Source organism: Pinus tabuliformis, chromosome 2_1 (genome assembly GCF_031772625.1).
Source record: "Pinus tabuliformis cultivar Carrire ecotype Pingquan chromosome 2_1, CPIR1, whole genome shotgun sequence".
NCBI classification, from domain to species: Eukaryota; Viridiplantae; Streptophyta; class Pinopsida; order Pinales; family Pinaceae; genus Pinus; species Pinus tabuliformis.
The window spans coordinates 355,491,913-355,564,001 of record NC_142299.1 but is presented as its reverse complement, the minus strand read 5'-3'; the positions used below and the strand labels follow the sequence as shown (position 1 = coordinate 355,564,001).

The window sequence follows — 72,089 nt, the reverse complement described above, 5'->3', positions numbered from 1 at the left end:
GAAGCGTTGGGTAAGGGGACCATCAAAGTTTAGGATGACACTCAACCAGATATACAAGAAAAAGGCTCTCATGAAGGCTTATTGATTCTTGTTCATCTTTGCATGTTTCTTGTATGGCCAAGGGAGTACGTAGACCTTCCCATAGAGTTGGGTTGTTATGTTGGATCAGCTAGAAAGTGAAGGAAAACCTTTCAACTAGTCTGACATGTTGGCTCTCCAGCTGAAAGTGCATGTGTCCAATGCCCAAAGCTATAGCAAGAAAGATTCTTCATGTCTGCCTACCTACTCAATGCAATATGTTCCCATTAATAGTTAGCATGGGTTGGGCATGAACACCTTCAGAGAATGTTGTGAAGGTATATTGCAAGTTTCTCTCAGAATGAAGCTACTGAGGAGTCATGGCTAGACTATTTGACCATTTCATTTACCATCTATACACGATGATCTTTGAACAAGATTTTCCTTGCATGTCTCAGGAAACAATGGAGGCATTGCTAAACTTTACATATTGGTACGCCTCTCCCGATGGCACCTTCATCAAGATGTACAATGCGGAAAAATCTCTACTTATGTTGTCGAGGTTTTCCATAGACAAGATGGTCATGCAGAAGGTTGCATACCACATATCGACATGGTTATTAGTTGGATTGCATAGGAAGAAGAAGGCACCATGGCCTATGCTTCCTTTGTGAATTGGCTTGTACGCGATCCGAAGTTTGAAAGAAGTGGATGCCAAGGTCGAGGACTTCAAGAATTTTAATTTTGACACCAAGAGTTTCAATCCATATGATCCATATGGCTTACGTAGGGACCACTGTGCGAGAGTGTACTATTCTTGGATCCACGGAGTGTGTCATTGGCCAAAGGAAGACCCATGGAGATATTTTTATAATGCCTCTAGGATCAATGAACCAGTCAAATTGGCATTAGAGTGGTTAGTAACAGTCAAGGCAGCAACACCACGGGGAGCATCAACAATAGTAACAGAAAGCAAAAAACCTTTGCAAGACAAAGGAAAGAGGAAGATTATCGAAAGCATAGAGACGGAACAAACTTACAATTTTAAGGAAGACCCACTTGTGGAAAGAGTAGATTTGGAGATAGATGCAAAGAGGCGACATCGCAACAAGATAATAGCACAAAGAAATAGGGAGAAGCAAAGACTGCAAGAAGCAGAGAGGAAGTTTCAGGAAGTAGAGAAGAAGTTGAAACAAGAATAAGATTTGTGTAGAAGAGAGAAGGAAGCGCAACATGAATAGGAATAGGAAGAAGCACAAAGTGCACAAAAAGAGTAAGCCGCACCAATATAAGTTGAAGACTCTGAGCCAGTAGAAGATGAGGAATAGGGTGAGCAGCCGCAGGAGCAGGAACTTGCTCTACAGGATGAATCGATAGTAGAACAAATGGACATGGAGATGGAGCAATCGAAATAGGATCAAGACACCGACATCATGCCAAAAGCAACTGAGGTCACCCCACATGCTTCACCATCTCCAGTAGCAGAGCAAGTCTCAAGTGAACAAGGGGATACCATTCTCCTTGAGGATAAACAGGGAATAGAGGTGTGCAACATAGCCTTTGATGAGTCACAACATAGAGATGTACAAGCATGTAGATCACAACCCTCGATGAGCATGCATTGTTGGAAATAATATTGAGAGGGGGGTGAATCAGTATTATCAGATCTCTGATTTTATTTCCCAAACATATTTATATACGCTACTTCAACTAAGTGAACTAGCGGGTACACACGACTATACTTAAAGCAACCAGCGTATATGTAGGGAACTTTTTATTTAGACAATTTATCATGTATTAAGCTTTAACCAGTATATCAGATATTTATTAGACAATGTAGTAAAAGCAGAATAAAGGATCACACATAAGCAACACACATGAACACCGAGATATAAGGTGGAAACCCAATGTGGGTAAAAACCACCTGTTGTTGTCGTCTTTGTCTTCTTTTAATAATAAGAAAATCTGTTTACAAACTTGTACTAGTGCGGACTCATACCAGTATGCAGGCACACACCTGCGGAAGGCTACAACCTTCTCTCATTCTCCAGCTACTACTAGAAGGGAGCTACAACCCCCTAGCTCTTGTACTAGCCAATATGTTTACTAGTATGTAGGTGTCGGCCTACAAAAAACTCCACTCTTCCACCAGGGACCACGTTTCTTGAATTTTCAGACTGGATACTCCTGGAACACAACACCACAATCTGAAGGCCATGTTTCATCCAATTTTCATACTAGACCCATCAACAACATTGAAACTTAGAAAATCATAACTACAATACAACCATCAAATACATCTGCATCAACCAATCACAGAAACTCAATCATCACTTTTTGAATCAACCACTACCGAATCAATCAATCACTGACAACCCATCATCACTGAAGCAAATCATAATCAATCAATCTGATCATTCAGAACACTGTTACCAGAATACAATCATTAGTGCAGAACCTAGAACTTTGCAACAACAAACATAGACTACTGAAACTTTAAACATCATGCTTCATAACATATACACTACTTCCATATGTCGAACCAACATGTATACGCTCTTTTACCAAAGGGAACCAACGTACAGATCTAAAAATTCCAATTTATGATTATACACTACTTTGATATGCTGAACCAATGTGCATATGCTCTTTTACTAAAGTGAACCTGCGTACAAATCTGTAAATGCTAACTTAAAACATCACAACTATTCCAGACTTTAGTCATACCCAGATCATCACATTTACATAATCAAAACACACGTCAGTATTTAGATCTAGACTGTTCAAGATCAAACCACGTAATGAAAATACTTTTAAGCCTTTATGATCCCGGTCCATCAACCTTCATCAGCCATATAGGTGCCTCCTTAGATCAGATCAAGAAAACCATCAGAAGCTCATTAACCTGTGTTATGCTCTTAACTTGCAAGACAATAACAGAATATCAAATATGCGAAGAAATATACCCAGAACATAGAACAATGAGAAATAACAACAAGTATTTTATTATTCAAAAAGCAATGTTCACTTGCCTCTTCGAGGGGGCAACCTCCAATAGAGCTGAGCTCAATTACAAAATAAGATACGATGCTCCTCGAGGGGAGTCTCTATCCTTTATATAGGATTCATACATGCAATACCATGGGGCAATACCATGGTTCTTATTAATACCATCTATCTAATACCATGGCCCATTTGCCACTAACTGTGGTCCCTTCATTATATGTGGGTTAACCACTTACAATTATTAATATGGGCTTTATTGACTCTATAACTATGACTCGATCCTATTACATAAATAAGGGCGTTAGGGTTGGACCCTAACATGCACTCCCCCATATGAATAGCCTTTTCCTCAAGGCTGAAGCTACGGAAATTTCTGAACGATAGTAGTTGGTTCCCAGGCTGCATCTTCCGGAGAGGTGTCTTTCCACTTGACGAGGACTTCATTGATCGTTTGGCCACACAAGTGTCATTCTCGTGTGTCAAGAACCTGTTTAGGTTGGAGCCAGATTGATCCTTCTTCATCCACTTCAGGTAGATTGGTTTGAATTCTGCAATGGTTCCCAATCACTTTATTGAGGCATGAGACATGGAAGACTGGATGGATTTTTGCAGTGGGTGGCAAAGCTAGCTTGTAGGTGACTTCTCCAATGCGCTGAAGTACCTGATACAGTACGTAGAATTTTGGAGATAATTTCTAACAACCCTTGTCTTTGAGTGATGTTTGCTTATATGGTTGCAGCCTCAAAAATACATGATCCCCTTCTTGAAATTGCTGAGCGATGTTGATTTGTCGTTACTTCATGCGGTTCTAGGCTTGATGAAGATTCTCTCTAAGATGTGCCAGCATGGTTGTGCAATTTTGTAGGAGTTGATCCACTTCTTGTACCTTCGAGCATCCCTTGATATAAGAAGTAGGGGAAGGAGGGAGTTGACCACAAACTGCTTCATATGGAGTCATTTTGGTGGTGGCATGATAGTTGGTGTTATACCACCATTCGGCTAGAGGTAACCACTATACCCAAACATGTTGCTCTTCTAAAGTGAAACACCTAAGGTAGGTCTCCAGACATTTGTTGACTGCTTCAGTTTGACCATCAATTTGTGGATGATAGGAAGTACTGAGTTGTAGTTGGGTACCTTGTAGCCGGAAGAGTTCCTTCCAAAAGTTACTAGTGAAGATCGGGTCATGATCAAACATAATGGAAGTGGGCATGCCATGCAATTTGAAAATCTAATCCATGAAAGATTTGGCGACCAAAGTCAATGTAAAAGGGTGGGGTAGGGTGAAAAAATGAGCATACTTAGAAAGTCTGTCCACAGCCACCATGATGACTGACTTGTTTCCTGAATTTTGAAGACCCGTAATGAAATCCATAGAAACCTCCGTCCAGATTGAGGCCGGGATGGGCAATGGCTGTAATGTGCCTGGAGATTTGACTGTTTCTCCTTTGTGGCACTGACAGATGTCACATTCAGCTACAAAAGTAAGAATGCACTTTTTCATACCTGTCCAAAAAAATGATCTTCGAGTGTGAGCATATGTCTTCTGAAAGCCTGAATGTCCTGCAATGGGAGATGAGTGCAACTCTGCCAAAATGAAAATTTTGAGGGTGGATGTTGGTGATATTACGACTTTGTCCTTGTAGCGAAGAATCTCATCTTGCCACGAGTAGCCCGTTGTGGAATTTGGATCCGCTTGCAATTGATTAGTGATTCGGGAGAGCCAGGGATGTGAAAACCACTCCTTGCTAGCCTCTTCAATCCAGTCTGGAATGGGAATGGAAATTGTGAGCAGGGTAATTTCCTCCTCAAATTGGTGAGACAACGCATCTACTACAATATTTTCACACCCTTTCTTGTAAATTATCTCATAAACATATCCCAGCATTTTGGAAAGCCATTTATTTTGTTGTGGTGAGGATAGGCGTTGCTCCAAAAAATATTTAAGCCTTTGATGGTCTGTGTGGAAGTCACCACAATAAGTATGGTCACCAGGTATCTACTGCATGTAAGATGGCCATCATCTCCTTCTCATAGGTAGATTGTCCCAGATTCTTCCCACTTAGTTGTTGGCTCGTGAAGGCCAAGGGTCGTCCTTCCTGGATTAAGACCGCCCCAATACCCATACCAGAAGCATCACATTCAATCACAAAATATTTGGTGAAGTCGGGTAGTGCTAAGACTGGAGTAGAACACATGGCATGTTTGAGAGCTGTAAAGGCCTTTTGTGCTTCCTCATTCAAGAGAAATGAATTTTTCTTGAGGCGTTGAGTGAGGGGCCTACCAATGCGACCATAATTGTGGACAAATTTGTGATAGTAGCCCATGAGACCCAAAAATCCTCTCAGGCTCTTCAAGGTCTTTGGTTGAGGCCAATCCTGCATTGCCTGGATCTTTTTGGGGTCTACCCTGTCACCTTCACGCCCCACAATGTGGCCCAAATACTCAACTTCTTCCATGCCAAAAGAGCACTTGGATATCTTGACAAATAATTTATGCTTGTGGATTAGTTGCAAGAGCAGATCTACATGCTGAAGATGTGTGGCCCAAGTGCGATTGTAGATGAGGATGTCATCAAAGAAAACAAGGACAAATTTTCTGAGATATGGTTTAAGCAAGTGGTTCATAAGGCTCTAAAAATTGAATGGGGCATTAAAAGGACCGAATGGCATGACCAGGAACTCATAATTGCCTTCATGAGTTCGGAAAGCAGTCTTTGGAATGTCTACTTCTTTCATGCAAATTTGGTGGTAGCCCGATCGAAGGTCGAGCTTAGTAAAGAATTGAGCCCCATGTAGTTCATCCAACGAATCATTGACAACCGGGATGGGAAATTTATCTTTGACTGTAAACTTATTAAGGTCCCTTAAGTCTGGACACATACGCCATTCCACATCTTTCTTGAGCACCATGACCACCAGCAATGAATAAGGACTAATGTTGGGACGAATGACGCCTCCTTCCAAGAGTTCCTTGATTATTTTTTTCAATTTCATTCTTTTGGGAGAACGGATATCTATATGGGCACACATTTGGTGGTTGGGCCCTTGGGACCAAAGTAATGTTATGATCATGTTCGCCTCTCAAGGGTGGAAGCTCATGAGGCTTGTCAAAGACTGGCAGATTGTTGTTTAAGATCTGTTGCATCTCACGATGAATATGAAGAGAATTGGGTTTGAAGGCCTGGATGGCATTAAATTGGGCTATAACTCCACGGTGGCCCTATTTTAACAATTTTTCCATCCGATGTGAGTTGATGATAGAGGAAGCTCCCCCCCTGGAGTCCACAGAGGGTATGTGTGTGGTTGTCCTGCTTAAAGCTCATATATAGAAATCCATAGTGATTGGGCCAAGTGTGCGAAGCCATTCAACACCTTGGACAATGTCGCACCCTCCCATGTGTATGGCAAACATGTGGGCCTTTAACTGATAATCCCCCATTTGAAGTTTGACATTTTCACAAATGATAACAATAAATAATATCATGGCAACATCACTATATAATTTTAAAAATCAACATTAATTTCTAATATTTCTTTACTTTTAATCAAAATATCAAATTTGGTAGACTGAATATAACATAAATTATTTTTGTAATTCATTATTGCATGTAATTGCATTGTGGATATTCTAAAGATATGAATTCTTCATAATTAAAACATATAATCCAACATTGCTATCATGCAACCCTCCTTAACATCCTGCACAGAACCCCAGTAAAGGTCTTCCATGGCTTCACATTGTGCATGTGATCTTCTAATTTCTCTTTCCTCTACCTGTGGAGAATTAATAATACCATGGGATTGTTGTTGTTCAACAATGTGTCTTTCATCATGTTCATTTGGCATATTTTGTGGTCAAATAAATGGAGTCTTCAAAATTGTATCTTCATTTCTTGATCTTGAAATGATATCACTTTGATTATTGAAAAAAGACTCCCACCAAACCGAATCAACAACATCAAAGTATTCATATTTATCTCTAATAAATGTTTTAATTTCTTCCATCCTTTCAGAATCATTTATATCTCTCTTATGCCTTCGTGCATTATGGATTTTAACAACTGATTGTAATAATAATATCGTTGATGCAAATATTGGATGATCTAGAATGAACTTCAAAAATGCTAAACTTGATGATGGCTCAAATTCTGCAATAGTTGAATACTTCTTGCCCCATATAAGTGTTTTCCCATCAATTTTTTAATACGAAATTGATGCTGGAGGCTAATTTCATTTAGTTTTTCAATGCATTTCTCCTCACCATGTGATCCTGGAATAAACCTTTGCATGTCAATAGTTTCTTCGAACACATGAAAAACAAGTTCTAGAATGTATGATTTCTTAATACATTCAATTAATGATGGAAGGCTCCCAACATCCTTCCTCCTCAATGTTACTGAAAAACGACTAAAAATATGATCAATATGGTCATGAATATGCCCAACAAGAAGGAAATCAACCTTTACCTTTTTAAAAATTCCCAATTCAACTAGCATGTTTAGATATCCAAAAAGACTTTATTTTTTTTCCACGGCTTGTGTTGTCTAATTGCAGATACAAAATTCCAGGAAGAATACCAGATCAATGAGAAACCACATCATGGATTACAATTATGGTAAGATTTGCATCGTTATGAATATTTGGAGTTATGAAGTAAACCCTTGGCAGTATTTTCCCATAATACCATACAACCAACCAAGTGAAACTGAATAAAAATTTCCTCCTATAAATTTTTTGATGTGTAGAAAAAATGTAGCAGAAGTGTTTTCTTTTGGTCCATACCATCAATTATTAAACCCAAACATTTATTTGGATTATCATAACACTTCTTTCAATGCTTATAATTTGTTTTCCTTTCACTTGTTTGTTGATTGCAATGTTGTTGAAGTGCTTTGACGATGGAATATGCACATAAACTAAAATAAAATAAACGAAACCTATTAATACCTCTTTCTGCCCCTTGACATTTATCCCTTTTTTATTTAAAAGAAGCGCTTGTACTGCAAACCCCCATCCTTATCTGCTTAGGAATATGAAAATTGTTGAATTTGTTCTTCCATATCCTTGTCAAATATGAATATGTAATAAAATTTCTATCTCCTTCAACACCTTCTAAGTTGTATATTTCTCGTCTTGAGAAATTATTTGGAATATATATTGTGTTTTTATTTGGCATACACTCTCCGTGCTTTGAAAAGAAGTCTTGCATCCATGATATTGCAGTATTTGTTGATGGCCCGACCTCTCGTCTATAGTGTACTTCTGAATAAAATGAAGGATATTTTTCAAGTCTTTCTTGGATTCTTGACAAACGAAAATTACCAATTCAATGCAACATTTTGAAAGCCTTTCTACAGAGCTATACATTCCCAATATGAATATCATAACATGCTAGTGTAGATTGCATGCAACCCATTAAATATGAATTTTTCATGCTTTTATTCATTAACACATATCTCTTCCTTTTCTCCATAGCAAACTTGAAATATGTATGTTTCAAGCAATCCTTTCGAAAAAGTTCACTTGAAATCATATCACCGATAGAACTTCTACTTGTGAGATATTTTGTCTTGAGCCTTGTATAACTGGAATATTTTGGATTAATATGAAAAGGTCTACTTCTACTCCTAGGTACAATATTTGCTTACAACATCTCCATCATTTCATTATCCTCTGTAGAAGCATTTTCATCATCATTAGGACAAATATTAGCCTCACTATGATCATTTTGAACATAATTAGGAAATTCATCACCATCATTGCTTGGAAAAATATCATTACCATCCTCAGTTGAAGGAAATTCTTCACTACCAACATCTACGCATTTGAAATCCTGACTCATACAAAATTATTCACCATCTTCATCCGTGCTTTTGAAATCCTCCCTTGGAGGATTCAATTCGTCATCACCATGAATGCTTTTTAAACCTCACTTAAAGAAAATGCATTATTAACATTTGTGCCTCTAAAATTGTCATTTGCAAGAAACTCCTCATCCTCCCCTTCATAACTAGTGCTCTCATAATCCTTAAGATTAGAACTAAGTGGAAAATATGATTCTCTATTCATAGTCAAATTATCATTTGCAAGAAATTCCTCATCCTCCCCTTCATCAGTGGTGGTCTCACAATCCTTAGGATTAGCACTAAGTGGAAACATTGAATTTCTGTTTAATGGAAATCCTTCATCCTCCCCTTTGTGAGTGGTTCTCTCATAATCTTTAGGATTAGGACTAAATGAAAATTTTGAATCTCTATTTATTGGAAATTATTTATCCTCCCCCTCCCCTTCCTTAGTGGTGCTCTCATAATCTCATAATCCTTAGGATTAAGACTATGTCAAAAATTTGACTCTAGAAATTCTTCACCAGTGGTGCTCTCATAATCCTTAGGATTAGGACTAAGTGGAAAATTTGACTCTGGAAATTCTTCATCCCCCTCTTCATTAGTGGTGTTATCATTATCCTTAGGATTAGGACTAAGTGAAAAATTTGACTCTCTATTTACTGGAAATTCTTCATCCTTCCCTTCGTAAGTGGTGCTCTGGAAAAATTGACTCTCTATTCACAGCAAAAAAGATTGTTTCCCTTCGTCAATGTTGCTCTCATCATCCTTAGGATTAAGACCAAACGGAAAATTTGACTCTCTACTCAGATTGAAAGAATTCATGTTATATTCATCAATATGAATAGAGTTGTTGCATGACAAAGATGTTGTAGAAAGAAAAAGTTCACTATCAGAAAAATCTATGGCTTGCAACCAGAAGAGATTGAATGATACAAATGCATTATTTTTCATTGACAATTTATAGCTTAGAGATTGAAATTTTCCCACTAAAGTTTCCCCCCAAAATTTTTCGCCAAAAACATTCCCTCCAAACTTTCCCCCAAAAAATTTTGCTGAAAATTTTCCCTCCAAAATTTATGTCTAAAATTTAATTGAAAACATATTACTAAACTTTTGGTCTTGAAACTTTTTACAATACTTTCTATTCAAAATATCTACAAAAAAAATATGTTTAATGCATTTCTTCAAAATTAAAATCATTTTTTTATTTAAATTATTTAACATTGATTACATAACTAAATTAATTTTTATAATTAATATTTTGTTTTTCATCCCACAATGAATACAAGTTAATCTAAACCTATGATACTAACTATATATTAATTTTTACATTTAATTTTAATCCCACATTCTAGAAACGCTAGAGCAATTCCACAATCTTTGTTATATAATAACTTTCATTATTTATATTTCTCACATCAAGTCTTTTGGGTTTTGTGAAAAAATTTGAAGCATTTTGCGAAGGAGTTGCATTGTCATTGATAACACATTCAGTGGGAGTTTTTGGATTAAATTTATTTTTTTAATTGTTTAACTAATATATATATATATATATATATATATATATATATATATTAGGAAGATTGCATCAAAGAAGGTCTCTATGAATGTTTCTAGAACAATGACAACAATTACATCATTTAAAGTTGCAGTTGGACGCTCTATGAATACTGTTGAAAATAACTGAACTAATAAACATCGTAAAAATCAAGCAACTGGCCCGTCAAATACATTCAATATTATTTATGAATGGAAGAATTCACGAGAAATCAATAAAGCAAATTTTACATGGCATGTTAAAGATATTGAAAGCGATGATAGTACACATATCTATCTATATTGTGGTATGATTAACTTTGGTGAACCATATGAGGTAATGGGCGAAGTATGAGACATATGTTTGGTTTTGAATGCAGACATTGTTTATGTTTTGCAAAATTGTACAAGACACGTAAAAATGTTAAATATCGTCTCTCAATGGTCAAATATAACACATATGAAGACCCTACACATTTGTGTGAAGAAATCGCAGCCAACATTTCAAATAACATTGTAAATATGCCTATTTATATTTATGTGTTATGCATTATTGTAAGGATCATTAAATTTTTTATAAATTATTGATCATTGAAATATTGTATTTTGTTTGATAAGATTTTGCTGAGAGTCTTCAACCATGTTGGAGGATATTTATTATCTAGAGCCAAATGTTATGAAGGTGATCAATAGTTTCTATACAGAAACAAAAGAAGAAAGGATAATGAAGCAAAGAGCAATAACTCATGGCACTTCAATAGTACATTCAAGGGATCACCATAGAATCCCTAAGGTAAGTCAATCTAGTAAACCTAAATATGTTTCTTTTGAAGATGTGGAAACTGAAGCTAAAACTTAAAAATATGTTACCATTAGTGAGGAGGAGATTAAAACTGTTGTTCAAAACGAAAAATAAATAAAACACCAAAAAAAATGGCAATGAATGTCTTTCTTTCAGTTGATGATGAGGAGATTGCTTATCTAGAAGAAGATATGCCAACTGGTAAGAAGAAGAAATCAAAATTCGGTCAATTTGTAAAAATCATGGGCAACAGTGAAGATCAAAGTGAAATATCTAAAGGCAGCAGAGAAATCATAACACCAAGTGCTGATTTAGAGGATGGAATTATTAAAACAAAACAACATTTCATTCGAGATCACTTGATGAAGAATAAATTAATTAATGGTGGTAAAACATTTCAGTGTAATTTCATCCAATTCTGTAGGTCAAATGAAGGACAATCTCAATATCAAATTAGAAATGCACATTACCTTCCATAATTTGAAAACATTGTTTAGGTACAATCCATATGCACATGTGGTGGATTATGTGGTTTTTGTTGATCCAAATCAAGTTCCCAACAAAGAGGAATTTTATAGGACACGGTGTTTCGAATAAAAATATTATGTAATTGGGGGGAACCATTCCGCAGAGGCCAAAAGAAAATTAATCGAGGAATATCCCAATAACTCTTTTTGAAATAATGAAATGCATCATTTATGTTGATTTAACATAAACATAAGCAAAGTTATTGGCAGGGGATCGTAATGCAGATAATGAGTATAGAATGTCTATGACTTTCATCCAAAGAGTCAGATTTATTCATAATGAATTTGTAGAAAATTGTGGTGGGGATAAGACAAAAGTCAGTATAAGCTTTCCGAATGAATGTTGTATGGAAATAGGTTATTAAATTGAAAATAAAATCAATTCAAAAGGTGTAAAAAAAAATCAAATGTATTCAGAGGCATGGATAACATTTTCCAATTGACATTTAGAACTATGGAGATATGGGAATTGATTGATGAGATTTTCGACATGTAGCAGAATATTGCCATAAAAAAATCATAAGGTTAAAAATTTTAAACCCATAATATGTACCAATAGTAAGACAAGTCTTCAAATGAAGCAAATTCCAAATTAGTATGACTATCACACCTTAAAGAACATTGCGAGTGAAGGATGAAAAACTAGTCAAATCAATACTATGTCATGTGAAGTTAGGGGAATTGGCATTGCACAAAATGTGCTCAGAATTTCAAAAGTAAGTTTGTTGAATTATTTTTACATTTTCTTGGATTATAATTTTTTTTAAATATAACATATTCTTCTTGTTATTATTTTTTATACACATCATTATATTAACATTTTTTACTTTATTTATTCAGTCATAAGATTTATATGAAAATATAAGAACATATGGTTAAAATGTTGAATGAAGAGAGTTGAGATGATGTTGTACGCAACTACCGAGAATCAAGTTCTATAACAACACTTAAATATTTTTATCTAACATTCAAAAAAGTATATTGATTTTTACATTCATTATATATATATATATATATATATATTTTATTAGATGTCGAAGAAGGATGCAAATGGAGTACCAAATACTTTCAAAAACTTTATTAAAAAAATTAAACTCGGAAGGTTGAGAAAGCAACGTCCTACGAATGTTGAACTTGATCCTACTCTTACTCATTTCATTTGGAATGGTCTCGACACTATCCAATATCAAATAATACAAGGTGATTGTGAAGACATTGTAAAACTCATACCTAAAAGGGATTATGCCCTAGTTATTGCAGACATTCCTCATGGTTTCAGTTTCCCAAATATTGGATATGATAGTGAGTCTTATAGTTATCAAGCTTTTAATAAAATGGTTATGAACTTTCAAGAAGTCGCAACATCACCACTTTGGAGATTTGTGATATTTCATTTAGATACACTTTATTAACAAGCTTCAAGGGAAAAGAAAACTCAAGGATGCAGCATACATGGTAAGACATTGAAATTATATGTTTGATTAATGTTTTAAAAAATATTTATGTACAAGATAATTGAAATTTACTATGTTATGTTACAGGCAAAAGTCAAATTTATTTCTTCCGGAGATCAGCGAATTATAAATGATTGTGAGTTCATCCATGTTCAATGTTGGGCAATAGATGATATCTATAAACTTGTTCTTTTGAATCGAGTAGATGGGAAGATTCATAACCAAGTACTGGTTTATGATGTTGTCGTAAGAAAGCTAACATGTGAGCATAAAGAAGCAAAAGGGGAGATAATTAACATTTATCAAAAACCCAAGTATTGATTAACTATCTTATAGATTTATGTTCAAATGAAGGAGATTGGGTTTTGGATTATTTTCATATTCAGGTAAGTTTTTATGTGTTTATACTAATTTACTTATTTCTTTTGTGCTTAATTATTAGGTACAACACAACATGTTGCCTACAAAAAGGAAGAAATTGCATTGACATTGAAAAGACCCACTACAATGCAATTTTATTCAACAAAGAGTTAATGCTCTTCAATTTTTCCAAGATGCAATGCAAGAAGTTGATTTGAGTAAAGGAGATTTTAATGAATCATGTGTGGCAAAAAAGGAAAAAGAACTTCAACCACGGTTATATGGAATGATTGGAAAATGACACTTTGGGAAATACGCAAACATGAAAGATCCATTAGAAGAGGAAAATGATGAAATTGAAGCAAAAAATATTGTGGAAGAAGAAAATAATGAAGCTCTAAAAGATGGTGAACATGGATTATATGATATTGTTGACGAACTTTAAGTCATGCTTGCAAATCAAGCTCAATTTTGAGAATTATTCATTAGTTTTACTTGTAATGTTTTGACTTTGAGATTTTATGAGAAGAATGAGTATTTGATTATTGTTGTCATATGTTTAATATTTATATTACCTAATTTTCACTTTGATTTTTATATTAATTTTTAACATAAAATCCATAAATAAATTTAAAAAAAATGGATATATTTTTAAGTTTTTTTTTAGAATTTTCCCATAAAAATCATTTATTTGACATGTCATTTTTAACAAAAAGTCTCAAAATGTGTATTTTTTCATTATATTTATATTGAAAATGTGTATTTTTTTGTCAAATGTTTAAAATTATTGTTATTTTAGTGACAATTATTTGATGTGCATTGAAATATTAATTAACATTACATAAACATACAGAAAATACTAACTTTAAAATATTGACCCTTTTTTTAACTATATGAAAAAATGAGGATTTCATTACAAAAAAATTGAAAAGAAAAATAAAAAAACATGAATACATAAATACACTTAAAAACAAATATCTTAGGGAAGAAGAAGACGTTAGAAAATTTGAAGCTTCAAAAATAAACCATTTAAAAAAAAAGTGTTGATGTTGCATCAACACTTTTTAAAATCAACATGAAAATCACTCATATTTAAAAAAATTGTTCATACTTGATACATAAGCAGACCCAAACCATTTATTTGGGATTTCTACAAGAGAGGAAGCTTGAAATATAGAAGCCAACCTATCGGATGCACAGTTATTCATTCTTACAATGGTTAAAGGCTATTTTGTTGATATTGCTCAATTCCTTAGTTCTAGAGTTGCTCCAACGAAGTATAGTGTCACGGAGAAGCAGATGGTTGTCAAGTATGTGGATTATCAATTGGTTGTGGGTTACCTCTACAAGTTAGGGGTTGACAGAATCTTATGAAAGTGTGTCTTACAACATGAGTGTACTATGATCTAGACATACGCGCATGAGGGTGTTGTCGGAGGGCACTATGTGGGTCGGGCTATTGCACAAAATATTTTGCGAGCTAACTTATCGTGGCCAACGTTGCAGGTTGATACTAAGGAATTTTGCAGGAGTTGTGATGTTTGCTAGAGAGTCGGGAAGCCTTCAAGAAGAGATGGGATTCCTTTGGCCCCACATATTACACTCCAACCTTTCCATAAGTGGGCAGTGTATTTCGTGGGTCCTCTTAACCCACCAGCTAAGAAGTCTAGTATGCCTTACATCATTACTGCTACAAACTATTTGACTAAGCAGTAGAGTGAAATATTGTTGTATAGTTTATGTTTGAGCATGTTGTCACTCGATTTGGTTGTCCTAAATTTTGATGGGTAACCAAGGAATGCATTTTCTCAACATGGCTATTTAAACCTTAACACAAGAATTTGAAATTTATCACCAGAAGAGTATGCACTCTCACCCTGAGGCCAATGGTACAATGGAAGTCTTCAATAAAATTTTGGAAAATGCACTTACCAAAGTATGCAATGCAAACAAAGATGATTGGGATCGTCGGATTCCAATGGTACTTTGGGCATATCAAACAACTTGCAAGCACTTAACAGAACATACACCTCTTAGGTTGGTATATGGACAAGAAGCGGTGATGTCAATGGAGTTTCTAGTACCTAGTTTTCACACAATTTCCTTTACACAAATCACAGAATTAGGTGATTCGGAATGCAAGCTTGAAGAGTTGATGCAATTGGAAGAGGTTCGATTGCTCGTCAAATTTCATCAAAATGTGGAGAAGGCCTAGGACAAAGCTTGGTATGATCGATGCATTAAGAAGAAAACATTCCAACTAGGGGACCTAGTGTTGATGCATGATAGTAAGTTCCTGAAGCACCCTAGAAACCTTCAGATGCATTGGTTAGGCCCCTATAAAAAAAAGAACTTTGACCAATGTAGGTGTAGTGCAGCTTAAGGCGTTGAATGGTGAATCGTGGGAAGGCTATGAAAATAAGAGTCACTAAAACTATATAGGGACACTCAACCTTTCACACGTCAATAAATGGAATTATTTTCAATAGTCCACTTGTACATAAATTGGAAATAGCGGTGTTAATTTTTTGTTGTGTTGCACAATAGGTCACTTTGCTTATTGTTGTTGAATTTTGTTGTAGAATGTATACATATTGAGCAAGGACTTTTTGTTACACAAGATGGATAGGTATGGTGTAGAAATATCACAACAAGAAGCGGTGTATAGTCTTAAAGGCATGCGCCATGCGAGATGCCACATGTTGAAACTCAAAACACTTAGGTATGTGATAGTAAAGTGCAATGATTGGGCTTGGTGACAGTTCCATTATGGTCGTTGACAATGTACAACGAGTGATCTTGAACATTGTATCACTAGGATGGCCATGTACGTGTGCCCGTAGAAAACACATCAGCATTTCCGCCCTTTGAATAGTGAAGTGACAGTTTGCACCCACTGCATCCTCCCCTGGTGCCATAATGTTTTGCGATAAATCGATTTTGAGATCTAACAATTTGCATCATGTTTTTGTGAGGTGAATTATCTATAACCATGTTATCGCAGCATGTTGCATCAATGTGAAATGTTTATATAAGGTGAAGGAATGGAGTTATTCATTCATTATGATAATGAGGATGAAGCAGAGTGTTAGTAAGAGGAGAGACAAAGTTGTGGGGCGATGTAATGTTAAGCATCGCTAGCATTTTAGGTAGAGTAAAGCTAAGTTATTGTATAAGGAGGTATGTAGAGCTAGGTTAAGTCAAACAAGTTATCACGACGTTGCCTATGGTGTAATCTGCAAAAAGAAAATGAATGGTAGTGTCAGAGTGGTCGCTTGAGAAGGGACCACTACATCCAAAAGGAATCGGCTTTGCATGCGTTGTGGGGTGGCATGCATAGTTTTGCATAGAAAGAGGGGCCTTAGTCCCAGTATATATTCCTACCATTGACAGTAGCAACAATAGTCAACAACCGGAGATGCAACGAGGAAGAGATCAATTCACTGAGGAAAGGGGCTCCACAAAACAATGGAAATAATAGAAAGGATGAGTGGCTCAAGACGACCCACGAGTGTGTGTTGAGGGTCTATTGGAGGAAAGTTTTGGAACAATTTTGGTTGTGTGTGCAAGCAGAGGAGGTAAAAAGAACGTACACATCCTGTTGATGTAGCAGAGTGCGTAATGACCAGTATGTAGTAAACTACACAGTCGGCAATGGCATGGAAGCCAAGGAACAACTAGGCAAGTTGTCTAATTTGAAGTTTAATTGCACTCATTTTGGGCTAGTTCAGTTTTAGTAAACAATAGTTTAATTACCCACATATATTATTTTTACCAAAGTATAAGCCATGGTAATTTTTCGCATGTAATTTTGTACAAGCCAACAAAGCTGACAGGATTGGGGGGTTTCGTTCCACTCTATCTGGTTATGTTTCTATTCTATTATTTTGTCTCCAAGTTGGTCAATTAGTTAGCTAATAAGCAACTTGATTGGTTGGTGACTGGTATTGGTCGAAATTTGTAGCAATTAGGCTAATGAATTGAGAGGAACCCTATAGCAAGAACGGATGTAATATATTTGGCTAGTTTTGTATGTTTGTGTTCTACGGTTGCACGCTGATTTCTTTTGTGTTGTGCTTATTTGTGGTAATATGGTTTGAATGAATAAGATATTTTGCTCAGGGTGATTGGTGAACCTATTTTATTTTTAATTTTTGTTGTTGATAATGGCTCATATATGCTACTAGTAATTGTGAATGGTGTTTATATGTAAACTTGGGTTGAACTTTGTAGGAGGATGGCCATAATAGATTCCCATTCCCCTTCAAGCTGCAAAACCCTAGTTCTCGCAACCCCCCTTAGGTGCCTCAAGTGAGATCTCCCTTCTTCCACAAGCATTATCGCAAGGGCCAATACCTAGCAAGGATATTGTTTGTCGTGATGCATGCAACCTGAATCCAAAATGAAATAATGCCATCAAATGTGATAGGTTTTCCCACTATATATATATATATATATATAGGTTTATTTTGGAATTGTATATTTAAAATTACTTTAATTATCAATTTATTAGGTGGATGATAGGAATTTAATCTCCATGATATATTTTAAAATATTTTTATTAATAATCACAAAGCTGGTTCATATTTATTTTTAAAAAATATGTTCTTTTTACACTTTAAACTATGAGTATAGAGGTAAGATGGCTTCTCCACTGCATATAGCTAGTACATCTCTTTGGAAGAGCAAGCAGATGTGGCTGTAACGTTCCACTGTTGGGACTAGCAGGTTTACATGGATGTATTGTATGATAGTGACATACACTTATTTATATAATAAGAGCCAACACATTTTTATGCATATGTTATTGTAGTTGGACTGCTCCAGTTGCTTTAATGATATATGCTGCTTAAATTATGTACTTGTGTATGAACTGATTCATATGCAATTATATGAATCTTGTTGTTAATGTGTTGCATATGTTGTTAATGTTGTCACCATCCGTTTCGATTGCTCTGTCGGACATCAAACAGATCTTTCACTTGAACCTTGCCATAACAACTGTCACACTCATCTCGAACAGATCCCCAGGTGCACTGCTGCCCAATGGACCAGTCTATTGGCACTCCATTATGGAGAACGACGAAATCCAGAGGAAAATTTAGGAGTTGCTGCAGAAAGGTCACATCCGACTGAGTTCATCGCCCTATGGGAACCTGATCATGTTGGTACAGAAGAAGAATGGGACTTGGAGACTCTGTATTGACTATCGGGCACTCAACAAGATCACTGTCTGAAATAGGTACCTGATCCCATGGATTGATGACCTTAAGGACCAAATGAAGGGGGGAAAATATTTCAGCAAGATCGAATTGAAGTCAGGATATTACCAGGTACCAATCGAACCCTCCGATGTGTGGAAGAATGCCTTCAAAGCCAAGGATGGCCTTTTCAAATGGTTGGTTATGCCTTTCGGGTTGACGAATGTTCTTGTAACTTTCATGAGGCTGATGGATGACATCTTGCGGCCATTCACCAACTCATTTGTAGTAGTATACTTGGATGAAAACTTGATCTTCAGCTAGGGTTGGGAAGAGCACCTCCACCACATCCGACAGGTTCCCCAAACGCTATGGCAACACAAGCTATGTGCTAATTTGGAGAAATGCACTTTTGGCATGACCCAAGTTCAGTATCTAGGATACATTATTGATGAAACAGGGGTGCATGTGGATCCAGCTAAGATCCAAGTCATTTGGGATTGACTAGTTCCAACCACTCTGACAAAGCTCCGCAGCTTTCTGGGTCTTGCCAATTTTTACCGCAGGTTCATGTTGGGATTATCTCATATCACTTGGCCCTTGAGTCAAGTCACCAAGAGAGGAGTGAAAGCAAAATTCTTTTGGTCTGAATCTCAACAAAAGGCATTCACAGAGTTGAAACATCGCCTCTTCTTTGTACTAGTGCTCACATTACCAGACTTGCAACAACCATTTGAGATCGAGGCATATGCCTCTAAGTATGCTATTAGGCCAGTCCTTACTCAACATGGGCATCCAGTGGCATATCGTAGTGAGAAATTTTCAGACACAGTTTGAAAGTATCCCACTTATGATAAAGGGATGTATTCCATTTTGCAGGCCTACCGACAATGGAAGCATTACATTTTGGGGAAGGAAACGGTCATGCACACAGACCACTGGACCCTGGAGTTCATGCAGATGCAAGAGAAGTTGCAAAATGATCACCATTAGAAGTGGTCCACATACCTGCAATAGTTCCATTTGAATATCAAGTATAAGAAGGGAAACACCAATAATGTTGTAGATTGCCTCATTCGACTACCGATCATGGCATTAACCACCGCGCTCAACTCTTGTGGGCATGAGACTTCTGATTGGCCACTTCTCTACAAAAGCGACCCGGAATTTGGCCACACATACCAGACGCTCTTGGAGGGTTAACATGTTCTAGATTTTCACCTCCAGGATGCCTTGTTATGCCACCTGGGTCACCTTTGTGTTCCGTCAAGCGAGCGTGCCAAGATGATTTGAGAAGATCACTACAGTCAGACTGCTATGCATTTCGGGGTTGAGAAAACAGTGGGAGTACTGCAGAAGTATTTCTATTGGCCGAATCTTTCATAGGATGTCGAGAAGTACATCAGATCCTGCACTGCCTGCGCCATTGCCAAACCGACCATCAAGAAGCAAGGCCTCTATATTCCGCTTCCTACCCCTAGTCGACCTTGGGAATCCATCTCCATGGATTACATGTCGGGCCTTCCCTCTACTAAGCATGGAAACGACTGCGTTTTTGTGGTTGTCGATAGAAAAGATGAAAAATAATAACTATAAAGGGAAGGGAAAAAAATATTTAAACTAACACAACACGAGTTAAAGAGAGAAAACAAACGTTAATAATTATTTAGAAGAATAATTATTGTTAATAATTATTTAGAAGAATAATTATTATAAACGGAAGAGAGAAAAAATAATGATCAAACCAATAGTTAAAAGAGAAAGAAACACATTAATAATTATTTAGAATTGTAAATGGAAAAAGGAAAAATAATATTTACACTAATATAACACAAGTTAAAGATAAAAAAATACAATATAAAATTTATATCACGGTGAGGTTAACATAAAATTGAGAACTAAGGTTTAATATGACACTAGAGGCTAAATAAATAGATAAAGGAACATAAATACACAAAGTTAGAAAAAAAAAAGAAAAAGGGAAAAAGAACATAAATACTCAAAATTAAAAATGTGTGATTATTGATCGAACCAACTATAGCCCATGGACTAGTTTATTTGATCGAACCAGCTAAGCTAGTGGATCCAGTCGACCGTGTTAGGAATAGCATAACCCCATTTTTCGCCTTAATTGGTCAAGAACCACTAGCGCAGGCAGAAGAAGAGAATAAAAAGATAAAGACAAATTTTAATGGATAAAACCATCACAATGTACGCTATCATTCCATTTTGTGCTATCAAAGTAAGTTTATACATGTATTTACTATTAAAGTAAAATGTTTTTAAATTTTTTAAACACCAATTGAATTATGAAACATTGACGCTATATCTTTTATTGTGAATAAAACAAATGAGATGTTCAATATTTATGACAAAAAAATTCGGTAAAATCACATGGGAGAAAATCATTACGCAATTTGAACCAACTAGTGTGGTTCATCTTCAATATTATTAAGATACTTTGCAATCATAAAGTTTCTAAAACAATTGTCGAAAGCATAATCGTTTGCCTAAAACAACTAAAATTTGCCACAAAAACTCTAAATGTGAAAACACACCTTAAGAAACACTTTTTAGCAAGTTTGGATAGAGCAACCAATTTGACCAAATCTAAAATTGCCCCAAAAAAACTAAAAGATTTAAAAAACACCTACACAATGGAACGGCTAAGCACATTTGGCTAACACAGCGAGTTTGACCCATATAAAATTTGTAAGAAGAATGGAAAATTTAATCAAGAACTTGATAATAACTGAATTTGATGAACACGTTAACAATGTAACATATTGAATGTGATCAAACACATTAACAATGTGACAAATTGAATTTGATAAATCCATTTGACAATGGAACAAGTTCATCTTACCTTTAACGCCTTTAAATAGTCCTAAAAAGCATAAAAGCACAACATCCACTTTCAATATAATTGGACCAAGGAAAGTCTCTTTATTTAGTAATCTTTTGTTAAGAAAGGGTAAACATGAAAGTGAAACACCATATTGCAACTCTTGTATATCATCTTGGTAATTGGCACATGTCTGTCGAAAGCTTTCTTAAAGATCAGAAAAGACATAATAAAAAATGAATGTCCATCAGTTCATAAAAAGGAATTGATTTTGAGTTTGATGGAAATGTTTCATGTCCGCATGAAAATTAACCAAAAATTGCTCAGAACTAACTAGACACCAGGATCCTCAAATGATCAATATCTCTTGGGCCAATCACCTATCATTATACTCACCAAATCTGTGTTCCTAACCCGAGTGTCGGCATTCAACAGTTAGCACAAAGATTATGTTATAGATAACACAAAGAATGTGTACACATCTCTCTCAGTTCCACCAGTTTTTGACATTTGAGCATAATCAAAACATAGAACTTGCTGAATTACCGCATATCCAACCATATGAATTGAAGAAAAATAACTTGGGAATTGTCGACACTGCATCCTTCACTGTTTCAACAAAGGGGAAACAGGTGCAGGTGGAAGTGGCAGTCAATACAGAACTTCACAGCGAAGATGATCAATTTAATCTATTAGAAAAAGAATCAGATATTTTAATGACTAAAATTCAGTTATGACATTTGAGCATAATCAAAACATAGAACTTGCTGAATTATCCAACCATATGAATTGGAGAAAAACAACTTGGGAATTGTCGACACTGCATCCTTCACTGTTTCAACAAAGGGGAAACAGGTGCAAGTTCCACCTGCACCACATGCCTGTTTACCAAGCATCCAAATAAATTAAAAAACAAAAAGCTCAGTGACCATATCAGGAAACGAAAGTTTCATAATATCCTTCTGTGGAAACCCTCATGGCGGCCAAACCCATTTCTGAGGATTTCTACAACCTTCAACTTTGAGTAAGCAGTGATGCTTTGTAATAAGCTCTTCGCCAACATTGGAAGCACTAAATAATATAAATACAAGCACCTAGGAGCAAGTCAATATATGAATTGCTGCAAGAAGCAAGCTTTAAAAAGCTTGTACAAACATCGCACCAGTAGTTCAAGCCAAATATCTGAACATATTAGGATTATCTTTGTCCCTCTCCAAGTATTCCCTTGTAATTAGATCTTCAATTCCCTTCTTGATTGCCTTGAAATCAGGCTGATCAACACAAGTTTGTTTCAATTAGTCAATCAGTAGGAAAATTTATTTTGGAAATAGAGTTATTCATTTAACTCACTTGATGCTATGCTAACTAAACGTATCATCCTATGCAGGACGTACCTTGAACATCCGTTCCAGTTGCTCAACGCACTCCGTCACTAACTGCTGGTGAGATAAAACTTTTCGGCTCTTCATGATTCTTACAATTGATGCATCAATAGCATAACGCCGAGCTTTATCTACATCCTCAATAACTTTTTTCTTCTCATCCACTGGTGGAAAAGGAATCTGCAAGCAAATAGAAAAGGAAAACAAATGTGTGAACCTTGATCAGAATCATTTGTTTTTATTTTTAAATCAGAAAACTGATGCCAATATTTTTATTGCAGTAGAACTCAAACCTTTATTCTCCTCATTTTGTCGGTGAATTTTGCGTTGAATTCAAAATAATCTGTTTGCGCCACAGTTTTTGTGTTTGGTTTTTTATTGAGGATTTTGTATTTTGCGCATGCAAGGGAGTGCAGCAATCTGACAATATCTTCATCGGTTAAATTCAACTGAGACTTGATTTCAGAGTAACTTAGCCTCTCTGACGCATTGAACAGCAAAAGTGCAGATGCCTGAAGGATCATTGCGATGCAGTAAGTTTCAATAGTATCATAACAAAAGGTTGGTGCATTCATAGATGACAAAGTGAAAAGCAACAACAAAATAAAACATTTGAGCTATCAAGTATTATATCTGATCATTCTATAAACCACTTATTTTTATTGCACATTTATCACTAATAAAGCATAAAATCCAAAAGTCAGTACAACCAACAAAGCAAAATTACAAGACCTGGTCAGTTGTCACAATAAGTTCCATTGGCTTAGGATCAAACTTCCCAATAATATTACAGGTTCCCAAAGAATATATCCATGTAAGCTTCCGATGTTTAGTTTTTGTTTGATAAAACTCTTTGAACACCTCAACACATTTAACCTGCATTGCAGTGGTAAAATTCAATAAAAAAATAAAAGCCATTTTACCTACTAAAATACTCTTGTGGCTGCTCAGTAAGTTGCAATAATATGCAGTATATGAAAAACTACATACCATCTCAGCAGGTAGATTAAGATCAAATGACTTGTAACTTGGCCAAAATCCAGTTGTCAAAACTGTCACAGTCAAATCTATTCCGGGATGCGCAAGTGGGTTCTCATTAAGATATTCCTCAAAATTATTTTGATTCTCCCTTCCTAAAGTTAAATCAGTAACCTGAACAGACCGATACAGAATAGACATGAAAACATAAAAATAAAAGCTCCAACTTTTATATGCACAGAACTTAGAAAATGGGAACAGATGAAAATGGGAAGTTTGACTTGGAAAACTAAAATAAAGTAGAAGAGTACAATGAAAGAAACTACAAGTTTATAATATTTCTGAGATAGACTACAGTAAAATAAGCTTGCCTAATACCAGTTACAATTACAATTTTTTTCAAATGGAAGTGAACTACTAGCATACCATTCTCTCCATTTTAGAAGTAAACTGGTATCCACACTGTCGCTTCAATTTTGTCAATATGTTTGTTTCATCATCATTTGCACTTTTAGCAAATAGAAGTCTCTGTGCAAGCTTTTTCCTGCAATATTGAACACGGCCAAGGTGAGTAGCCCAACATATAACAAAGCTCAAAGCTCAAACGTCTTTCAAAATATTATCACATCTATACTTTAAAAAACAATCTACAACATGGAACATGAAATAATTGACAAGATGCTTCCTATTATCACTAAATGGAAATGATGCACTTCTCCGGCCTGGAAATATTACAATGCACTGTAGCCAGCTTACAATACTAAGGAAGATCCCTGTAATTAATTTTTAATTAAAAAATAATATTTTTAAGATTTCAATAATTATTTTTTAATTAAAAAATAATATCTTTAAGATTTCAAACCATTAGAGACAAAATACGCAAAGCTTGCTCATATATACCATGTAAGAGTGAGTATATCAAAATGGCACCAAGTGCAGTAAATATCATCAACAAGATACATAATCAATGTAGTTTAAATGGCCTCTAGAGTTCAAAAGCAATGTTACAACTAAAGCTATTGGACAACTGGCCTACTACAAATCATTGATCAACATGATCATTCATCAAACTTATCACCACTACTACACATGGGATGGTCACCAAGAGCTACATAAACATATCTGGCTCAGAACAGAGTTGCGGGGGAGCGCTCCCCACCCCCCACTCCCGCTCCCAATCCTCTCTCCGGGCAAGAGCGGCTCGAGAGCGAGTCAGGAGCACGCACCCGACAAAAAAAATTCCGCTCCCTGCCAAAATCGGGAGCGTCACTCCCGGAGCAAAAATTACAGCTCGGGAGCGATCGGGAGCATCGCTTTAGGAGCGAAAATTACAGCTTGGGAGCGATCAGGGAGCAATCGCTCCCGAGCTTTAAATTTTCGTTCCCGGAGCACACAATGGGGCAAAAAAAAATTCATTATCACTTGAAAGAGAGCAAGAGCAAAGGAGCGAGGAGAAGAGAGGAGCAAGCGCCAAGGAGCAAGCCTGCAAAGAGGTAAGTAACTTAGTAATTTATTTAGTTTAATTTAGTTAGGTAGTAATTTAGTTAATTTAATTTAGTTTATTAACTATATTTAGTGAAAAATCATAAATATAAATTAAATTAATTTGTAGATTCAAAAGCCTACAAATATCAAACATCATGGACCTGTCTATATTTCTTGGCATTTTCCTCTTCTTGGTCCCTTTTATGGTTATTATGGTGCTTTAGAGTAGGAAACAGAGGGGCCAAAATGAAGAGGAGGATGAAGAAGCTGGAGAAAGTGGATTTGATGAAAACCCCGGTGAGGAGGAGCTAGAGGAGGGTGAACATGACTCAAAAAACTAAACAAGACCAAACCCCATTATGGAAATATGTTAACAGGCCTAAAGCAAGGAGAGGGGGTGGAACCACTAAATTTCATTGCCCCCATTGCAACAATGATTACACAGGTTCATACACCCGTGCCAAAAAACACCTCTGCGGGAAAAGGCCATGGGATGAAGACAAACAAATAGGAATCAAAACTTGTCCACTGGTGTTAGCAGCGGATAAAGCCAAATACATAAGGGAAGAGGAGGAAGGCCAATACAAATCAAAAAAATCAAGGGGTTTCTTTGAACCAAGCTCACAATCACAAGCACAAAGAACTCCTTCAGCATCCTCCCTAGGCAATGGATATGGAGGCACAGGGTCATCAGCTTTAAGGCATAGAACCATATCAGATTTCCTTGATGAGGGGTGTAGGAATGATGTGGATTCAAATGTTTACAGGTTTCTCTATGCATGTGGGATACCATTCAATGTTCTTCGCTCACCTTATTGGCACGAAATGGTTTCTGCCATAAATGAGGCCCCTAAAGGATACAAGAGCCCTGGGTATGACAAGGCAAGAACCATTGGACTTGATCATGAAAAAGCAAAAATATCACATTCTTTGAATAGAATGACAAGTTCTTGGACTAACCATGGGGTGTCCATTGTATCTGATGGATGGACAAATGTAAAAGGCAAGCCATTGATAAGTGTTCTTGCTGTGTCTGTTAGTGGTGCCATCTTTCTAACCGCACATGATTACTCAGACAAGTTCAAGACCGCTATCAACGTTGCAGAAGCATTACTTGAAACAATTGACCGTATTGGGCCATACAATGTCATCCAAGTCATCACTGATAATGCTCCTAATTGTAAGGCAGCGGGAGAAATTATTGAGGATAAATACCCCAACATATTTTGGTCTGGATGTTTGGTTCACACTTTGAACCTTCTGATGCATGATGTTGTCAAGAACAAAAATGCACAATACAAATGGATTGGTGATTTGTACAAGAAAGGCAAACAAATGATAAAATTTATTACAAATCATAGCAATACCCATGGCCTTTTCCGCAATCACTCGAGATTGGAGTTGTTGAAGATTTCGAAGACTAGATTTGGTAGTTATTACCTCACTTCAAGCACCTTTTGAAGGTAAGAGAGTCATTGGCTAGCATGGTATCAAGTCCACATACAGCTACATACATACATAATGTGAAAAGAAACAGACTCAATGAAAACCGAGCAGAAAGCTTGGTTTATGTGCACTACAACTTGAGGTTGTTGAGTCATTACTGTGATCGAGCTTATGAGGATCCCACATATAAAATTTGGGACAATCACCCAAAGGATGACAATTTGGAGGATGGCATTGTACATCTTGAAGAACTGGAAGAGGAACTTATAAGGGATGAAGATGAAGCAGCTGCAGCAACCATGCCACCTCCACCTCCACCATCCAGTAGCAGTGCTCGAGTTCCGAGTCTTGTTCCTTTGCTATCGCCACCTCCATCTACACCCTCACGTGGAGGGCATGCCTTCTAGTTCTGGTCATCGGTTTGTGGGGGAGACTCCTAGAAGACCACCACGACCTGCTTATACTCCTGGAGACTCTCGTGGCAAGGGCCACATGTAGATTTACAGTTTACACGTCTTTTCTAGTTTCTATTAGTTTTCATAACTGTTGAGTTTTGAGTCCTTGACTCTTGACTCTTGACTCTTTCATATCATAATGATATTTTTTGTAAACAATATATGATTGTGAGTCTGTGACAATGAAAATTTGAAGTTTGAAGTTGTTTCATTTCATTTCATTATTCATGTTTCATTTTATAGCATTTCATTTCATGTTAACAGTTAGAAGTTACGAGTTAGAAATATCTAAGATATTACTTCTTGTAATGGTTAAACTTAGCTTACAAGTACAACTTTGGTGATCTATGATGATAAATGTTATATATTGAATTTTCAATTTTGAAAGCTTGAAGTTGAAACTTTAAGATTGAATTTGATGAATCATGATTCACGAGACTCAATATGTTGCAGTTGTAACATGTATTTTACTAACTTGTGGACATGGTTGATGAAGATTATAGCTTCTAGATGACTGATGTGATATGGTTCAATGATCAATCTATGTTTTTTATATCTAATTCACCATTCTACATGTTTTTGTTGACATATATGTATCAAAAAATAAAAAATATAAAAAATATATATATTTTTAAAAAAATCGCTCCGGGATTCGCTCCCAAACCGGGAGCTTCTGAAAATGTCGCTCCCGCTCCCGTTTTCGCTCCCGCTCCCTGCTTTCGCTCCCGCTCCCAAGTAACATTGGCTCAGAATCTAAGGACTCCTCAAACTCCTTTGCAGCCCCAGTAGCAGTAGCAGCAACCACCTTAAAAAACCCTGGTTTCCTTAGAAACCACCTAAAAAAACTCCCCACATGTTCCCTTCCTCATCACATGCACGTTTTGATTAACCCGTTCCCAAACCGGATTTATGTGCCGGTTTATTACCTTGACTTTGCTAACCACACCGGTTACTGGTTCAGACTGGCCGAGTTTTAAAACTATGAGTAAGACAGTAAAAAGCAAGTATGGCGGTATTAACTATTGATGCCTGTTCACCTTGATCATTTTTTGAATTGCTTGCAGAGAGATATTGTTTGGCATGGTAATTTACTACCACAGTTCAAGTACTTGAAGGTTCCAACTATGACTTTCCAGTAGAGTTGTTTGTGCTAAGGGCACTGAATCGAGCCTTGAGCTGAACTAACGTATAACTGTAATACCTTACCATAAAAGCCCTAAATAACGTGATGAATTAATCTTCAAGCATTTGAAACATGTTTTATTGTTATTGTTTCTATGTGTACTATTAGCTGCATGCAGTTTAAAACAATAAGAAAACAGATTTCATAGTAGAAAGCAACATGGAAACTTAGAATTAAAAGAAATTTTCGTAAGCTTGTAGCAAATCGAAGAAATTTTACCTGTAAAATTCTGCAAAGAAATCTTCATCACTAACATATGGAAGAAGCTTGACTACCTGTAGCAGTATTTAACCATCAGATCACTAACTCAAATCAAATTGCCACCTGCAAAGTCTGCAACATCCAAATCAAAGTAATGCACACCTCTTCGAGGGTATATTCATCATTTAATTTTTCACTACCACCCTTTTTCAAGTTGTTGTCAAAAAATGTAACCAATAATTCTGCAATCCTTTTTCCTGTAACTTCCTTGTTACAAAATACCCCAAATGCTTCCTTCAGTGCCTGCAAATAGAGTTAACATCCATAGGGAGTGTTTCCCGATGAATTGCATTGCATCAATAAATAAGCTTACAAGAATTAATTTGACAAGCATAACCATAATAAACAATATTTCCTCCAACCTACCTTGTGGAAAAGGGAATGGTCCATAAAACACTCATTGACATATTGCAAGCGCTTGCAACACAATTTAAGAACTTCACCCAGAAACTCCTGAAAAAAAAACATGTTAATGAAACAAATTGCAAGCTCAGGATCTAGCATCTCCACAAAGGCTAATGTCTTTGTGCAATGTTCAGCATATCATGTTTGGTCATCATCTGCCAAATTATAACAATATGCCAAGTAACCCCCAATCAGACATAAAGGTCATAAATTTAGCTTCATCATGTGAGTGTTCAAATGGAAAGAGATTAAGCCTAAAAAGTAGAAGGAATCGCAGATAAATAAAGTTACAAATAAGATTGTACCCTTTCTTCTGCACCAACCTTATTTTCTGCCTGAAGAACAACTCAAAGTAATACAGATATCAGACAAGCTCCTAGATTACCTTTTCATTGTTTGCTGCATCTTGCGCGTGCTTGACTAATGATGTAACCTCATCAGTAACGTACTGCAATGACAAAGCAGTTTGAATGGGGGGGTCAAAAAAAAACCTTTTACCTACAGAAATTCACTGCAAGCTGTGAAAGTAGCTCACTTAGGATATTTTCAATCAATATGCACCAATTGGTGTCAACCTGTTTGAAAACTTGAGCCAAAGGTTCCAAGCCTTTACGTATCCTACAAAACAACCTATACATCCTTGAAAGATCATCTACCTGTACAAAAAGTTAAATCAGGAAATCAGCTTTTTGACTAAGGAATTATTTTGAAAAAACAGGTTCAGAATCCCCAACAACAGAGCAATAATCAAATGAAAATGCCATGGCACCTTTTCATCTCTTAGCAAGGCATGGCACCCTGGAAGCTCCTTCTCTAGAAGTTGACTCTCGTACTTGGAAAGTAGCTCATTTTCTACTTTCTGCAACAAAAGCCAGCAACAGAAAAAACAAATATCTCAGCTGTTCTTTAAATTGTGTGTATGATGAGTTAATCATGATGGTTGAAGTAGTGGACTTTATGTACTTCACCGAGTAAAAGAAACAACGAAAATAATTATTTCAGCAATAAGCTAAATGCAAGAACTTTGGATAATGGAAAGAAATTATTTTTAACACACTCACTTCCAACAACTTTTGTTCACTGCTTGAATGTAAATAATAGGAAGCTCTTTCTTTTACTCGTTTCAGACACTCTTCAGCCTGTAGTTAAAAAGGAGATATACATTAGCTTCTTGAAAGACCCAATATCCATTCGATACCAACACTCTGACACATGTCTACAGCACTAGCACCTATTTCTCCACTGACCTTAATCATATAATCCGTACAAGAATCCTCTAGAATCCATGATGCAGCTTTTCGAGAATAGTAAGAAGCAATGCCATCCAACATCGCTGACTGAAAGTCATTCTCATAAGCATCCATGTTACCCATCCCAATCTCCACGAAGATTCCCAGAACCTTTTTCAGCAAACCTCGATCAATTTGCTCTCCTTCAGGTTCCCTATCAACCTGCCACATAACAAGCACAATCGGTCATATAACATAAGCAATAAAAAAAAAGCAATAGGTCAAATAACTAAAGAAAGTTTTCGACATTTCAAGGCAATACAAAACGTACCAGAGTAATCACAGCATCCCTTACATTATTCTTAATTTCATGGTAAACCTGCAAAACAAGTGAAAAGGTTGATTTTAAAAATAGTTTATCGCCTTTATATTTGCTAAGAGCCAGGATATCCACCCTAATTCCAAGATATCGTCATCTGAAGCTTATTATAATCATTGGAAGAAGAGAAAAATCATAGGAAGAGAGAGAAGGTATAAACAGAGAGAACTCTACACAAAGTATCATCTGATGTTTACCAGATCACGGAAGCACATGACACTAACGTCCTTTAGTGCAGGAAGAGAATGTCTTGGAGTGAAGTAACAATCCAAGTAAGTAAAGAAACGTGCAAGTAACCGATCCATTATTTTGTAATTTCTCCATTGCTTTACAAGTTCTCTCAGCAAAAGCTCATCATGTTTCTCCCACAATGCAGGTAGAACCTGCGGAAAACAACTAATACATTTCAATCATGGACCAAAAGGCACTGGAATATTACCCGTCATGATTGTTTCAATAAATAGAAAGCTCATAAAGCTTTTCCAACCAAAACGGTTGGGAAAGGGATAGGGAGCTAAAAGTGCAATTTTAAAAAGATTCTAGAAGCTGAGTGTTTTGAAAAAGTGATATATATATATATATATATGTGGGGTAAGAGATATGAAAATATATGTGGGGCTAAAAGATAGCATTAGTATTAGATGAGTGATGATTATTAAATATCAATTATTTAGTATAGACATAAATCAATGATTTAGTAGTTATCACATTTTTATTAAATAATTAATTATTAATTAAGAGAAAGCAAATATTGTAGGGGCAAATCTTTTTTTGAATATAAAATTTGAAAAAAAAAATTATACCTCAAAAAATTTAGTCTTTTTCAATGTTTAATGGATCCAAAATTAAAATAGATCTATGTTGGTTATATATATATATGATCCAAGTCAAAATGTTTACATAACATTACAAGTTACAATATCTCTTCCATTCTTCCATACTAGGTTAAAGAGTATATATGGGCCCAAAAATAAAATTGAAAAGATAGAATTATTTAAAATAAAAATAAAATTAAAAAATCATAACTAATGCTTATAAATATTGTTACCATAGTTAAGATAAATTTGAGGTCACAGAGTCAATTCACCATTGGTAGTTTTAACAACCCATGGTTTTGCCAATAGTATTCTTATGTAATATAGCATATTTAAAAACGTGAAGACTCATTTGTAATTTTCTTTTGATATATATATATTGCTTCTTGTCTCAAACACAATTTTATTTCAGTGATCATTCATATATACTAAATCAGTGTGGATCCATTTTAACTTCAAATCTATCAAGCATAAAACTGGAAATTTATGTACAAGCACATACATACCAGTAAAATAGTTAAAATACTAAGATAAACTAATAGTAAAATAATCAAAATACTAGACGAGTTGTAAGAAAGTTAAAAATTTAAGTTTATCTCAATGACCACACTTAAAACAATTTTGAAGGCATAAATATTAAAGTTGTCTTCTTCAATAGAACATTATCAAATTCAAGGGAGTAATCTTCCTTCTCTTAGTTACGTATGTATAGTAGAGTATTCCTATTAAGGTTCTTTAAGACCAATTTGGTCTGTTAGACACATGTTAAGCCCGTTTTTTAAGCCTTTTTTTATCACAGAGGGAAGCCAACACCCAAAGGTTAAACTCCTTCCCTCACACACATGCATGGCATCAAAGTCATCATTATAGTTTATCTTTGTCAACCTATGAGGAAGTTTTAAGCCTTTTTTTAAGCCTTTTTTTATCACAGAGGGAAGCCAACACCCAAAGGTTAAACTCCTTCCCTCACACACATGCATGGCATCAAAGTCATCATTATAGTTTATCTTTGTCAACCTATGAGGAAGTTTGGTTTTAACTGTTATGTCATATGGTTTGGGTTCAAGTTCGAGTTTGGTAATAATGAAATTCGATTCAAATTCGAATTTGGTGATGAAGTTTGAATAAAGTTTGACAAATATGTCCATATACATATTCCAAATTCTCAAAATATATATTAATTATAAATATAAATAATATATATATAATTTTTTTAATGTCAAATATTATAATAATTTTTTTTGTTAAAGTAATGTGAGTCTTAAGATGACTAGCACACTTAACCTATGGTTTGAATAACGGCAACCCAGGGGCATCTAAGCCGTTAAAATCATCCAGTAATCACATCCAATCTGGGCCACACCAACCCTTAGCGTAGCTGGATTTTTGCCCACAAGGTTTTAAACAGATGACCTTTCCAACACGAAATACCTTAACAAAACACCCTAGAAACATCTATTCTAAGTCTCATAGACATCATATATTATAATATTATGAATTATATTAATTCATAATATATATAATATATGATATTGGATCATTTGGTGGAGGAGCTCCGGGCAATGGCGGAGACCCTAACTGAATTGTGGGTGGAATACCATGGCATTTTTGAACCCTGACACCTGATAGTTGATGGCCCTTAGCCCTCAAGGCTCACTGGAACGGCATCGTCATTACCTCCCTCCTTCGCAGTTTACCCGGGTGCACAACTGCTGAGACTCCTGTTCCCCCAACAGTCGTTACTCCTTTTACTGTCGATTCCGAGGATATGGACGGGGTAGACATACCGGCAGACCCTCGTCCCCACGAGGTCAATAGGCCTCTCCATCACACCATGTCAAGTCTGGGACCTTTCGCTGCTTCTCAGCGACCTCTGTCATCCTCTACCTCCGCACTGGGCCGACCATCAATATTTGTGCCCCATCCCTCGACTATGCACATCAATGATGTTCCTGGGCTGGACTACCCCCCCTCTATCCCCTGCAACCCTGAACTTGTTGGGCTCTTGTTTGCAAACCTCTCCCTCCTTTGACGCACCTCTCCCCCAGCTACCTCAAGTCTCCGCCCCGCCTGGTTACACGCCCACCTTTGGTACTCCTCTACCTGCAACCAACCCTATACAAACCCTCATCTCCCTGGTGGCCCTTCGAACCCTAGTGGCTCTAACCCTAACCCTAGCACGCCCATCCACTCGGGATGTTTCAGCTCCCCGATCCCTACCCCTAAATCCACTCCATCCACCCCACAGACAGTGAACCAAGGCATCCGTGGACTGCTCAAGGATTATCCGACAATTGGACGTACAAATAAGCTCAAAAAAGGCCGGTGTCTTAGGGCTGGAGACAGAGATATAAATCTTGCTCTGGGTGAAGATCTCTCGATGGGAGAAGTGGATGAGACTGCCAAGAAGGTCTTGGTTGGCCGTGTCCGTGGGTAGAACTACACTGTTGAGCAGCTTTAGCTCTATACGGAGGAAATCTGGAGTTCCTTACTAAAAGACCTACCCATCATCCATGTTCGGGTGAGGGGATGGTTTGCCCTATGATTCCACTGGGAGGAATAAACAGATTGGATCCTATCTAGGTTCTAGCACATAGAATTGGCGCCTATGCTATTGAAGCGATGGGATCCACTATTCGATCCTGAGAGGGAACAACTAGGGGCAGGACCAATCTGGGTTTGGATGTCGGACCTTCCACTGCAATATTGGACCCCTATCATCTTCAAGCAAATTGGGAATGCACTAGGCACCTATCTGGATCATGATCAATCTCTTGAATCGACAGGGATCATGTCCATGGCTCGAATTTTGGTACACCTGGACATTAGGGCAAGGCTGGAGGAGAAGATCACTCTGCACTGGCGCCATTTCACGTACAAGCAAAACCTTGACTATGAAGGTGTGCCATTCTGGTGCAGACACTACCACAAGGTCGAACATCTCTACAGATATTGTCCTCTGCTCATGCCTTCAAATCCATCAGCTACTAAGGGTTCGATGCAAAGACAATCTAAAGAACTGATGGTGGACGTGCTACCCTCAGATCTGGATCACCAAAACGAAGATGCTGGGAACACTGTCCAGACTTCCAGTGCCTCCCAAATGCCGCCTCCATCTCCTCCTAAGACTAGATCTCGGTCTGTGGCGGAAGTCGCTCCCTCATCGGGTACTGACTTTCCCCCCTGCTCCTCTACTCTACATTTTAATCATTTTTCTATCTCTATGGATTCATCTGCCCCCTCCCCATGTTTAATTATTGCTCCGATTACATGTACGATTGATCATCTGCTACCAATTTTCTCCATACCCCATCAATTATATCTGGTTGGACGGGTCTCCACTGCCATCTGCACCCACTCCCTTGGGTTCTCATGCCTACAATCTCCACCCCCGAAGGCAAACCATTCTAGATATGTTGGGCCTGGGTATCACAACCTACCTTTCTAACCATAAGCCTACTAGGGGGCGACCATCCAAATTAGCCAAAGCCATTAAAATTGCAGGGGATGATGTTGCCCAGGATCAACAAAACACCATTGATTGGGTGCTTAGAGCAGCAGATGCCCTTCCCAAGGTTCCCCGATGAAATGGCTCTCCTTCAATTGCAGGGGCCTGGCCAGCCCCCCTAAAAAATTGGCCCTCAAGAGACTCTTGAGTAGCGAGCCCTGTGATATTATTTTCCTACAGGAGACCTTGGGGTCTTCTGATCTGATCGTTAAAGCCCTCCTAGGCATCATGCCTGGGTGGCACTTTCAAGCCCTAGATGCGGTAGGGCGGTCTGGGGGACTTGCCCTTGGGATCAACCCTCGAACCATCAAGGTGATTTCCTATTGGGGAGGTCATAGTTTTCGTGGCATGGATCTCTTTTCAGCTACATTGAGCAAACGGATTCGTATAATAAACATACACGCCCCCTATCAAAATAGACTGGATTTCTGGCAGCGATTTCTGAATAACCCGATGATCACTCCCTCAACCATATTGGGGGGTGACCTTAAGTTTTCCATTGGACACGAAGAATCATGGGGTCATCACTTGCAAATTGATCCACTCTTGAATCAGCTGAGCTCTCTGTTGGATCAGCATGGCCTCATTGACGTGCCTATGAATAAGAAAATGCCCACTTGGCATAATAGAAGGACTGGTGAGGCTGCCGTGGGAGTGTTGAAAATAGCAACAAGAAATGCTTAAAATAGCACTGCTATAAATAGCATTTCGGGATACCGTCCTATTTTACTTAGTCCCTGAACTAAAATAGAGAAGTAAATTTCGAATTTGATCTTAGCAGCTGTTTGAAAAATAATTAATTAATTCATCTTGAGTTAATTAGTTGGAGAAAATCAAACATGAAGTGTATGTGAAGACATGCAACAGTTTCTCCATTGATTGAGGATTTTATCCCTTAGTTAAGGAGATGAGGACGAGTTGTGCTTTGAGTTGTAATTAGTTAGCTCAATTATCTAAGTTAAGTCCAGTTAGATTAGTTCAAATAGTTTGTTGAACTAATTGTGAGTTTAGTTAATTAATGCATGCATGCATGTAACTGTTGCACTTCAAATAACTGAATATTCTCCAATAATTAACTCATGCATGTCAGTTCAGTCAGAGACCCAGTTGAGATCAGGTGATGGGGTAGTGTACTATCAGTTGCAGGAATATTCCTTGGTGGATATCTCTTGCATGCACAAGGAATTCATTCCTTAGAAATTGCGCAGTTACTTCTTCAGTTTAGTGAGTGTGAATGAGGCCAATTCACACAGGTGGCATCACTGGACCCCAATGAAAATTGCGCAAGAAAATAGGAGGCTTGGAGCACTGGAGGAAGACATATGTTATGTCTATTCAGTCTGTGAGTTGTATTTTTCTATTGTAGAGAGAGCAGGATAGCTTGTGAGCTGATTCTTTTTGTAATCTGAACATATTTTCACTTGTATGATATTACAGAGATCGGGGTTTTAGGCTGAGGCTTTTCCCAAAGGATTCTTCTGTGTTCATGTGTGATTGCTTTCTCATTCTCAGTTATATGTGTTCTTATTGATCTTGCTCATACTTGATTAAGCTTCCGCAAAGTTTGTTGTAGAAGTAGATCTTGTATTTTGCTTTAGTATATTACATAATCTGTTGGTGGGAAATTTTACATGGTATCATAGCAAAGGTGCTCAAAGGAGAGAACTGTATACAAGAAGGGAGAAGTTCGATGTTTGAGGTTCCTGAATATAGAAATCGAGTTCTTATCACATCTCATTTTCACCAATGGTGTTCAACAGAGTATGCCTTTGATGGCAGCTCAAATTATATAGCCTAGAAGGATCGCATGGAAGCAGTATTAGAGGATAATGGTCTAAAGGACTTCACTGATCAAAAAATCCCCAAGCCCACAGCGACTAATGCTACTGAATTGGTGGAATGGAAGAAATGTGTAGCTAGAGCAGGGAGAATTCTTCTTGAGGGAGTTTGAGACCACATAGTCTCGAGTCTCCATGGGAAGGAGACAGCGTTTTCGATGTGCAAAACATTGAAAGATCTATATCAAAACAGCAGCGAGCGCTGAAAGACAAGCTTCGGAAAATCAAGTGTGAAAAGGGCGACACGATCTCTACATATCTAACAAGCTCACCACCTGCAGCGATAAGCTTGGAAGTGTAGGGATTATGACAACCGATGATAGCATGGTGAGGCTTGCACTCCTCGGTCTTCCTAAGAGTTGCCATAGCTACCAAGACTCGGTTAATGGAAGAAAAAAAACTGCCAGATTGGGGTCGGATCTGATGCAGTAGGAGATAAGAAGCACTAGAGATCGATCCTCATCGAAGCAAGATGATGAGGAAAATCTAGCCTTAGCGAGTAAGGAGAGGAAGGGGAAAGGGAAGGCGTCCCAATCCAAATCCAAACCTTCCCATGGTGGGAAGAAGTTTGACAAATCAAAAGTGCAATGCTTTCATTGTCATCAAGTGGGCCATTATGCTACAAATTGTCCACAAAAGATATCCAAGAAGGGATCCTTGAAGGGATCTGATGGTGAGGCACTGACCTCACAATTTTAGTTGGATTTCTCTCTTATCACATGCATGGTTTCATCCATGGTGGGATGTGTTTGGTACCTAGACAGTGGAGCTTCATTCCACATGTCAGGTGACAAGAATCTTTTCAGTACCTTGGAGGAGAAGGATCTCCAGATGCGGATCGACATGGGCGATGATGGAAAGTACCATGTTTCAGGGGAAGGAATGGTTGTGTTTCAAAGGGAGCATGGATCTCCTCTCACCTTGATTGATGTAAAGTATGTACCAGGTCTAAAGAAGAATCTTGTGTCCATTGCAATGCTAGAAGGTAAATGCTATGATGTAGTCTTTAGTAAAGGAAAACTATTTTTGAGGCATATCGGCACTGGACAGACCAATCTCTACAAGCTGGAGGTAGACGACTGTGCTGCAATGAGTTCCAAAGCTGAGATGGTGCAGAGCCAAGATGTTGGCGAGCTATGGCATAGAATATTGGGGCACTTGCACCCTGGAGCCCTGAAGATCATGCAGCAGATTTCTACCGGACTTCCCAAGGGACAACTGGAGCAAACGGATACATGCAAAGGTTGTACCTTGGGTAAGTATGCGAAAACTTCCTTTCTGGATCGAGACAATAGAGCTAGAGCAATCCTAGAGTGAGTTCACTCAAATGTTTGTGGACCATTCTCTACAGCCTCCACTGCTAAACAAAGGTAATATGTTATTTTTATTGATGATTTTTCTCGTAGATGTTGGATCTACTTTATGCAAAAGAAGGATCTGACTTTCTTGAGGTCTTGTGAGTTTAAAGCCTTTGCAGAGAAAGAATCTGGAAAGAAAATAAAAGCCTTGCGTAGCGACAATGGTGGAGAGTATGTCTCCCAGCAGTTTAAGGACTTCTGGGCAGCAGAAGGAATTAAACGGGAGTTGACAACACCCCATAACCACAGCAGAATGGGGTTGTCGAAAGGAAGAACAGATCGATTGTGGGAGCAGCTCGAGCGATGTTGCATGACCAAAGCCTACCACTGCATTTGTGGGCTGAGACATCCAATACAGCAGTATACATGCAGAACAGAAGCTCGCACTGTATACTTGGAATGAAGACACCTATGGATGCCTTTTTGGGAAGCGACCAGATATGAGTCACTTCCGAATCTTTGAATCATCGGTTTACTGCCATGTGACCAAAGATGCTCGGAAGAAGCTAGATCCAATAGCTAAGTTGGGAATACTTGTGGGGTACGCGGATACACCCCACAACTATCAGGTGTACCTGCCTACCAGTCAGAGAACAGAGGTACGCAGGGATCTAAAGTTCGACGAGCAGAAAGCCATGCGAGTATCACTTGAGAGGGAGCTCAAGTTGCATGCAGATGAGGAACTTTCAATTCCTAAGGAGGAGGAGCCTCAGATTGATGCGGAGCAGCCGCATGCAGAGGATCCGAGAGTGGAGACATTCATTCATGTTGAGTCTTCCAAAGATGAGCGGAAATGCTCAAGGGAAGCTGACAAGTTGATGCTGGATGTGCAGGAGAATGTGGGACAGCCATCTTCTCAGCGCAGACAGAGGAGGTCGCTCGAGCGGTACACTGGTTACATAGCCCTGGTTGGGGAGTGTGTAGATTCCGAGCCTTCTTCATTCGAAGAGGCAGTGCAACAACCAGTGTGGGTTGATGCAATGGTGGAGTACGACTCCATCGTGCAGAACTGTGTTTGGGATGTTGTCCCAAGACCTCAGGACAATTCAATGGTAAGTTCCAGATGGCTTTACAAAGTAAAGCAAGCAGTTGATGGCAGCGTTGAGAAACATAAGGCAAGGTTTGTTGCCCGTGGTTTCTCACAGGCCGAGGGGATCGACTACAATGAGACCTTTGCTCCTGTAGCAAGGTATTCATCTATCATATCGATGTTGGCACTATTAGCTCAGATGGGTTGGAAGATCCATCATATGGACACGAAGACAACATTCCACAATGGGATGATTGAGGAGGAGGTGTACATTGAGCAGCCAGAAGGTTTCAAGACCTTCAATCATAAGTCGCATGTGTGTCGACTCAAGAGAGCTCTGTATGGGCTAAAGCAAGCACCCTGTGCTTGGGACACCAAGATTGGCAGCTATTTCACCGGGTTGGGCTTCACCAAGAGTGAAGCAGATGCGAACCTTTACCACATCATGGTAGAAGGAAGCCATTGATCATTGTTTGTTATGTCAATGATTTGATTTTGACATGTGATGATCTGATCCAGTCTTGCAAGGAGGACCTTGCAAGAGAGTTCGAAATGAAAGACATGGGTCTTATGCACTACTTTCTAGGCATGGAAGTGTGGCAAAGAGATAGAGAAGTTTGTGTGTCTCAAGACAAGTATGCCAATGAGATCCTCAAGCAGTTCCATATGGAGAAGTGCAAACCCATGCAGACTCCTCTAGCTGGGAAATGGAGGAAGGAGGATGCTACTTCAGGTGAGGTTGTAGCTGCTACTATTTATCGGAAGTTGGTGAGTTCACTTCTGTATCTGGTGAACACACGACCCGACTTATGCTTTGCGGTGAACCAGCTGAGTCAAGCTATGGTTCAGCCTACCAAGCTATTTTGGAAGGCAGCGAAGCATGTGCTGAGATACCTCAGAAGCACATCTCAGTATGGTTTGTGGTACAGACAAACTGAGGGAGTGAAGCTTCAAGGCTTCACAGATGCAGATTGGGCAGGGAGTCCATCAGACCAAAAGAGCACTTCTGGAGGAATCTTCAACCTTGCTTCAGCTGCAGTTTCCTGGTACAGCAGGAAACAAAGATCAGTTGCACATAGCTCAACAGAGGCTGAATACATGGCTGCTAGTCAGGCTGAGGCCATTTGGATGTGGAAGATTCTAGTGAGATTGTTTGGTCAGAAGATGGATCCTACAGTGATCTACTGCGATAATCAGAGTTGTATCAAACTCTCTGAGAATCGAGTTTTTCATGACAGGTCCAAGCAGAAAGATATCTAGTATCACCATCTTTGAGACTGTGTGGTCAAGAGGATCATGTTGTTGTTGTATGTTTCGACCGAGGAATAGGATGCAGATATTTTGACGAAGGCATTGTCAAAATGCAAGTATGAGTTCCATAGAGACAAGATTGGGGTTACTGATAATCCTTTTCTTGTTGAGAGGGAGTGTTGAAAATAGCAACAATAAATGCTAAAAATAGCACTGCTATAAATAACATTTCAAGATACCTTCCTATTTTAGTTAGTCCGTGAACTAAAATAGAGAAGTAAAATTCGAATTTGATCTTAGCAACTGTTTGAAAAATAATTAATTAATTCATCTTGAGTTAATTAGTTGGAGAAAATCAAACATGAAGTCTATGTGAAGACATGCAACAGTTTCTCCATTGATTGAGGTATTTATCCCTTAGTTAAGGAGATGAGGATAAGTTGTACTTTGAGTTGTAATTAGTTAGCTCAGTTATCTAACTTAAGTCCAGTTAGATTAGTTCAACTAGTTTGTTGAACTAATTGTGAGTTCAGTTAGTTAATGTATGCATGCATGTAACTGCTGCACTTCAAATAACTGAATATTCTCTCATAAATAACTCGTGCATGTCAATTCAGTCAGAGACCCAGTTGAGATCAGGTGATGGGGCAGTGTACTATCAGTTGCAAGAATATTCCTTGGTGGATATCTCTTGCATGCAGAAAGTATTCATTCCTTAGAGATTGCACAGTTACTTCTTCAGTTTAGTGAGTGTGAATGAGGCCAATTCACACAGGTGGCATCACTGGACCCCAAAGAAAACTGCGCAAGGAAATAGGAGGCTTGGAGGGCTGGAGGAAGACATATGTTGTGTCTATTCAGCCTGTGAGATGTATTGTTCTATTGCGGAGACAACAAGATAGCTTGTGAGCTAATTCTTTTTGTAATATGAACATATTTCCACTTGTATGATATTACAGAGATCGGGGTTTTAGGTTGAGGCTTTCCCCAGAGTATTCTTTTGTATTCATGTGTAATTGCTTTCTCATTCTCAGTTATATGTGTTCTTATTGATCTTGCTCATATTCGATTAAGCTTCCGCAAAGTTTGTTGTAGAAGTAGATCTTGTATTTTGCTTTAGTATATTGTATAATCTATTGATCTACAGTGGGAAATTTTACAGGGAGAAGAGTTAATAGATATCTCATCTATGAAGACCTTTTGGTTACCTTCAAAAACTACAGACAATGGGTGGGCTCAGGTGGCATATCTGACCATACACCTATATGTTTGGAATTGGCAGGACCCAAAATCAAACCAAGAGCCCCCTTCAAGTTCAATTCGTCTTTGGCTAAAGGAACTAGAGTACATCAAGATGGTCTCTGACTACTGGAAATCGCATCACCTTTCAATTGAGTAGAGGAAATTTGTAGGATTTTGCAACAACCTATACAATCTCAAGCAACTTTCCATTGATTGGGCCAAAAAGAAAAAGAAAGGGAGGAACTTGCCATATCTGCCTTAGAAATCCAGATAACCTTACTCGCGGATGAACACAACAGGGGATTCAACTCCATAGAGTCAAAATTGCAACTAGTGGAGCTGGAAGCCCAGAAATCTAAGATCCTTCTAGCCTGGGAAGAAAATTGGAGACTCGGAAGTCGGGCCATTTGGTTGCAAGTTGGGGATGACAACACTAAATTCTTCCACAAATTTTCCAATGGAAGAAAAGTTGGCAACGCGATTTGGCAAATGCCCTCGGATCAGGGATCGACGACAAATACTCATTCTTAATAGTCTCAATTGGGCACTACTCATTTCAATCAGCTATTCAAATCCCCTCCAGGTGCTACACTGGCTAATATTATCCACATAGTAGGGTACTTCCCCTGATTCGTGGAACCTGAAAGGCTGGAGGAGCTCAATAAACATGTCTCTTTGGGTGGAACTTGAGAGCACTTTGAAATGGTTCAAAAGGGATAAAAGTTTGGGGCCAGATGAATGGCCAGTGGAGTTCTACCGCACCTTCTTTGACATCATCGACCCTGACCTTCTTGCTGTAGTCGAAGAAATCCATATCCTGGGCAGAATACATGAGCCAATAAACTCCACCTTCATAGCCCTCATCCCCAAACTGGACTCTCCTCTATCCTTTAATGATTTCTGACCTATATCCCTCTGTAATTGACTCTATAAAATCATAGCTAAGATCATAGCTATTCGTATCAAACCTATCTTATCAAATCATATCTCCCCGGAACAGTTTTCCTTTTTACAAAACCGTCAAATTCATGAGGCCATTGGCACGGCACAAGAGGCCCTCCACTCTATCAAGCTAAAGAATCTCAAAGGAATGATGCTAAAAATTGATCTCTCAAAGGCATTTGACCGGGTCAACTGGCTATATCTCTGGATGTTACTCATCTGGGCTTCCCCCCAGATTTCTTCCGATGGATAATGTACTATATTACTTCAATTTCCTTTGCAATATTAATCAATGGATCTACCTCCCACACCTTCTGGGCCGAGAGGGGACTCAAACAAGGATGTCCTCTATCCCCCCTACTTTTGCTATTGGCCATGGAAGGACTGAGCAAAAAGATTGCCTCAGAGAAGAGTGTAGGGAGTCTCAAGGGACTCAAGGTAACAGACCAATGCACATTAACTCATCTCCTTTTTGTCGATGACATCCTCATATTTCTGGATGGGGGCATACAAGACATAAATACCTTTACAAGGATATTGAGGTTATTCACCTCTGCCACTGGGATGGAGATTAATCAGGTTAAATCCACCATCTCCCTATCAATATGCACTCAACAGGAAACCAATCTTGCTCTTCAAAACTTCCCTTTTCAAATTCAGACCCTGAAGGATGGATTGAAGTACCTGGGATTTAGGATAAAATCAGATGGATACAAAATAGTAGACTGGACTTGGTTGATCACAAAGATAAAAAGAAGATTAAATATTTAGAGCCACAAACTACAATCTAGGGATGGCAGATTGGTGCTTATCAAAACTGTCCTCGAAGCCACGCCGGTTTATTGGATGTCCCTGGCCTGGATCCCACAAGGAATTATACAAAGGATTCAGAGAATATGCTGCAATTTCTTATGGAAGGGGAATAAAGAGGGGAAACTATATGCTTGGGTCAAATGGAGCAGCATTGCTATCCCCAAAAAATGGGGTGGGTGGGGCTTAAAAAACTTATCTGCCTTCGCCCAGGCTCTTGCAGCCAAACTGGGATGGCTACTCCTGAAGCAAAGGAGCCTTTGGTCAGAAGTGATCATATACAAATACATCTGGCCGATCTCAGTGCAGGATTGGCTAAGACTACCATCTTGGAACAGGAAGGGTATTTCTATCATCTGGAGGGCAGTGTTAAATACCCTCCCCACTATTAGAAGGGGACTCACATGCAGGATTGGCAATGGAGGGTCTGCTCGTATTGGATTAGACCAGTGTTGCGGGGGAGCGCCCCCCCGCCCCGCTCCCGATCCGCGCTCCGGGCGGGAGCGGGTCGGGAGCGCGCTCCCTAAAAAAAATTTCGCTCCCTGCCTTTTCGGGAGCGTTTTGCTTTTTTTGCATTTTTTTTTTTGTAGTAATGTTCGAAATGCAATTTTTTTTGAAAGAAACAAATAGTTTTTGAGTGGGGCAACTTAATGATCAAGTCTAGGCCCTAGTATTGATATGCTATTCATGGTAATGTTAAATTCTTAAAGTAAAAGTGACATTTTCTTTAATTTTCATTTTCATCCTTTTACTTAAATTTTTAACATTACCATGAAATGACTCAGGATGTTTGAGAGTGGTTTCGTCCTCATTGGATTTCATATGGAGAAAGTAGAATTTTAGATTTCATTCAAAATCCAGCAGACTTATCAGTTTTTCAGGATTTCAGGATTGGGGGATTGCAATGTTTCCATTGAATTTTGTCATGTATTAGGGTATGGAACTCATATTTAATCAAGAGTACCAATCCCTTTATGTACCTTGATGTTAGTGACATTGGTTGTCGAACTCCTCTATCATGACCCTTCTAAAAATGTACGCATCACTCAAACAAAATCTTGACTTGACATGCTATGCTTTTTCTATCTTATGTTAATGCTTAGAGGGTGATATTAATGACAAAGATCCCTATACAGATACAAAGGTAATGACAAAGATACCTCTGGATATTAATGCTTGGAGGGTGATATTAATGACAAAGATCCTGATTTTGCAACAAGACTAAAAAATTAGACATTTCTCGTGGTGGCAAGAGGCCCAAGCATAAGAAATAGATAATAGATTTACTTCTCTTCTCTAGTTTCTAGTAGCTTTTATAACTATTGACTCTTTCATATATATTATGATATTTTTTTAAACAATATATGACAATTTAAGTTTGAAGTTGGCAATTATAACTCATTAGTAATGAATTATGAATATGATGCTTCATGAAAGTTGAAAGTTGTTTCATTTCGTTTCATTTTATAACATTTCATTTCATGTTAGATATTATTTGTTGTAATGGTTACACTTAGCTTGCAAGTACAACTTTGGTGATCAATGATGATAAATGTTATATATTGAATTTTGAAAGCTTGAAACTTTAAGATTGATGAATCATGAGACTCAATATGTTGTATGTTACTATGTTACTAACTTGCGGATGTGGTTGATGAAGATTATAACTTCTAGATGATTGTTGTTATATGGTTCAATCTATGCTTTTTTATGTTTTTTATATCTAATTCATCATTCTACATGTTTTTGTTGACATATATGTATCAAAAATTAAAAAATATAAAAAATATATATATATTTTTAAAAAATCGCTCCGGGATTCGCTCCCAAACCGGGAGCTTCTGAAAATGGTCGCTCCCGCTCCCGCTCCCAAGTAACATTGGATTAGACCCATGAATTGGATGCGCGAACTCCCACCTACTCCCACCGGACTTGATTGTCAACTTGAACCAGAAGAATATCTACTATATAGCACATATAGGGGACCCCCAAAACACAACTGTATAACAGTAAGCTTGGTTATCAAGGACGACTTTAGATATCCCTGCTTAGTGGCATTTGGAATGGGGGGCCTATTTGAGAGCTTTATCAGAATCATATGTTAGATTAAGGGATGAGTTGCTTTGGGGTCTAGCTCAAAATGGGACCTATTCCCCAAAGGAGGGATACATAACAATACATGCTAGACATAAACCTGAAGTATTGAAACGCTGGTGGCAGAATATCTAGAAGCTGCAGGGTCCTCCACGTTCTCGATTACTCATGTGGAACATCATTGCAGACAAAATTCCAACTAGAACAAACCTAAGGAAACGGGCATTCCCGAGACCTACATGGTGTGTTCTCTGCAAAGACAAGGAAACTGCCAATCACCTTGTCCTTACTTGTCCAACTTCACAGCATGTTTGGGTAGAAGTCCTTCAGATTCTTAAGATAGCCTATTCATGGACTGGGGATGAAACGAATATGGCCTGGAACCACTGGTGGGGCATTGCAATGCCCCCTAAAGCTCGGAATTTGGCTCTGATAGTGTCCTGGCACATTTGAATTTGCAAAAACAGTATTATTTTTCAGGGGAAACAAATCGTTTAGGCTCAGATTATTCCAAAGATATGTAAGAGCTACGATGAAATCCCGGAGGAGACATAGGCCATCCGGACAAGGCACATTACACCTGAGGTCATAGATAGAGGGAAAACCTTGGCCTATTTCAATGGTGTAGCCCAAGAATAGGGTTGCAGTGGAGGCGTCATTCTTCACATCTTTGAATCGCATTATTACCATATCAGCCTGGGGCTGGGAGATGGCACAAACAATTTTGCGGAACTCATGACCCTCCGCCATCTATTACATTTCGCTACTTCCAAAAACTACAGACAGTTACATATATTTGGGGACTCTATGATGGTCATAAACTGGTTCAATTGCACTTCTACATGCCATGCATATTCGCTCAAAACAATATCACAATTTGATCTTGTTTCTTGCACTCATTTCTACAAGGAATGTAATGCAGCCGCGGACAAGTTATCGAAAGAGGCAACGAAACATCCTCGAGGAGAATGGCTGATCAGAGAGCACACCCCTGGACAGGTCTATCAGTACTACCATAGACCGTATGTAGACAAAGATATATAGAGGGCAGACTAGGCCTAGTTACAACACTTTTTTGTTAATATTTATGAACAGTTTTTTGATATGTAAATATCTTTGTATATGAACATTAACAGTATATACCCGATAGGTGTTTTTGTAAGTTTTTATCAGTACCGCAACATTTCACAGATGACCACGGTCACTTTACAGCATATGCCAAGGGCATTTACAACATGTAATTTTCTTTGTTAATGAAAATTACCTTTTTTCTTTATGGGAAAAAAAAATATATATATATATATATATAGATGATATTTATTATACCTGCCGGCATGGTATTACGCATTCAGTTTTGCTTTGACCACATATTAGTTTGTCTTTGAGCAAAAAATTATGCTACTTATTTATAGTTTAACATTGAGAATTTATTTTTTGTTATTTTTATTATTATCTAAATTTATTTATTTGTAAAGTGATTGGTTGAAGTCTTATTATGAAATATCTAATAACTTCCATTTCTCTTAGTTACTAATTTTTTGTTTTATTTTTTTTCTATTATTTCTATTTTCATGAATTATAGTTTTTCTCCATATTTTAATTCGAGATGTCTTATTATTATATTAAAAACATATTTTAATAAATTTAATTATAAAAAATTATATATACTAATAAAAAATAAAGCACATAAATATATATAAAAAATAAACATATATATTAAAATGTACATATGTTAATATAAACAATATTAATTAATCATATTTCTTAATTTTTGTGATGGCATTTAACAATACAATAAAAATTTTTAATTGTTTTTATTGTTGTCATGAAATCTTTGTCTTTATTATTTTTTAATTTAATTAAGCTATATTTAAGCTAATCTACAAGTACTAACAACTCTGTAACCCTTGTTAATTTATAATATATATTTTATATAATATGTTAAAGCTGTAACTCAAATCTGTAACTCACATGTGAGTTAGAACCTTAGCCCATATCCCAATGTAACTCACATGTGATTTAGAACCTTAGCCCATATCCCACTGTTCAACAGATTCTTCTGCTGTGGCCGATTTTAAGTAGAGACCGATACAATGGATGTATTTCAGTTGAACAGATTTCAAGGAGTTTTTCTTCACAGGAGGGGTGTAGCAATATAGCTCAGATATATCTGCTCCAAAAGAGGCCGAGAAAGAGCTCCAAAATTTCTGTTAAAAGGCTAAACTTCTGATCCAAAGGATGCTTAAACATATCAACGAATCCAGCATAAAGATTTCAAAAAACAAACAGAACCAGATCTAAAAAATGAATTCTTCATTTTAAACTTTCGTATTATCCTTAATTCGACCACATTGAATAGTCATGTCTCTAGAGGGAGGTGACCTGTGTATTAATTTGACTTGAATTTGAGCCGACAGTCATATAGATGGATCCGAATTTGAATTTCAAAGCTCAACCTTTGCCTTGAGTTTATTGATATCACCTATATTACTCTGTTTGAGTAAAACCTAATGTTGCGCGCAGATACCTCATCTTGATCTAACCTAATCTAATGGAAAGCAACCTTCAAAGCAACAGATATCTCATCTTTATCTTTACCTAATCTAATGGAAAGCAACCTTCAAAGTTTTTAGCCGTTGCAGCTCTGGAAGAGGGATATTGAGGCCATACACATTTCGCCTTTGAAAACGGTGTAAACACAATATCCGAGTCTGAAGATATTCAGGAAGATGTGAAATTCTGCTTGCAAAATTCTTCATCGGGAACATGCATTTTCATTTTTATTCTCTCTTTTACTTTTACTACTGTTTCGCCTTCATGGATTAGCCAAAAAGAAAAGACTCCCCGAATTTTTGCACCAAATGGTTCTGAGATGCATCATGAGGCCCATTCGTATAGTCATCATGTCCATTGTAAGAGCTAGGCCGGTTTATCATGGAACTCCAAATTTGCAGATCCAAATGATCTTCCTCCCACATCACCTCCATATCCACTAGATCCAGGCGTTGTTGAGTCAACCTCATATCCTCCAGATCTAGGTCTTTGATATCACCTCTGCTTCCCATGTTTGAGGCATGTCCCAGATCATTGTATCTTTTTTAAGACCTCGTGAAATATAGGCCCTCTGAGGAAAGAATGTGGCCTTATACTTTGACATCAATGAAAAATAATGTCTAACATGAGTATGAGTTGGACTACTTTGAAATTTTCGATACACATAATTAAATATAATAACATCTAAATGAAATTTTAAATAAAATATATATAATAATTAGCTATAAAATATATTTAAAAATGTTTATTGAGGGTAGAAATTTAACCATAAAATTCAACATCAAATTAAACAAAGTATAAAACTAAAAATATATATGTTATAAAATTCGATACACATGTGACATAATTAAATATAATAGGAGTAGTTTACCTAGGCGGAGGAATTGCCCAGTTTCTGTCGCCGCCCGGAAAAACCTCCGGCTTCGGCCGCCGGCAATACCTCCGCCCAACGCCGCCACCCTCCGCGAGCTCCGCCGCGACCTTCGCCCAACTCGATTCCGTGAACTTCCAAAGACTAATAAATAGGGATCCGTGGCGCAATGGTAGCGCGTCTGACTCCAGATCAGAAGGTTGCGTGTTCAATTCGCGTCAGGTTCAATGTTTCCAGTCCGTTTGTTCTTCACCCAGATGTTCTTTGTCGGCTGCGTCCTAGTCTGAAAGTCCTTTTGGCACTTCGCCTTTCCACTGAAAGATCTCTGACAGCTCGCTATCTCCCTAAATAATCTTTAGGAATAGTTGCGATAACAAATTTGAAGCCTCTACTAATTTTAGCGGAGGATTATCTCTAACTCAAAGTTCTTTACGAATTGCGGAGTGCAAAGCGAAAATAACATACGAGAGCCAAGAGAAGATTGCGAGGGTTGTGAAATTGATCCCAATCTCGCTCCCTTGAGAACTCAGCGATTTTCTTCCGTGAACTTCCAAAGACTAATAAACAGGCATCCGTGGTGCAATGGTAGTGCGTCTGACTCCAGATCAGAAGGTTGAGAGTTCGATTCACGTCAGGTTCAATGTTTCCAGTTCATTTATTCTTCGCCCAAATGTTCTTTGTCGGCTGCGTCCCAGTCCGGAAGTCCTTTTGGCACTTCGCCTTTCCACTGAAAGATCTCTAACAGCTCGCCTACCTCCCCTACCTGCGACAAAGGAACAAGGTAGGCAACATAACACTTAAAGATTTGCAGAAGAAAATGGTTGAGTTCTCAAGGGAGCGAGATTGGGATCAATTTCACAACCCCTGCAACCTTCTCTTGGCTCTCGTATGTTATTTTCGCTTTGCACCCCGCAATTCGTAAAGAACTTTGAGTTAGAGATAATCCTCCGCTAAAATTAGCAAAGGCTTCAAATTTGTTATCGCAACTATTCCTAAATATTATTTAGGGAGCTAGGCGAGCTGTCAGAGATCTTTCAGCGGAAAGGCGAAGTGTCAAAAGGACTTTCAGGCTGGGACACAGCCGACAAAGAAAATCTGGGTGAAGAATAAACGAACTGGCAACATTGAACCCAACGTGAATCAAACAGGCAACCTTCTAATCTGGAGTCAGACGCGCTACCATTGCGCCATGGATCCCTGTTTATTAGTCTTTGGAAATTCACGGAATCGCACTGGGCGGAGCTCGCGGCGAAGCTTGCGGAGGGTGGCGGAGTTGGGGAGGAGGAATTACCGGCGGCCGGAGCTGGAGGTTTTTCCGAGCAGCGACGGAAACCGGGCAATTCCTCCGCCTAGGTAGACTACTCCAATATAATAACATCTAAATGAAATTTTAAATTAAATATATATAATAATTAGCTATAAAATATATTTATTAATGTTTATTGAGTGTAGAACATAGTTTTAAAAAACGGCCATTTCAATACCGAAACGGCAGAGTTGATCCGAGTTGGAGGCTTCTGGATTGACTCGGCCTATGAAACGGCTCGGTTGGCCGAGTCATAACAGCGACCCGTAACCACATAAAAAACAACGATTTCTTATTTTTTTAATGATTTTTTTGGGCAAAAGCTGATTGGTTTGGACTCCAAGCTGTTGTGTGAATAAGTTAAATGTCATTTGGGGTCCATTTCCCCCTCCCAAACCCTATTTAACACACTCAAGTGCTCTCATTCTCTCACAGCAATCTTGTGCATTTGAGTGAGAGTCTTCTTTGAGAGTTAGTGAGCAGTTCTTGAGCTTGTTTTTGGAGCAGCAGTGATGAGGCTTGGAGGAGCATTGTAGCTAGAGTGAGGAGCTTCTTGGGCGGCCATTTGGAGCAGCATTGAGGAGTTGATTCTTGGAGCAAGCTTGAGGAGGCAGTTTGTGCCTGGAGGTATTTTTTTTCACCTCTATAAATCTGTTTTTGCTTAGTAAATTTTAGGTGCATATTTAGAAAGCTTAGAGAGTGTTTTTTATCCAAGAAATGAACATTGAATCAATGTTTTTTTTTCATTTTCAGATTGTTTGCTTTCATTTCCTAGTCAAGAAATGGCACCTAGAGCAAGAGATCCTGCTTGGGCATATGTTGAAATGGTTGATAGTCAAATGCAATGCAAATTTTGCCATAGGAAAATTAAGGAAGGTCCTGGGGGCATTAATAGACTGAAACAACACTTGGCAGGGATTAGAGGCCAAATTACCCCATGTACCTCACCAGAAATTGGGGAGATTAGGAAGAATTTGTTGGTCAGCTTTGAGAAATTTAAAGAAGATAAGGCTAGGCAAAAAGACATACAGGCTGAAATTGGGAGGAAGAGGGAGATACAAAAAATGATGGCTACCAACCCCCATTATGATTTTGAGGGTTCTTCCTCTATCCCTCAAACTGATACATCCAACCCTTTCCGATATGTTCCTCCCTCTTTTGTTTCTGTTCAAGATAAGGGAAAGGGTAGAATGACAAAGGGTGATGTGACTATCAAAAGTTATTTCACTCCCTCCTCGCCATCAGATGCACATGGTCCTGAAGTTAGTAAAAATCAAATGCAGCCCACTTTAGATGACCACTGGAAGAAAGAATTGAGGGAGATTGCTTGTGAGTACATAGCTAGATGGTGGTATGATGATGATATCCCCTTTAATGTTGCTCGTTCACAATATTATGAGCCTATGTTTGATGCCATACATGCTGCTGGAAAAGGCTTCAAAGGCCCTACTATGCATGAGCTAAGGGGGTATCGTTTGCAAAGAGAAATTGAATCCATTAATGAGTATTTGAAAGAGTTCAAGGACTCATGGGCAAAAACAGGATGTACCATCATGTCAGATGGATGGACTGATCAAAGAAACCGTACCATCATAAACTTTCTTGTCTTCTACCCACGGGGAACCATGTTTTTAAAATCAGTTGATGCATTTGATAAGGTAAAAGATGGGCAATTGTTGTTTCAGCTATTAGATCAGGTTGTTGAGGAGGTGGGGGTGGCTAATGTTGTTCAAGTCATCACAGATAATGCCTCTAACTATGTTCTTGCTGGTAAAATGTTAGAGGAAAAACACAAGACCATCTTTTGGACCCCATGTGCTGCACATTGCATAGACCTCATGCTTGAGGATATTGGAGAAATAGACTAGGTCAAAAACACTATAGATCATGCCAAAAGCATCACAAAATTTATCTACAATCATACATTGATTTTGCGCCTCATGAGGAAACACACTGGGGGCAAGGATATTATTAGGCCTGCCATCACTAGATTTGCTACACATTTTTTGACATTGCAATCTATGCTTTCCCAACATAGAAACTTGCAAAAGATGTTTTCTAGTGATGAATGGAATCAAAGCAATTGGTCTAAGAAACCGGAAGGCAAAGAACTGAAAAGGAAAGTCTATGCAGAAACTTTTTGGAGAAAGGCCGCAGACATTGTGAAGCTTGCTGAGCCACTAGTTAAGGTGTTGCGGTTGGTGGATGGGGAAAGGTTGGCTATGGGCTTCATTTATGAGGCTATGGATCAAGCAAAGGAGCAAATAAAGACGATATAAAAGGATAGAGTGGCAAAATATGGGCCCATTTGGGCAATCATTGATGAAAGATGGAACAATCAACTCCATCGCCTTATACATGCAGCTGGGTATTTTTTGAACCCATGATATCATTATAAAGCTAAGGAGTCAGGAGCTTTGAGGGGGGAGGTCAGAGATGGACTGATTGATTTCATTGATCACATGATCCCATTGGAGTCTGATTAGCTGGAGATACACCAACAGGCCAATACCTTCAACAATGCATCAGGTACCTTTGGGAAGAACCTAGCAAAGATTGCAAGAGAAGCATATGAGCCAGGTAAACAAAAATTTCAATTTTCAAATTCTTAATAGTTTTACTTTTTTTTTAAGTTTGTTAAATCATTTATAATTTGAAAGTTAGATATAATTTGTAATTTTGTTGAGCTAACTCATTACACTCCTATGTTTTTTGCAGCACAATGGTGGGAGGCCTTTGGTGGCCATTGTCCTGAATTGCAAAGGTTTGCAATTCGTATTTTGAGTCAAACTTGCAGTGCATCTGGGTGTGAGCGCAATTGGTCTGTCTTTGAGAGGATTCACACAAAGAAGAGAAACCGTTTGGATCAAAAACGGTTAAATGATCTTGTTTATGTCCAATACAACCTCCGGCTCAGACAAAACCATTTGCTGAACAAAAGACCTGATTCAGATCCCATTGTGTTGGAAGACATTGATCCAACATCAGATTGGGTAGTGGAGAGTTGTCCAGCAGAGTTTGATCCTGATGAGGATCTTGATTTAGATTTAGATATTCAGACATCAATTGAACTTGAACAAGTTGTTCTGGTTCAGTTGAATGCAGATCCCAATCCACCAGCCTCAGTCTCACAGCCAGCAAGGACTCCAGTTGTAGGTGCTTCCTCTGCTCAGCCACGACAGAAGCGCATCCACATATCTACTCTATCTCAGCTTGCATCTGCTGCACAGCCTGCTAGTGGTACCACTTCTATAGTTGCAGTTGGAGATGATGATGATGACGAGGAGCCATGGGGCCCCCTGTCTGACTCTGATGATGATGATCCAGAGATTGATCGACATGATCTTGGCTCCTCGGGCAGTAGCTACTAGTACTACCCTGTAGTACTAGTATTGGAGTTTGGTCACCATCACAGTTTACTTTTGTTGTAGAGGCCATTTCTAGCCTCATTGGTTATGTGTATTTTGTTTTGAGCCTTTGATCATGTATGACAGTTGACTATGTATTGCCATTGGGTACCATTTTGATATAATGGTTGGTTCATGAGCCTACTTTGATCATATGTTGTCTTCCATCTATATATTATAATGTTGTGTGTTTGGAAACATGAATGAAAATCTTTAAAATTATGTTTAAAATCTTTAAAATTATGTTTTCTTATAAAAAAAAAAAAAAAAAATATATATATATATATATATATATATATATATATATATATATATTTAATGTATTTTTTACAATGACCGAGTCATTGAAATCGAGTCAGCCGAGGCATTACTGTTTCGGAGTCGGAGTCGGAGTCGATCCTCAACCGAGTCGGTGTCGGAGTTTTAAAACTATGGTGTAGAATAGACCGTGACAAGTATTTTGTTAATGTACTATATGTTGAAAAGATCAGTTGTGGACAAAAGTTACGTTATACAAAAGTTAAAATCATAAAATATAAAATATATGTAATAAACATAAGTTAATTATATATTACTAACAAGTTGGTAATATATGGAGCAAATTTATAAATTGCTCACTAATTTTGAAAATCAACAATGTTTAAATATTGTCAACCATCGTTATTCATGGTCAACCATCGTCCAATGTCACAATGTGACAAAAATTGTCTCAATATGAGAATCAACTAAAATTGTGGTCAACCATCGTGTCTCAATATGAAAATTAGTCATGTTGAATCATGGTAAACCGCGGTTAACCATCGTCAATCACCGCATTGTGACAACTATTGTCTTAATATAAAAATCAATCATGGTCAATATGAAAATCAACCATGGTCAATCATGGTGACAACTGAGTCATTAATTAATGGTGTCAACTTTAATTAACTATTCAAACACTTGTAAATAGTATGTACTTTTTGAATTCTTAATTTTTAATCAACGAATGAATTGAATTAATTTACAATGAGCAGTGAAGTTCAATAAATAATAACACTATATTTACAGAAACAGCAAGTTTCTAACAAGAAACTGCTAATTACAGTCACAGATGAGCATTAAACACTAAAATAGCATTACTCTAATACCCTCCCTTAATGCTCAATCTATTTACAACACCTATAGACCCTCTGAATTTTACAAACTTATCAGGACCAAGAGGCTTGGTGAAGATGTTTGTTGGTTGCTCCATTGTGGGAACATACAGCGACTGAATGGATCTGTCTTCAACAAGCTGTCGAATGTAGTGACAATGGGTTTCCACATGCTTTGTTCGTTCATGGAAGACTGGATTCTTGGCGAGTTTGAGCACTCACTGATTATCACAGAACAAGGGAGTAGGACCTACCTGGGAAACATGCATATCCGCAAGCATACGTCGAAGCCAAACTGCCTCAAAAGATGCCTTAACTGCTCTCCAATACTCTATTTCTGTCGAGGAGAGAGCCACTACCTGCTGCTTCTTACTAGTCCATGTGACAGCGCCGGATCCCAGACTAAACACATACCCAAATGTAGATTTACAGTCATCAACCCCTAAACAGTAATGCAAAAGTCCCAAATCTGTCATATCAAAAGTGTTTCACAAATTCTGTTTGATTCCATGGATCAAATGTGTTGAACTGCCAGTAATGATAAGATAATCCACATAGACAACCACAAACAAAATATCATCACCAGTATGTTTGATACAGGTTTGCATCAAATGGACTCCGCTGAAAGCCATGATCTGTTAGGTACTTGTCAATTTTCATGTACCAAGCCCGAGGGGCTTGTTTCAGACCATAGAGTGCTTTGACTAATCTACAGACTTTCTGTTCTTGATCGGCAACCTTTAACCCTAGATGCAGCGTCATGTAGACTTCTTACTGCAAGTCACCATTCAAAAAAGCACTCTTTACGTCCATTCGATGGACTTTCCAATTGAACTGAGCTACTAAGGCAAGGACAAGCCGTATGGTACTCATCTTGGTTGAAGGAGCAAAGGTCTCCTCATAGTCTATGCCTTCCTTCTGTGAGAACCCTCGAGCAACAAGGCAGGCCTTATACTTGTCTAGGGTTCAGTCAACTTTGTATTTCACTTTATACACCCACTTGCAGCTAATGGGATTTTTCCCTGTAGAAAGATCAGAAAGGTTCCAAGTGTGATTCTTCTGAAGACTCTGGAATTCAGCTTCCATAGCATGTTCCCACTCAGGTGTACCCTTAGCCTCTGAATAGGTTTGAGGCTCAAAAATACTATGTAAGTTAGCCATAAGAACAAAATTTATTGTAGCCTGTTGTTTGCTCTTATTTCTGGAAGTTCTACCTTCAATGAGCTCATTATCCCGGAGATCACCAATAGTTTTAACCCAACATTTAGGCCGGAGAGTAGAGGAACTAATATCAGGAGGTGGTGGAGGAGGCTCAAGAACAATAGGAGTAGCAAGAGGAGGGTTATTTTCCAAAGGAAGCTCAAGTACTGCATCATCAAATACTGATGTTGCCTCATCCCTCCCATCAAGTGGACCTAACAGAAGAAGAACATTGTGAGGTTGATCCTCAAAACACTTCTCAAGAGGAGGAGACTGAAAGAACCCTCTGCCTCCATCAAATACTATGTCCTGACTGAAGCTAAGACGACCAGTGTCTATATCGATCAGCCTCTAGGCCTTGTGGTGATCATTATACCCTGTCATCATGAGTTTCTGGCTTTTGGAATCCAACTTAGAGCACTTAGCAACTGGAATCCAAACATATGCAACCGATCCAAACACTTTGAGGTGATTGATCTTAGGCTTACGGCCAAACCAAACCTCTTCTGGAGTCTTCCCCTCAACAGCCTGAGTAGGTGATCAGTTAAGAAGATAGACAGCAATAAACACTGCTTCAGCCCAAAATTCCTGTGTTGTAACATGGAACAAGCCATTTCAACAATCGTACAGCTGCGACGTTCGACAACACTGTTCTGCTGAAAAGTGTAGAGTGTAGTTAACTGTCGTTTGATGCCGTGGGTATCAAAGAAGTTGGAGAAAGTAGAAGAACAAATCCCCCCCTGTTATCTGTCCCAAGAGTTATGATATTACAACCAGACTCTTTTTCAACTAAGAACTTAAACTTCTGAAAGATACTAAATACATCAAATTTATGTTTTAGAAAGTACACCCACATCTTTCTACTAAAATCATCTAAAATAAGCAAAAAATATTTGCAACCAGTAATAGAAGATGTATTCATAGGACCACAAATATCAGCATGAATTAACAAGAGTACCTTAAGTGTGCGCCAAGATTCTCCATCCTTGAATGAAGACCGATGTTGCTTGCTAGCTTGATAGGCACCACACACTCCCAATTGTTGAGTCTGAATATCAGGTAACCCTGACACAAGTCCCTCCCAAGATAGCTGAGAGAGATACTGAATGTTTAGATGCCCATATCTCTGAGGCCACAGAGTGCTGATGGGAGAAACACGAGCTTCTACAGCCACTTCTGGAGTATCACCAGTGTCAAGAAGCCTGTATAGGCCATGATCTTCTAGGCCAACAGCAAACGTAATACGAGTTTCCCTATCAATAATGGAGCACTTGTGTGCACTGAACACCACATCGAGCTGAGGAGAGTTCCTCATAATCTGGCTGACAAACAGCAAATTGATTTCCATACAAGGAACATAGTACACATTCAGGAAGATGAGTGTGCGCCCACCAGACTAGATCTGAACTGTACCTCTGCCAACCACTATGTACTCCTCACCTCCACCGAATACCATGGAATCACTGAAAGATGAGAAGTCAATAAACCAGTCACACATGTGAGAGAAATGACGTGATGCACCAGAGTCAATGTAAAAGGCAGATTTCGTCTGCTTGGAATGTTCTGCAACATTCGCTATCTAATGAGACCCTCTTGTTTCTTCTGTTCATAAGCAATCCTCTATCGGAATTCTTCCTTCATGTGGCCGAACTTCTGACAGTAATTACACTACAGATTTTTCTTTTTAGCGGGATCAAAAGGCTGAGAAGAACCTTTTTGTTGAAAGGACTAAGAGGATTGATATTTGGCAGCAAAAGCATTTTCTGAGGAGGCTGATGAAGCACCACTACCAAACTACTATTTCCAACAATCCTTCTGTAGAAGTTCGGTGCATAACTCCGGAAACTTCAAATAAACATTAGTGGTGGTAATGTTGAGTGTTTCTATGAAGTGTTCATAAGGTTTCGGTAGACTTTTCAGAGTAATGACTACCATATCTTCTTCCTCCATGGTTCGACCAATGGCTTCGAGCTAATCTCGAATGTCTTTAATCTTGTTAAGATGTTCCTGTAAAGACATATGTTCGTCCATCATGATGGAGAACAACTAATTCTAGAAAGAAAGTTCTACTCTTGTCGGATGTCTCGTGTAATTTCTTCAAATTTTGCCACATTTCAGCAGTTGTCTTGCAAAAGGAATCTGTGGTAGCTAATCATCAGTCACTGAGAGTTTGAGAAGCATAACAGCCTCTCGATTTTGATCATCAAGCTTATCTTGATCTGCACCAGGTGTACCATGACGGAGCTCTTTTCCCAAAACAACCTGGTCAAGATACCTATATTAAAAAATGGTCAACATTCTCTATTTCCAGATATTATAGTTGGTGCCATTAAAGCGTTGACTACCTTCCAACATCAGATTGGTTAGTGAGGCCATCTACACATTTCCCAAGACACAAAAAACACAAAGGAGCCTGACACGGAGTTCAATGCAAATGTCGGCTTATCCAGACAAAATCTGACAAGTGCGTGTAATATGAACCAGAAATTGTTCTCAGAAGCTTTGGCGGGGAAAAATGCCAAATGTGTTGTTTCTTCCACGTAGTGCACGTCCAGTGTCCTTGTCGCTGCACAAAATCAGACACACTGGAAACACTTGTATACGAGAATGCCCCTCTCAGGAAAGATCCGTTGCAATAATCAATCCTCAAAAGGGTGTCGTTGTCACACAAAATACCTCAGTACGACTCCATTGACCATCCGAAAGGATCCGCTACCTCTCCAATGTTGGTATTGTGGAACCGTATCGTTGTTCACAAATTTCCACTGTTGGTGGCACCTAGTAACTTGTCTAACATTCAGGAATATCGTGACAGCACCATGATATTACTTCTTCTTCTTCTTCTTCTTCTTTTTCTTTTTTTAAATCTGGAAAATTGTTTTGAATTTCCTGTCTATGACTTTGGAAATGTAGTGCCACTTTTTCTCACCAAAATAGAAGAATGAAAACTACGTTGCGCAAGAAGTCCCGCAAAAAAAAAAATCCGGCGTACGCACACTGAATCAATTCAACGCAGCCACGATCGATCAATTGCAGGCACCATCATTTCGCTTTAATTAAAGATTTGAGAGGTCACACTCTAATTTGCATGAAAAACTGTCATTTCGATACTAAATGTCTGTCCCAGAGCTTCAAGACCACTTTTACAAGACCTCCAAGCAGTCGACCCTTCCACCCCTCATTGCACTAGATCACCAGCATCGACAGGCAACAACAAAGAACAACTACGAGACATTGGATGGGTTCCATCTAATTTTAAGAATAATGGCCACATGCTTGTATGGGGGCACATGCCACACCACTCCCCTGTAGAAAATTTTGGTTATGTTGTAGCCAACCCAGTTTCAAGTTTTAGAATGGTTTAATGCCCAAAACCCATCACAAACATATGACTGATATAAAATTAATGTTGCATTTAACTTGAAATTCAAGCTTCTACCAACACAGTTCGAGGAGTTTGTAGTGAAATAGGTGGCAAAAATACCCAACATGTTTCTGCTCAGTTTAGCAACTAATCAAGCCACAATCAGTGGCACAGAAAACAAAGTTAAGCCAGTCTAAGTTTATGACAAAGAGAGGGCTCGTTTCTCAATGTAACCTAGCATTGACTTCAACAAAATAATAAGGGAGCTAAGTTTAATTTTCTCTTTGTGTATCATTTTCCTTAAAAGCAATCTAAGAAGTCCTTGAAGACTAGTTCCCCCTTGTGGGTTTTTCCAGGGTCTTAGACCAAAAATAAGTGTCTAAATTTTATGTGTGTTTGTTTGCAATAATTTCTCGTATCAATTGTGAAAATGAAAAGAAGTAGAGTAGTCTTTGTTTCAAGTTAAAGCTACTAAGGATTAGAAATCTCCATTATTTTCGACTAAACTCAGTCTATACACCACCTAGAATTTTAGGCTTAAACGCGGCCTAAAGACCTTGTAGACTCAACCTAAACCCAACCTAAAAACCACTCAGAAAATTTGTCTGGAAACCAATGCAAAAACTGCATGGAACAACTACCCGAAAATTTTGGGACTTGTGCCTAAAATATCGGGATTTGTGCATGGGTATCAGCTAAAAATTTCAAGCTCCTTCCCCTGTTGTTCGGGCTCCTCCTTGGGCTACAATCTTGCCTCCTTATCTCCTTGCTCTCATTTCCCTCTTCTTAATGGCTCATGAGAATGAATGAGAGTAATGTCTTCATTTTCCCTTTTTGTCTTCTTTTAGTGAAGAGAACCTTAACCCTTAGATCTAATGGTTGAGATTAAATCTCAGCTCATTAGATCAAGGGTGAAGATCATTGCCTCTCTTGAGCCCCTCCCTCGTGTGGTCCCCCTCAATTAATGAGCCTTCTAGTACCTTTTAGTGTTTTGTACCATGTGCACTTTTCTCCAATGTTCCACCAAGACTCCGGGACGGGGAGACGCACAAGGGGGACGTGTGGGAGAACCCTCAAATTTTAGGGAAATTTAGGGGGTACGGGGGGACGTCGAGGTATATAATTTTTTTTCCTCTTTAAAATATATATATATATATATATATATATATATATATATCAAATTCATATTTAATAATGAAAGCATAAATACAATAATACATACATAATTGAATTAAATAATGAAATACATTGATCCATACTCATCATCCTTACTAATACATACATGATTCATCAATACACCATGAGATTCAATAATGAAATATTCTGATCCATATTCATCATTCATTATTCACCATTCTAGAATCTACATTGGTTTAAAAATTAAATTCATCATTCACATTCTAGATTCTAAATTCTAAATTGATTTAAAATTAAAATTCATTATTCATTAGTTACCATTCTAGAATATACATTGATTTAAAATTAAATTCATCATTCATCATTCTAGATTCTAAATTGATTTAAAATTAAAATTCATCATTCATCATTCTAGAATCTAATTAGCACTAAGCAAAATAGATTATAATAGACACTGAAATCTGAAGACTTGAATAGTAAATTGATATAACTAAAACTCAAAAATAGTGGAGTGATAAGTCTAAAAGTCACTCTAAAGTACATAGAGGGCTTGGTGCTCTTGATTAAGTACTAATTCCATACCCTTGTACATGACAAAATGCAATGGAAACATTGCAATCCATCGAATCATGAATTCCTGGAAAACTGGTAAGTCTATTGGATTTTGGGTGAGATCTAAAATTCTACTGTCTCCATATGAAATATAATGAGGTCGAAACCACTCTCAAACATCTTGAGCCATTTCATGGTAATGTTAAAAATTTAAGTAAAAGGATGAAAATGAAAGATAAAGGAGAATGTCACTTTTAACATTGAGAATTCATTTTTGTTATGCCACTACCCTTAACAACAATGCTAACAGTGAAACAGCAGCAATGGCATGGTACACCGATGTTACATTGGGACAACATGGTACAACAATGTTACATTGGGACAATAGCATAGTACAACAATGTTACAAGAGACAACAACAATAGTATGTTGTTGCAAACACAACGAGATGGCATGGTAAGCATGGTGCCGCAAACACAATGGGACAGCATGGTAAGCATAGTGCTGCAAGCACATTGGTATAGCAGTATAGTAAGCAAGGTGCACCAAGCACATGGTGGCAAGCATGGTGCAACAATCGCATGGGACAATAGTGACAAACACAGAGCAGCAATGGCACATGATGCAGTACAGTGATGATTGGTGAAGCATGATGAGATGCAACATAGTGATGATGGGTGCAGCACAGTGAGGTGCACTGTGCAGCATGATGATGAGAAGCAGCACAATGACAGGTGCAACATGGTGATGGAGTCACCTCGAAAAATCAGTTGAAGTAGCATGTCTTCAACTAAGTTCAGCGACCTCATGTATCATCTACTTAGAGATGATCTATACTCTTACTTAGATAAGTCAAAGTGTTGACTTCTGTTGTGTATGTACTATCTCTCTCTCTCTCTCTGTGTTGAACTATCGAAGAACATATAAGAAGAACTGATCAAGGGTTTCCCCACATTAGGGTTTGTCCCTGGCTAACGCCACATTTTGTGTCCTCTTGTCTTGGCTTGTCTTCTGTGATCTATGTTTATGTTCTATCTACAATTTACTTTAATGTTGATGTGATTGCTAATCTGGAAAAGATATTGAGCTAACTGTGAAAATTGAAATAAATTGCTCTAAGCATAGAACATACCTAAAATTAACAATGGTGCAGCAATGATGATGATCTCAACAGTGACAGAGAAGAGGATTGATGTCTTGGTCTTGGAGTGGCAGAATAGGTCAAGGGTTATGGTCTTGGTATTCGTCAATTGGAATTTTTATAAGAAGAATTTTGTGTGGGTTTTCCTCTCCAAGAGGGAGAGGTTTTGGCACTGGCAAAAAGCTGAATACTTTGTGTTCTTGTCTTTTTTTGTTTTGATAGCAATTTGATGAAGCAAACTCACACTAACAACAAAATGAAGATCAAGCTAAGATAAAATTGCAAAAGGACTTCACAAATTGTTATCATGCTAAGAAGAATCACTTTAATTTATGTTTGCCCTAGATTCTTCAACACGGTATTAAATTTCCATGAGCAAGAAAGTTACCTCGATCAACAATTTGTGGTCTCTATGCCAAATAGAGAAAGACAAGTTGAAAGGACTCAAACATCTGCAGAAAGGAAAGGGAAGGTTGACAAGACAGAATAGTACTATGGAAGATTATGGAGAGGAGCTCATATCGTCGAAAGGGTGAACGAAGCTAAAGAAAAGGGTCAAGGGAATAGCAAACCTCTATTATGAATGAGACAGTATCTCTCAAAAAGGGTCCTATCATGAGTCCTTGTAGATATGACCATGATAATAAGATGCATCGTGGCATCATGAAAGCATTAGAATCAAGAGCTCGTGATATCACCTGAGAAACATGAAGGACATAGCTCTTGGAAATCTCAATGGACATTAAAGGAAAGGAAGAAGTCATCTAGATCAAAGGAAACATTTTCCAGATGGGATATGCAAGATCTTGTAGATTCTCTGATAGAAACCTCAGCAGAGGATCCCCTCATCTAGGAAGGCAGCAAGTGTTTCATCAAGAAATCCAATTTATGGAATTCATGAGATGAAGGACTGATGACATGAGAAATGAAACCGATCAAGGGATTGAAGATCTTTTGAAGGAAGTAGCTGGAAGAAGCAAAGGTAAATTGAGATATGTATGCTTGTATTTGTATTTTATATTGTCATGTCATGATATATGGTTGCAGGTAACATGGATCAAGCATGATCAAATGGAAAATGATCTCATCCTCTGAAAGGATGCAGAAAGGCATAAGTCGCACTATATGAAAACAACATAATGTCCACATATGAAGTATGGGGTGATTGACCACAGTTAAAGAAACTTTGATTGAAAGCTCCTGGGAATGGAAGGTGTGAGGATGGAAGAGATCGTGAAATATGCAACCATGATGAAGGCAATCAACATCCAAAGGATCAGGAAGATTTGACCAAGAAATCTCCCGGAAAGATGTGAAGACTCTAATGGAAGTCTAAAAAGATGAAGACCCTTGACAACAGATATCATTGGGAGATGTGTCAACATGCATGCATGATGTTGATACCTACAAGAGGATGTCACTGGAAAATGCCATCACCAAAAAGGTAATATGTGATTTGTTTTCGGTTTCTGACCTCTTGGAGAAAGTCTAGGTATGTGTGAAGGGCCATGGTAAGGTGAGTTGTGAAGGATGTCACAACTATGTACCTTGTGATCCATAGCAATCAGTGTTGAAGGAAAGTGAAGATAGATGGCCCTATGAAGGAAGCCCCAGATGTAAAGCCAAGGAGGATACTTTCCGGGAAAGAAGGAATGACATAATGGAGGAAAGTGATGGATGGTTGAACCCTACATGTGAAGAAATTGATGACATCGAAGTCTTGGATCGTCAGTCAACTGGAAGACCCTATAAAGTACTGATGATAGAGTCCCTAGGTAAGAGGGAGCTCTGGGAGGTTTCTATGAGTAAAGGAACTCGAGTATGTTTCGAAGTGAAGAAAAACTTGGAACTCATCCATGGTTAAGAGGGAGAGTAAGACACGACATTCTTGTCTTCAGTTTGGAAGAAAGAATGGAGGCTTATATAATCATCTGGCATCCGACACTCTTTGAGGATGTGGTAGGGCATCCAAGAGAAGAGTGGGCAAGAGGACCAATATTCTTAAGGGCTGGGAACCCAAGATAAGAATTGTCCTAGTAGGGCATACTCAGAGAACACATGGGTGGGTATGACCCTAAGAGAGACAATGATGATGCATGTCTATCAGTCATTGGTCTCACCAACATTGTGTGCTCTGATCTAAGTGAGAGATAGAGCTATTAGTCAAAGCCTTGCTATTTGAAATCAATGTTGGTTGAAATGATGCTATAACAGATGGATTGCAAATCCGGTTCTTCTTATCAGAAAATTCTTCAGATTGAGAATGAACAAGTACCATTATGAATACATCCCTCGTTAAGAGAGAGTGTTGAAGAAAGTGTAACTAGGTTCGGTCTTCATAATGACATGATCTTTGTAAATGATGTAATAAAAGACAATAAATTCATTTTGCATGCCTTGTTGCATGGGTTTCATGAGCAAGAAGTGTCACTAGGTCAAAAGACTTTTTCTTGATGTCTTTAGGATTTACTAATATGTCAAAGAGTCAAGTCATGTATGAAGAAGCTCTTCATGAGGTTATGTAAAATGTATTCAAGCCAAAGTAGCCCTCCAAGACCAAGAACAGTCCTCCATTGGCAAGCTCAAGAAGTCTGCAAGGTCGATAAGAAACTCATAATGTCAACTTCACTATTGAAATTAAATATATAAATGACAGTCACGTCGGCTCAACAATAGGGACATGTCGGTTCATTTGACAAGTTGGCTTATTTGCAAGGAGAAACCACTATAAATACCCATCTAGGGTATCTGCAAATCTCAAGGTACAAAATTCACAATTTCTCCTCTCTGAAACTTTGTATGGTATAGGAGCAGGTCCGCATCACAGGAAGGCAAATTGTTCAAGGGTTGACTGCACCTCAGATGGGTATAAGGTGCAAGTAGACTAGATCTCAGATATCTAAAAAGGCTCGGTGATGATCACAGTGATGAAGAGGATAGTCCTCTTCTCCTCGGTGGTGCACATCTCAACGAAAGCGAGCATAATGATTATCTTTGGATGGAAAAAGGGATCTCTGAATCCTACAGTAGCCCTAACAGTCTCGGCATAATTGTGATAAATTTAGGAATATATCACAGTAAGATTCAGACCTGTCTCCTTTCAGCTTCAACATAGATCTATGTATCGCGGTGATCTCACTATTTCGGCACAGTAAGTCACAGTCACAATCCCACAGTCTCGGCATGAGAAGAAGGAGCAATAATGACAATGATTATTACAGTCTCGGCATAATGAAAGGTACAGTGATGACAATAACAAGGATTATCAGTCTCGACATAATATGAAAAGGTGACAAGGATCATCACAGTCTCGGAATACACTCTCAACATGGTCACAGTCAATGTGATGAGGATCTCAACTACAGTATAGTGATGGAGGTATGATGAAACAGTCATCATGGTGATTGTCATAATGAAGCTCTCGGTGTGTCGATGAAAGCATAAAACAAAGATCATAATGAAGATCTCAATAGACCTTGTTGACATGGTGAAGAAGCAGCAGTGAAGATCTCAGTGATGCAGTAGTGATGGCTTCAATGGTGCAGCAATGATGATGATCTCAGCAGTGACAGAGAAGAGGATTGATGTCTTGGTCTTGGAGTGGCAAAATGGGTCAAGGGTCATGGTCTTCGTATTCGTCAATTGGAATTTTTATAAGAAGAATTTTGTGCGGTTTTTCCTCTCCAAGAGGGAGAGGTTTTGGCCCTGGCAAAAAGCCAAATACTTTGTGTTCTTGTCTTTTTTTGTTTTGATAGCAGTTTGATGAAGCAAACTCACACTAATAATAAAATGAAGATCAAGCTAAGATAAAATTGCAAAAGAACTTCACAAATTGTATCAGGCTAAGAAGAATCACTTTAATTTTTTGTTTGCCCTAGATTATCCAACACTAACAAACCCTAGAAGTATGAAGAACATGCTTTTACTTAGAAGACCATAAGTGAGAAGATGAAACTCGTGCTTTAAAATAATAACTTTTCTTTCTTCTTTTGTTTGTTAAATAAGATATACTTATTGAAATGGGTACAACAACAATTATGAAGACCGAAACTAGTTACATTTCCAGCACTAGGGATTGGATATATCCATTGTTTTCGACCTAAACTCAGCTTATACAACACCCAAAATTTAGGCTTAAACTCGGTTTAAAGACCCAGCAAACTCGACCTTAAAACCACTTAGAGAATCTACCTAGAAACCACTGCAAAAACTGCCTGGAACAACTACAAAAATTTTCAAGATTTGTGCTTAGAATCTCGAGATTTGTGCCTGGGTATCAGCTAAAAATTTTAGGTTGCTCCTCCTATTGTTCAAACTCCTCATTGGGATGCAATATTGCCTCCTTTCTCTCCTTGCTCTCTAAGCTCTCTTCTCAATGGCTCAAAACAATGAATGGGAGTAATGTCTTCCTTTTCCCTTTTTGTCTTCCTTGAGTGAGGAGAACCCTAACCCTTAGATCCAATGGTTGAGATTAAATCTCAACTCATTAGATCAAGAGTGGAAATCATTCCCCCTCTTGACTCCCTCCTTCATGTGGTCATCCTCAATTAATAAAACTCCTATTACTTTTTAATGTTTTGTACCATGTGCATTTTTTCTATCATAAAGTCACTTTTAAAACATAAAGGTCACTTTTGTAATATAAAGTGTACTTAGTATTTTTCTTATAATCACTTTTAAAACACGTGACTTTTATTATTTTTGTAAAATATACATCTCCCATAAAAATTAACTTAGCTCCATGACATTAATTAAACTCATAATGCAACCACACAAAAGAATTAATGTGTTACCCTAAACCCAAAAGATAAATACCCAAAAAAATACCCTTATTTTTAATATCCTCGCCTTTTAGCTTATAATCATGAGTCGTGTCAACCTTATAATAAAATTGATATGAAGAAATCTTGAGCACCAATTAAAAAAATTTATAATAGGGATTGATATCTCCAAACGCAAGGCACGATTAACATAGGGAAGTTCCCCATGGTCGAAAGCATCGCTAACTCTTCTAGTGGTTCAGACTAAGACTAGTCCCCTTTTACAATGGGTCCCTTCATTGGTGAATATTTCAAATTTGACCCCTTAAAAGCTTCTTGTATTGTTTTTCAACCTACAATTTTAGGAGGGCACTATGCATTTCTTGTTTTGCTATTTCTATAGTTGTATTATGGAGCTGAAGAAAATCATCTTTCTTTGTTCATCTCCATCAAAAGTTTTGGGAAGTTTGTGCTATAATATACAACGTCACAATTGTTTAAAGTGAGTATTTGCAATTGGGATGTTCAAGTTACAAAGGGTGAACCAAATATTAAACCGATCATTGCTTTTCACCAAAGTGGATGTATATTTTAATTATGGTTTAAATTATACCATTATTTTGTAGATTTTGGGTGGGTATGTATATAGAAAAAGAAATATATTGATGTAAATAATTATTTTATATATAATATATTTTAAAAGAAATATTTGGACCTGGAGTATCTCTTAAAAATTTTTTATTTGGCTAAGAGTTTGTTTTCCTAAGATATAAGGAAACAGGTTAAAAGCGTAATATTCTAGATATCGTCTTTTTAGGATGTAAGGAAACAGGCTAACAACCCAATCTATAGGCATCTGTTCACGAGTGAAAGTCTGCCCCCTTTGGTATGGTTTTCCTTCAATAACAATGATGAGTCAATCAAATTTAACAAATAACAGCCCATTAATTGTCCCCACTATTGGTTTGATAACTTAATTATGATAAATATTCACACTATTTTAGAAAAAACAAATAATAATAATAATATCATTACACTATTTGACATCATCAAATAAATTTTATTACATATTTTTAAGTTCCATGTTTTTTTTTTCGGGAAGCATGATAGCTTGTCAGATTTCAATAGGAATTTTAAATTCTAAGTATGGTTAAAATGATTTAAATATAACATAAAACGTAGAAGGACTTTGGATCAAACTAAAAAATACAATCATCCATAACCAGCGAATTTAAAGCCATCATGTAAGAAAACCGGAAATAACTCACAACTGAAGTGATGTACTCTTCAAAAGACTCCCTGTATCTGTCATAGAGTTGGCGAGACCAATCGTGCGGACGCTTTTGCGTGCACATCTTGAAAACAGTCCTGTGATTAAAAGTAAAGGAAGGCATACATTTTTTATATTTGTAGTTAAATTGGATAGAAATTGATTTTTAAAGACGTGGTCCAACCGTTAAGTGAAAAAATTTAGCCTCCATAAATTTTGTGATCCAATCTTAAACAGAACTATGTAATCTTGTGAATTGCTCCGGTAAAAAAATTCAGTTAAAAAAATGCTAATAACAATAACAATGAGAGGAATACTTTAATAAAACCCATAAGAATTCATACTTCCAAGTGGACCGGAGCTTTAACCATTGAAAAGATTTATTGGGGAATGGAGGATACGAGTAAATTATTGCGTATTCCTCGCCACTGCAAGGTACTTGGTAGTCCTTGCTATTAAATTCCTCTTCGGGAATTTCTTGCAAACTGTCCTTGACCTTCGTAATTCCCTTCTGCAAAATTTCCCATCCTGTCTCCAGCTCTATAATCTCCCGCTGGCTCATCGTTATTTTCTATATCTCAAAACCTCGACCTCGCTCCAAACAGGACACTCTGCCGGCAAGAAAAACCCTCGATTAAAAGTGCTTTTAACTCAGATAACAAACAGCCACGACAGACTCCAGCGATAGAAAAATACCGAACGAAACCCTAGGTTAAAAATACCAAAAAGTAGCCTTTACCCGCGTAAAAGAGTTAATGATCGGATCAATAGCTTAAAAGAGTTTCAACAATTTCCAGCAAAGGCAAAACCAGAACCACGGCCTAACAGATATCGAGATAAAAATGGCAGAATCGGAGAAATTTTGCCAGACGCCGAGGAATTCGTATCTTGATGGCCCCCTTATAAGGGTGAAAATTTAATTTTGATTAAGATGAATGAATACGAAATTTACCTTATGCCGCGTAGCAATGCGTAGTACAATACCAGCAGTTCGTGGCCTGCGAGGGTCTCGTACTAGGGCCGTGCCTTCATCCAATACCAGTCTGCAGCTGCGAGGCATCGATCCCCCTGGGCGAGCGCGTTCAAAATATTCCATATTTAAACGCGTTTGAGTAGCGAGTCGACATGGGTGACCCTTAGTCATCTGGTCAAAAGGTGGTGAGGAAACAAAAGAAAAAACAGTTATTAGTTGGTCATGTGAAAAAATATTTCAGTTGAGTTTTAAAAAAAAAATTCAAAAAATTACAATGTTGGAAAAATTCAAAAAATTACAATGTTGGAGTGTTTGAATAGTTTTTTTGACATTAGAAATGGATTTAGCACGATGAAGAGCACCTAAAATCTTGAAGTTTGACCATTGTAACCTAAAATTTGCCCGAATTTCTATTATTTTTTAACCTAATTTGTTTTAGGTCTTGTTACAATATTTTTTAAAAATAAATAATATGTTTAGTGGAATTTTAAAAATTTATTGGATTTTTAATATATTGTTATACTATATTTTTAAAAATAAATAATTGTTAGAAATGGATTCACATTAGAAATGGATTTAGCACGATGAAGAGCACCTAAAATCTTGAAGTTTGACCATTGTAATCTAAAATTTCCCCGAATTTCTATTATTTTTTAACCTAATTTGTTTTACGTCTTGTTACAATATTTTTTAAAAATAAATAATATGTTTAGTGGAGTTTTAAAGATTTATTGGATTTTTAATATATTGTTATAATATATTTTTAAAAATAAATAATTGTTAGAAATGGATTTAACACGATGAAGGGCACCCAAAATCTTAAAGTTTGACTATTGTAATCTAAAATTTGCCCAAATTTCTATTATTTTCAAACCTAATTTGTTTTACCTCTTGTTACAATATTTTTTAAAAATAAATAATATGTTTAATGGGCTTTTAAAAATTTATTGGATTTTTAATATATTGTTATAATATATTTTTAAAAACAAATAATTGTTATAAATGGATTTAACATGATGAAGGGCACCCAAAATCTTGAAGTTTGACCATTGTAACCTAAAATTTGCCCGAATTTCTATTATTTTCAAACCTAATTTGTTTTGGGTCTTGTTACAATATTTTTTAAAAATATTTTTAAAAATAAATAATATGTTTAGTGGAGTTTTAAAAATTTATTGGATTTTTAATATATTGTTATAATATATTCTTAAAAATAAATAATTGTTAGAAATGGATTTAGCACGATGAAGGGCACCCAAAATCTTGAAGTTTGACCATTGTAACCTAAAATTTGCCCGAATTTCTATTATTTTCAAACCTAATTTGTTTTACATCTTGTTACAATATTTTTTAAAAATAAATAATATGTTTAGTGGACTTTTAAAAATTTATTGGATTTTTAATATATTGTTATAATATATTTTTAAAAATAAATAATTGTTAGAAATAGATTTAGCACGATGAAGGGCACCCAAAATCTTTGAAGTTTGACCATTGTAACCTAAAATTTGCGCGAATTTCTATTATTTTCAAACCTAATTTGTTTGAGGTCTTGTTACAATATTTTTAAAAATAAATAATATGTTTAGGGGAGTTTTATAAATTTATTGGATTTTTAATATATTGTTATAATATATTTTTAAAAATAAATAATTGTTAGAAATGGATTTAGCATGATGAAGGGCACCCAAAATCTTGAAGTTTGACCATTGTAACCTAAAATTTGCCCGAATTTCTATTATTTTCAAACCTAATTTGTTTTACATTTTGTTATAATATTTTTTAAAAATATTTTTAAAAATAAATAATATGTTTAGTGGAGTTTTAAAATTTATTGGATTTTTAATATATTGTTATAAATGGATTTAGCACGATGAAGGGCACCCAAACTCTTGAAGTTTGATCATTGTAACCTAAAATTTGCCCGAATTTCTATTATTTTCAAGTTTGTTTTACATCTTGTTACAATATTTTTTAAAAATAAATAATATGTTTAGTGGAGTTTTAAAAATTTATTGGATTTTTAATATATTGTTATAATATATTTTTAAAAATAAATAATTGTTAAAATATTATAAAGAAAATAAATGAAATTTTTTATTTTATGTTTTAATTGATTTTTAAAATCAATGTTTGGATCAACGTGTTTCTAATAATAACAATGATATTAATAATTACAACTTGGGGTGGCTGAATTGCTAGTGGTCATGGAAATGAAGTCATCTAACCAGATGTCTTGGGTTCAAATCTTGTGTTATCCCCTAATCGGGGTGAGAAGTTGGACATGATGAAGATGTAGTCCTACCATGCTTACAAACAAAAAAAATTACAATGATCTTTATAATTCAAATAATAATATTATTCTTAATAATAATGATGATAATTATAATTATGATAGTTATAATTATGATAAGAATTAGTATTATTATTGTTATCCAATTTTAAGGTCACAGACAAGCCAGACACCAAATTGGTGTATGAGACCCGCTTGTTTGTGGGACAAGGGACCCACCTCCACACGGCAATGTGATTGTCAAGTCTACGAAAGTATATATACTCTACCCCCCTTCGGTTTTGAACCTGTGGCCTCTTAGGAGGAAACACGTGCTCTTAACCATTAGGCCCACTCAAACTATATAATTCATCCTCCCCCTCTTTTAATAAAAGGGTGGTGAATCTCTCTAAATTTTCTTTTGATTCCTCTATGTATCGCCTTCTAAAAAAGGGTTAAACT

At 37.4% G+C, this 72,089-nt stretch overlaps 1 protein-coding gene across 3 annotated transcripts; it reads right to left on the bottom strand.

Annotated features, from left to right (window-relative positions):
* Window positions 1-22,753: 22,753 nt before the first annotated feature.
* On the bottom strand, window positions 22,754-69,502 carry LOC149200333 (cullin-1-like). 3 transcript variants are annotated; one of them, XM_089402664.1, is made up of 19 exons: window positions 69,335-69,502; window positions 68,784-68,993; window positions 68,381-68,480; window positions 30,998-31,183; window positions 30,753-30,800; window positions 30,440-30,643; window positions 30,254-30,331; window positions 29,962-30,051; window positions 29,768-29,848; window positions 29,578-29,640; window positions 29,154-29,240; window positions 28,890-29,030; window positions 28,746-28,801; window positions 24,384-24,501; window positions 23,970-24,131; window positions 23,712-23,855; window positions 23,273-23,491; window positions 22,992-23,159; window positions 22,754-22,868 (listed from the first exon to the last, which is right to left on the bottom strand). In XM_089402664.1, the coding sequence occupies exons 2-19, from the start codon at window positions 68,942-68,944 to the stop codon at window positions 22,767-22,769; spliced, it is 2,208 nt and encodes a 735-aa protein (XP_089258790.1). In that variant the 5' UTR covers window positions 68,945-68,993; window positions 69,335-69,502; the 3' UTR covers window positions 22,754-22,766. The 3 variants fall into 3 exon arrangements, with proteins under 3 accessions (XP_089258790.1, XP_089258791.1, XP_089258792.1); XM_089402665.1 differs by lacking the exon at window positions 28,890-29,030 and having other exon boundaries at window positions 69,335-69,500; XM_089402666.1 differs by lacking the exon at window positions 30,998-31,183 and having other exon boundaries at window positions 69,335-69,500.
* Between the last annotated feature and the right edge of the window lie 2,587 nt (window positions 69,503-72,089).

What these genes read in the sequence shown, in the direction of transcription:
- LOC149200333 (XM_089402664.1), bottom strand. Translation starts at nt 68,944, where the DNA reads ATGAGCCAGCGGGAGATTATAGAGCTGGAGACAGGATGGGAAATTTTG. An exon ending in CTTCTAAAATGGAGAGAATG is followed by an intron (nt 24,132 to 24,383) that starts GTATGCTAGTAG and finishes CGGTCTGTTCAG; the next exon opens with GTTACTGATTTAACTTTAGG. An exon ending in TTATTGTGACAACTGACCAG is followed by an intron (nt 23,492 to 23,711) that starts GTCTTGTAATTT and finishes ATGATCCTTCAG; the next exon opens with GCATCTGCACTTTTGCTGTT.